Below are 72,089 nucleotides of genomic sequence, written 5' to 3' on the forward strand. Positions count from 1 at the left end.
ATGGTGGTTGATATTGCTAGTGGTGGCGGTGCTTCTTCACCATCTCACCCTTGTTCCTTTAACAAGCACCACATGTAGGTACAAAATCCTAGATGTGTGTTTTCAAGCCTTCCCGCAAGGAAGAGCGCGTAGTCGATTTGTAGGTACGCTGAAAGCCAAAGTGCCCGTGGTGGGAGATGAACACAACTCCTCTAAGACGGGCATTGTTTTAAAGCACAATTTTGAATCAAAAGAATGCACGCTTTATGCTTCAAGGTATCGTGTTGCCGCGTGTAGCCCTCAGGGGGATTGGGATTCTCCTGAAGCACTTGGATGAATTGAACCTCCATGTCAATATCGAGCCATTCTTGACAAGCGTTGACGAGGCAATCAAGTACTGTAAGGATAAGGCAAAGAGAGATCCTTTCTCCTCATATTTCTGCAATAAAGCAGATGCCTCGTTGCCTTTGTTGTATATGATCTCATAATCACGCCGATGCATCTTAGTGACCCATCTGTGTTTCTCCAAGGATGGTAACCTATCGTCGAGAAAATACTTCAAACTATGACGATGATCTCGATTTGGAAGCAACTCCATATAAGATATGGGTGTCAAGTCTCGACTACGCGAAAGATGGCCATCATCTCTTTTCTCATAGGTGGACTTGCCCACGTTTTTGTCAATTGCATCAACATAACGCCCACACCCCTACCTGATGCACCACATTCCAAGCGCAATTGGGCACTAGTAAAGTGGGTGCATTGCACATGGCTTCCTTTAAAGCTGAAAAGGCCCACTCGACAACATCGTTTCATACAAAAGGCACTTGTTTTTAAAGCCGAAAAGGCCTAGTCGACAACATCATTCCAAAGTTACAGACAATATCTTACACGTAGCCGCAACAATTATTCCGTACATGGACGCATGTCCACAATGGTAAGAACAAGCATCGGGCAAGGTTTGAACCTCAATGAAGGCCATGCTACCTACCCACTTTCACTAAGGGGTATCAACAACGGCGATAATAACAGGGATGAAATTAACGAATTGAGAGTGCACCATGTTACCTACCCACTTTCACTAATGGAGATGAACAACAAAAAGAATAATAAGGATGGAATTAACAAATTGAGGGTGAATATCAACAGCAAGAATAATGTAAGGATGAAATTAAGGAATTGTGAGTGAATATCATCATCAACAACAAGAATGATATAAGGATGGAATTAACCAATTGGGCGTGAATATGATCAACAAGAAGAATAATAGAAGCGTTAACGAATTGTGAGTGAATATGATCAAGAGCAACAAGAATGATATCAGGATGGAATTAACAAATTGTGAGTGAATATCATCAACAACAACAAGAATGATGTAAGGATGGAATTAACAAATTGGGCGTGAATATGATCAACGAGAAGAATAATATAAAGATGAAATTAACAAATTGAGCGTGAAGAAAAATATAAAGATGAAATTATCAAGAAGAGCAATAAGAATAAGGATGAAATTCTTCATTCAACACCACCAATAGTGATAAGGATGAAATTAAGCAATTGAGTGTGAATATTAATAAGGATGAAATTAAGCAACCGAGTGTGTATTTTTTAATTATGGATTAAGACATTATTGTGTGGTGGATATATATATCCCACATTCAAAGTGGGGATGCACGGAAGGAAAGGAGGAGGTATAGAGGGGTAAGATGGAAATGATCAAAACATACTTACCTGGGCGGGGTCAATCGATGATCAAGAAGGTCGATGGCCTAGGAAGACCACTTCCATTGCACTTGGGAGGGGGGTTTACCTAGCATCTCCCATCGAGGAGAGTGCACGTCATAATTTGTGGCAGCGGAGGCTCGCGTTTGCGTGGCCTCCACACAAAAATTAAAATCAAATTAAATTAACTGCAAACTACGGGAGCTTCTTTAAATCTAAGTCCGTAAGTCCAGTTAAATTAATTAGTGGCAGCAGGTGCCTTAAATCAAACTATTTGTAAATCCAGTTGAATAAATTATCGGAGGTCTTACTCCATGACTACATACATAGTTGAGAGGCGAGCGGAGTGCTCTGCTGCTGCGAGGCGAGAGGAGAGGGATGCTACGCGATTCCGTCCTAAATCTTCTTGTTACTGTTTGCTGTTGAGATGCCATTCCTTTCAGAGATTGGTATTGGGTGCTAATCTTCTTGTGTTCCTGTTTGTTTGCAGATGTGCCATTCCCTTTCACAGATTGATATTGGTGCTAGTCTTCTTGTTACTTTTTGTTTGTAGTTGCCATTCCCTTATTGGTGGTGCTAATCTTCTTGTTACTGTTTGTTTGCAGCTGCCATTCCCTTTCACAGATTGATATTGGTGGGGCTAATCTTCTTGTTACTGTTTGTTTGCAGCTGCCATTCCCTTTCACAGATTGATATTGGAGCTATGCCATTCCCTTTCACAGATTGATATTGGAGCTAATCTTTTTGTTACTGTTTTGTTTGTTGTTCAGATGCTATTCCTTTCACAGATTGATATTGGTGCTAATCTTCTTGTTACTTTTTGTTGGAGCAGAAGCCATCCCTTTCACAGGTTGATATTGGTGTTCCAACATATATAATAAACCCCACACCACACACGCCATTGATAGATTTATCAGCGTCTGTCCTGCAGTTGCTGGGGCTAGCCTCCTCATTGGGTGTTAATCATTTAAGCATCCGATAGTCATATAAGCATCTGACAGTGGCTGAGAGTTGGGACTCTGCTTCTTCCTCCTGACTCTACAAACGTGTTGAAAAGAAACTTTATTGAAATTCTCTCTCAACTCCTTGGAAAGAGCTTTCCGAGATTGGGGAAAGGTCAAATTTTGGAGATTTACTTTACCATTAAGAGGTTTCCAAGATTGGGGAAAGGGTCAAATTTTGGTGATTTACTTTACCATTAAGAGCTTTCCAAGATTGGGGAAAGGGTCAAATCTTGGAGATCCTTGCAGGATTTTTTTTCTTGCGCGGTAAGCAACTATAATTTAGTGGATGACTTGAATAATTTAGTGGATGGCTTGAATAATTTAGTCCTCGTGCACATTATCATTTTTGTTGGCATGGGGGTGAAGTTTCCAACACTCGTGCGTAGATTATTGCATTATGGGGATTGTTATACTCTGCTAAGTGGCTATCTAAAGAGACTTTGGAGGTATTTGGAGATTCTAAGGTGATTATTTAGTGGGTAGCAAAGCAATCTTCTTTCAATCCTCCATTAATGACAAGCTGGTTACAAAGAATTCAGAGGTACTTTTTTAAGGGGGTGAACTTCTCTCATATACACAGGGAGCAAAATAGAATTGTGGATGCAAAATTTAAGGAGGGGCATCCCCAATTGCCCGAGGAGATCTTATAATCGGCCTTCATAGACAACACATTTTAGGGTTCAGGGAAGATCTACTTCACATAAGCTAATATTTTTCATGATGTGGATATGTTTGTTTTTCTTTAGAGTTGTTTTTTATGGCTTTCTATTGTTATGTTGTACGAGTGACAAAATTTGAGCAAATGTGTTTGTTCAAACATAGCTAGTTTAGATCTGTGACTGGGATATATTTTTGCGGATTAGGATGTATGCTGGAAATGGTGGACTTTTGACACATGCTACATGTAAACAACCTCATCTTAATATAAAGTTGTTAGTTTTTTCTTTGTTGAATAAAAAAGTATACAAAGGCATCCTAATTGGTCGTGCCAGGTGCAATGATGGTTTAGATTATGACATGGCTAACATGAAGATCACACCAACAAACCATAAGCAAATTTGAATATCATCGAGAACAAAACACACTATAGGAAGTTCATAAGGTGTCATTATGACGTCACTTTATTTATGGATGAACTTCCCCAACAAAATGTTGAACTTTCATTCTCAAACGATTCCCAAGAATCCCTTGATTTGTTGAAGAAAAAATTAGGCGAGGCTCTTACTCTAAGAATTCATGATTGAGACAAGTCGTTTAGTGCGCAAGTTGATGCCACAAATAGTGTTTTTTGTGTCATCCTACCTCAAACCGAGGAGGGAAATATTGGCATCCACATCGTTATGTCAATAAAAAAATGAATAAGGCAGAAAGGAACTATTTGACGATAAAAAGAGGTGGCCTTGGAACATCACTCTCTCTGCATGAGTTATAACATTACATCTCGTGGCACTCTTTTATTGTCCATGCGTATCAAGTTACACCAATTTACCTTGTGAACAAGTGAGTGCATCATGACCACCTTTGCATGTGGCTCTTGCTCTTCCAAGAATTCAACTTTCAAATTCTCGCACAGACGCGTAAGTTTTGCCACAACCTAGACCACTTGCTAAGAATGAACTCGAGAGAAGAACCAACGATATAGATGATGGAATTCCATGTGCACATGTAGTTGAAGTCAAATATTTCGTAGAGGATCTAGTGTAGATTTCATTCTTTCGTGATAGCCAAGTAAACTTAGACATGCAATAACATAAGACATGTGCGTCGTTTTGAATGTTGTTTGCTACACATTGACTCATGGAAACTTGTACAATTGGGAGCAAATGATACCTTGAGGAGATGTGTCCGTGGTCATGAAAGTTGGGAATCAACGAATGAGCACACGGTGAGGTTTCGGGTGGACATTACCGGACCTGCATAACTTTCTCGTACAAGCTCCGATTGAGGCGATTCTTGCGCCATTAGAAAGGTATTGGCATGTATATTATGGAATATGGGCACATAGTAAGGTCAGGACGACAAAAGGTGTTCATTTAAGGCATGAAAATGGCTCTAGAAGTTGTTGACTTGAAATTTTTCGAAATGGGACCACCCGTAAAAATGGTCCCGTGAGTTGATTCTTCCACTTCTCCAACTCTGAAAGCATCAAGATGGATGGAAATTAATATAATGATCCAAACCATATCACCCATGTAATAACGTGGTAGCCTAATCTGCACAGAGATTGCATGCCTTTATTTTTCGTTGGTGACTTCTTAGGGAAACCGAAAGGATGCTTCCTCACATTTGTGGACGACTTCCTTAGTAGCCCCATTGGCATAGACTAGTACACCTCGCCCAAGGGGATTCACACTGAGCACCTGCTGGCACAAAACTACCGGAATGCCCAAAAAATTTGTGACAACTGGTCGAGCTAATCCCCTCGGTTACAAAGACTATAGAACTTGTGTAGGTACTTGACGTAATTCTCAAGGAGTGGGTAGATCTCTATAGAGATATGAGACCGCATTATAACCCCTTCTTCCATAGCCACCATTTGAGATGTGGGCAATTGAGTTTTTTTGGTCCATTTTTTAAGAGAGGAGGATGATTGAAGTGACTGACGTAAAAGTAGAACTATGACATGAACAAAGCGGGTAGAAATGGAGCTACTTTTGGGACTATATCACAAAGACAACAAGTAGGTTTATTTATGAGAATATCATTATAAGGTTTTTATGCCCCTTGTTAATAATATGTTATCAAGGGACCCACTTTTAAGTCATACCAATAAGATATTAATGCAAGAATTCATCATTCAACATATAAAGAGCTCTCTTTGCCACGCTCGGGCCAAAGGAGTAGCAGCGTCTTCCAACGAGATTTCGATGAAGAGCCTGACCAAAATTTGAAACATCAGCAGGGATAAATAGGATGACAAAGGCTTGAGATTCTTAAGAGCGTGTAGGAAAACCCACAAGAACAAGCATGCCATATCCCATTTAAAATTACGCGAGGACAAAAAGCAGTGGCACTAGATGCCTTCGACAACAAAAAAATACATGCGTGCTTAAACTTGACAAAAAGTAGAACTATGACATGAACAAAGCGGGTGGAAATGGAACTAGTTTGGGACTATATCACAGAGACAACAAGTAGGTTTATTTATGGGAATATCATTATAAGGTTTTGATGCCCCTTGTTACGTTGTAAGGCGTTTCCCTCTGAAATTAACTCCCTTCTTATGCCACTTGTAGAATTTTGAGTCATTCATTTTCATGTTAGACGATAGAAATGGTTTCAGCCATCAGATTGATTGAAAACTATTATTTATCGGTTACAATTCATTACCCAATGGCCTCAGCCATCCTTTGAAAAACTTTCTAGCTTGGTTATGGAAAAAACCGCAAGCTTGGTTATGGCTTACACGGCAAGACGGAGTGAAATATCTTTATCAAACACAGGGCAGGGGATAAACAATAAAAAAGGCAGTAGTAGGTCAAAGGGTTGAGACCCCTGAGAAGCATGGGTAGTAGAAATGCAGAAGTGAACTTACATTTCCCTTTGGGATTCAGATCCTTCCCTACAGAGGAAGAGCTCGTGGTCCATTGCTTGTGCAAGAAAGCGACCTCGCAGTCACGCCATGTTCAAATAATAGCAAATGTGGACCTCTACAAATATGATCCATGGCAACTTCCAAGTAATTTTTCAAATAATAGCAGATGTGAACCTCTGCAAATATGATCCATGGAAGCTTCCAAGTAATTTTTCATTTTTCCTCTGTAAGCTTTGTAGCCCAATTCCTGGAATGTGTAAATAGAAATAATTCGGGGCTTACTGAAGAGCTTGTTCTGTTCTTTTATTGTTTACAGAGAAAGCCTTGTTGGATAGAAGGAATCGTACTTCTTCACTCCCCGGATAGAAAGTACCAAAATGGGTCAAGGCCTAATAGGGCGGCTAGTTCTGGATACTAGAAAGTTGTTGGTTCTTATAAGCCCATCACTGCTAAAGGAGGAAAGAAAAGAGTAGGCGTGCCGCATCAAAAAGTCTCTTGTCTTCTATTTTGGGAAGGCACCCAAAGACTCAAAGACCAATTTGCTCATGCACGAATACCGTCTTGCTGATCTTAATAGGCCTGCAAGCAAGAAATGCAAGGAAGAAAGGCAACTTAAGAGTAATTTATTCTGGTTAGACATGGTTCTTTTTTTGGAGACATGTGTTCGGATTTTGTTCCATACTAATATTTTCTCTCTCCATTTCTTCCATGTCTCGTAATTCGTAATATGGCCATGGGCAATAAAGATATTGAGGTTGAATTACACTTATTTTTATGTTCACTTTAAAGAATATTTTAGAATCTTATAGATAGATATAGAATGGATTACACCACAAAATCAAGTGAAATATATTTATCAGACACAAGACAGGGGATAAACGTTAAAAAAGGCAGTAGCAGGTCAAAGAATAAAGACTCCTGAGAAGCATGGGCAGTAGAAATGCAGAAGCAAACTTAGATAATGCCTCGGGGATTTAGATTCTTCCCTACAGAGGAAGAGCTGGTAGTGCATTACTTGTGCAAGAAAGCAACCTCGCAGTCACTCCCCCTTCAAGTAATAGCAGATGTGGACCTATAAAAATATGATCCATGGACTCAAAGACCAATTTTCTCATGCACGAATACCGTCCTGCTGATCTTAATAGGCCTACAAGCAAGAAAGGAAGCTTAAGAGTAATTTATTCTGGTTAGACATGGTTCTTTTCATGGAGACATGTGTTCGGATTTTGTTCCATACTAATATTTCCTCTCCTCTTTCCTTCCCTGTCTCGTAATATGGCCATGGGCAAAAAAGATATTGAGGTTGAATTAGGTTTATTTTAACTATAAATTTCAAGAATATTTTAGAATCTTATAGATAGATATAGAATGGATGGCCATGGGCAATAAAGATATTGAGGTTGAATTATGCTTACTTTTATATTTTTATTTTTACTGTAAATTTCAAAAATATTTTAGAATTTTGTAGATAGATATAGAATGGATTGCACCACAAAATCAAGCGAAATATCTTTACCACAAAATCAAGCGAAATATCTTTAACAGACACAGGACAGGGGATAAACATTAAAAACAGGTAGTAGCAAGTCAAAGAATCGAGACTCCTGAGAAGCATGGGTAGTAGAAGTGCAGAAGCAAACTTAGATAATTCCTCCTGGATTCAGATTCTTCCCTATAGAGGGAGAGCTGGTAGTGCATTACTTGTGCAAGTAAGCAACCTCTCAGTCGCCCCCTGTTCAAGTAATAGCAGATGTGGACCTCTACAAATATGATCCATGGCATCTTCGAGGTAATTTTTCATTTTTCTTCTTTAAGATTTGTAGCCCAATTCCTGGAATGTGTGCTTACTGAAGAGCTTGTTCTGTTCTTTTATTGTTTACAGAGAAAAGGCAGCTTAAGAGTAATTTATTCTGGTTAGACATGGTTCTTTTCTTGGAGACATGTGTTCGGATTTTGTTCCATACCAATATTTCCTCTGCTCGTTTCTTCCATGTCTCGTAATATGGCCATGGGAAATAAAAATATTGAGGTTGAATTACACTTATTTTTATTTTTACTGTAAATTTCAAGGATATTTTAGAATCTTATAGATAGATATAGAATGGATTGCACCACAAAATCAAGTAAAATATCTTTATCAGACACACAACAGGGGATAAACATTAAAAAAGGCAGTAGTAGGTCGAAGAATCGAGACTCCTGAGAAGCATGGGCAGTAGAAATGCAGAAGCAAACTTATATAATGTTGTGTTTAACAAAATATTTATGTTTTCTTTTGGTTAATTCTTAACCTATTTCATATGAAAATGATATTTATGTATCAATCCACAAATTAGAGCAGTGATTATATAGCGTCAATTATAATAAGCATGGAAATATAATTAAGGAAGCCATATAAATTATATTTTTCAAGATGCTAAAATTAAAGAAAATTGTTATAACTTATTTAAAATAACCATAGATAATTAAATCTTGGTTGATTTTGCAAATTATTAATCTAGATTTGTGAATTATTAATAGTATCCACAGAAAAAAACAATAACAACAAAAATAAAAGTAAAAATACTTATAATTAAGATATATATATATATATGATATTTAAAAAAATAAATTAGAACGAACAATATAATGACTTAACAACTTAACACAATCACATTAATAAATGTGGTTGATATACTAATTATTATTGTTAATTATAATTTTTATTATAATAAAAAAAAATTGTTTTTGTTTGTTTGTTTGTTAATTTAATAATTTATTACCATTAATAATAATTATTCAAATTGTTATGTAATATAGAAACTTCAAATATTTTTGAAAAAAAACGATATTTATTAAGAAAACAATATACAATATTTTTTCTAAATGTAATGTCCATAAGCATAAAATTTCAGTTTGAAACATCTATAGGCAAGGAGGAATTACCGTTGCTTTGAAAATAAATTTGATTTTTACTTATAATCTTAGTTTATTACCATTATGATATATATATATATATATATATATATATATATATATATATATATATATATATATATATATATATATATATAGATATATATATATATATATTGAGATTAATATTAATTATTTTTATTTATAATTATAATAATTAAGTAATTAGTTATTATAAATAATCATGGCCATTGTTGACCATGGACGCCTATAGTGGATGGGCACGAATAGGCATAACCACCATTTCAATGGTGACCATAATGAAGTCATGGTTAACTATAGAGACAAAATAGTTGAAATATGGTTGAAATCAACCATGGTCGAATGTCGCATTATCACAAAGATTTTCTCGATATGAAAATCAATCATGGCCAACCATGGTCAAACGTCATATTGTGACAAAGATTGTGTCAATATAAAAATCAACCATGGTCAACTGTGTTTATTTTAGGGTTTATAATATTTATCTTATGGTCTCATATCACTGGGTCAAGTGTGGTCAACCATGGTTAGCCATGGTCCAACGTTGTAGGGTTTATAATATTTATCTTAGGGTCCCATGTTATTGGGTCAAGTGTGGTCAACCATGGTTCATTATTGTTAACCATGGTCGACCATGGTTAGCCATGGTCCAACGTTGTATTATGACAAAGATTATTTTAATATGAAAATCAGTAATGGTGAACCATGGTCCGACCTCGTATTGTGAAAAAGATTGTCTCAATCCCTCTGGTTCTAATATCAAAATATGAAAAATATTGTCTCAATCCCTTGAGTTTATTAATCCAAGGGTTCAAATTCCTAGGGTATAATATTATTCACATGGTTTATAATAGTAATCGTAAGGTTTAATATAAATCCCTCGTGTCTATAATCATGGTCAACCATGGTCCAATGTGAAGAAGAAGACTAGTTTCCTGTTCCAACGTCTCATTGTGACAAAGATTGTTTCAATAAGAAGATCAACCATGGTCAATCATAGATCTAAAGGCTTTAGGAAGATATGCAAATATAAACATAGATCTATCTTAAGTCCTAATCTACCAAATTGCACCAATTGGGTAGTCGAATTGGCTTGGGAGTAAAACCAATTTGTTGTTTTTTTTTTCTCGGTAACAAGTCTAATCTATTAAATATATACAGAGTGCAAAATTACATCAGGTAGGACCAGTATGCTCTTGCCCTTGAGGGGCACCAGACATAGACAAAAACTTAGCCTGACAAAGACCCAGACATAATTCCTCATAGCAAGCCCTCGCAGGGGTCTTAGACAAAAAGAATTGTTCAAGTCGTCCCACGCAGGGGAAACAATAAGTACTTTCATCATTGACACAGAAAACCAACTGCTTTGACATCCTAAAAAAACATAGACTGAAACAACAACAAACCAGGAGACGACAACTGAGTCTGGAGCGACCTGGTGGAGCGAGGGTGCCGGCGTGATTATTCACTCGGCTCATCTGGTTGCTCTTCCACAATTGGGTACCAGCCGTAGCAATCCGGCACAGCATGAGTAGGCGAGGTCGCTTCCGCTTCCCCAGTAGTAGCATTAGGAGCATTCTGGGAATGCTTGGAATTTTCCTCGACGTTGGCCCGACTCTTATCTTCCTGCTCCAACTCAGCTGTCGGAGCTTGCTCTGCATCCCCATGGTAGTCCTGCATCCCATGTTCCCGAGCTTCTATGGGATCATCCACCTCAGGAGGGTTCTCGATGAACAGAATGGAAACATGAGCACTAATTCTCGGGTTTGCCGTAGAGTTGGTGAAGTTGAAAATAGTGGAGCCAAAGGCTGGCAAGGAGGCCGAGCTAGATGCCTCGGCATCCATATGTTGGCCAGAATGCAGGGGAATGGCTCCAATGGAGCTTGCCAGATTACAGTGGCAGCAATGCCTCGTTTCATCTCGCATAGGTCTGCTCGAACCCCCGCCTCTGGAAGAACCACGACGGCTCAGCAATCTCTGTCTGGGTTTCACCATAATGATATGAGACTCCCTGCAAACTGCCAAGTGAACCAGACTATCGATTACCAGAACCAGCTCCGCGGTATACCCAACCGCCTGAGAAGGGACCGCTTCAACGGTAGAGAGGCCAGACAAATGCAACACGACCAAAATTCCCTGCTCCAAACCGGATATAAGCTCTTCATCGTCACCTACCCACCTCGAATTCCCATCCGCCATTATTGCAGCAATGCTCTGGATCGAGTGCACTCCCCGGGCATTCACTGCTGCCATCCCCCGTCCCTTTGTATTAAACCAGGATTGAACGCGTCGTCCTCTCGCATGGAGTGCCACGTGATGCCCGTGGATCGGCATGTGGCCAGCTTCCAACTCCCGTCCCATCGCTTTAAACACCCGCATCCGGGGGAAAACCAATTTGTTGTTATGTTGCATGTGGAATCTTAGTTTTTTTTTTCATTCATTTACAACCAAAATTCTAATTTTGGCTTATAATTTGAGATTTCTGGTCGTTGTTTCAAACTGTATGTGTTTGAGGAAGATAAATGAGTTCCCTAAAACAAAAACAAAAAAGTCTTAGACTTGTAGGTAGGATAATGCCCTACAAAAAATATATATTTCCTTTTCCAAATTGTTGGAGAAATTCAAAATTTATTTACAAAATTGTTATAGCCCTTTGTACACACATGTTTTAAACTATAAAAAATTTCTTCGTACTGTTGTCTAGCACGAGGAAGTGATCAAGAATAAATATGGACGAATTGTACCAAAACAACCTTAGGTAGCAAATCAAGATCTATTTCTTCAACAAAGGACTCATGATTTGTTTTCTTCAACATAAGACTCATGATTTTTAAGGCTCAAGGAGGCAGTAAGATTTCATTATAGCATGGTCCTTCTATTTTTTTGGTCTTTCAACAGTTGTCAAAGAAGCAATAATTAGTGTTATATGCTATCTATTGCCTTACAAGCATTAGTTAGTGTTATATGTTATCTATTGCCTTACATAGGAATCATGATTTGTTTTCTACAACATAAGATTCGTGATTTCTAAGGCCCAAGGAAGCAGTAATATTTCATTATATCACAGTCCTTGCCTTTTCTCTTTCAACAGTTGCCAAAGAAGCATTAATTAGTGTTATATTCTATCTATTGCCTTACGGCGTTTCCTTTGCAACATATGGCGCAAGTGCTAGTTAATAATATGTTATCAAAGGTGTTATGAAACCAACTCAAAAAAAGATAGAAAAGTGAGATAAACGCCTTAGAATTTAGCCTCTTCGAGGGGGCAACCTCCTTTACATCACACAAATGACAAGACCTCCTTTCTATATATAGGAGTCTAAGGGGTCATAATATAATCGGAGACGACATAACAATAATAATGTAAGGGCACAATAATAACAATAGTGGGCTTCTATGGGGCACATTAGTAACAATATGGGGACTGCATGGGTAAATCAATATTTTAACGGGGTTGTACAAATAACAATAGGGGGTTACACTAGTAGTACAGGTGCCTAACAAAGGGACCCACTTTTAAATAATACCATTAAGATATTAATGCAAGAATTCATCATTCAACATATAAAGAGCTCTCTTTGTCACCCTTAGGCCAAAGGAGTAGCAACGTCTTCCAATGAGATTTCGATGAAGATGCCGACCAAAATTTGAAATATCAGCAGGGATAAATAGGATGACAAATACTTGAGATTCCTAAGAGCATATGGGGAAACCCACAAGAGCAAACATGCCATATCCCATTTCAAATTACGCAAGGACAAAAAGTAGTGGCACTCGATGCCTCCGACAAAAAAAAAATACATGCGTGCTTAAACTTGACATGATGGCGCCTATGGAAGATAGACCAATAGACATTACGACTTCACAACATGCATTACAATGCCTATAAAAACAAAAGACGCACCGAAATCTCGCCATGATCAAATATAAGAAATGAGCAATTCAAGAATGGAGACCTTGTACCAATATATGGCAGTAAAACTAAGGGCAAGATGAGAAAATTGGAAATCACTAGACTTGGAACTTATATTGTCAAAGACATCAGAGCTAATTGCCTCGTCCAAATAGAAACACCCATTCGCATTCTTTGAGCGATGTTAGTCATCTCGCCACTTCATTCCATTTTGGGGTAAAACCAAATTGTCTCGTAGCGGGCGAAGAATGGCTTCTTTGGTGTGAAGCGTGAAGTCAAATTTTTGTAGCTAGGGTGGGCCTGGTAAATAGGAAGCCACTGCTAGGAGTTTTTGGCCATAGGCAACAACACATGGCGTCATTGAGGTAGCACCGTGATGAGAGGTATTACGCCACAATTCTGTAAGGGGTGGCCATCATTCTCATTGGTGTTGCCCTTTCGAGGCAAAGCATCTCAAATAATTTCCACGCACTCATTGACCACCTCTATCTGGCTATCAATTTGGGGATGACGACCAGTGCTCACTTTCAATTGAGTACCCTAAAGTTTAAACGAATCCTGCTTGAAATTGTTGGTGAGTGCGGGATCTCAATTCAATGCAATGGAAAGTGTGATGGCATGCAACTTAAACATTGGGTCCACGGAAACATGAGTAACCACAGAAGGTGTAAATGGGTCCGATAGGGTACAAAAGGGAGCACATTTGCAAACGTGGTCGAAGAACACCATGGTGACATATTGGTTGTCTGTTTTCAGAAGGTCCACTGTGAATTCCATGGAAATGTCGGTCCTGATGGTGGTTGATATTGCTAGTGGTGGCGGCGCTTCTTCACCATCTCACCCTTGTTCCTTTAACAAGCACCACATGTAGGTACAAAATCCTAGATGTGTGTTTTCAAGCCTTCCCGCAAGGAAGAGCGCGTAGTCGATTTGTAGGTACGCTGAAAGCCAAAGTGCCCGTGGTGGGAGATGAACACAACTCCTCTAAGACGGGCATTGTTTTAAAGCACAATTTTGAATCAAAAGAATGCACGCTTTATGCTTCAAGGTATCGTGTTGCCGCATGTAGCCCTCAGGGGGATTGGGATTCTCCTGAAGTACTTGGATGAATTGAACCTCCATGTCAATATCGAGCCATTCTTGACAAGCGTTGACGAGGCAATCAAGTACTGTAAGGATAAGGCAAAGAGAGATCCTTTCTCCTCATATTTCTGCAATAAAGCAGATGCCTCGTTGCCTTTGTTGTATATGATCTCATAACGCCCACACCCCTACCTGATGCACCACATTCCAAGCGCAATTGGGCACTAGTAAAGTGGGTGCATTGCACATGGCTTCCTTTAAAGCTGAAAAGGCCCACTCGACAACATCGTTCCATACAAAAGGCACTTGTTTTTAAAGCCGAAAAGGCCTACTCGACAACATCATTCCAAAGTTACAGACAATATCTTACACGTAGCCGCAACAATTATTCCGTACATGGACGCATGTCCACAATGGTAAGAACAAGCATCGGGCAAGGTTTGAACCTCAATGAAGGCCATGCTACCTACCCACTTTCACTAAGGGGTATCAACAACGGCGATAATAACAGGGATGAAATTAACGAATTGAGAGTGCACCATGTTACCTACCCACTTTCACTAATGGAGATGAACAACAAAAAGAATAATAAGGATGGAATTAACAAATTGAGGGTGAATATCAACAGCAAGAATAATGTAAGGATGAAATTAAGGAATTGTAAGTGAATATCATCATCAACAACAAGAATGATATAAGGATGGAATTAACCAATTGGGCGTGAATATGATCAACAAGAAGAATAATAGAAGCGTTAACGAATTGTGAGTGAATATGATCAACAGCAACAAGAATGATATCAGGATGGAATTAACAAATTGTGAGTGAATATCATCAACAACAAGAAGAATGATGTAAGGATGGAATTAAAAAATTGGGCGTGAATATGATCAACGAGAAGAATAATATAAAGATGAAATTAACAAATTGAGCGTGAAGAAAAATATAAAGATGAAATTATCAAGAAGAGCAATAAGAATAAGGATGAAATTCTTCATTCAACACCACCAATAGTGATAAGGATGAAATTAAGCAATTGAGTGTGAATATTAATAAGGATGAAATTAAGCAACTGAGTGTGTATTTTTTAATTATGGATTAAGACATTATTGTGTGGTGGATATATATATCCCACATTCAAAGTGGGGATGCACGGAAGGAAAGGAGGAGGTATAGAGGGGTAATATGGAAATGATCAAAACATACTTACCTGGGCGGGGTCAATCGATGATCAAGAAGGTCGATGGCCTAGGAAGACCACTTCCATTGCACTTGGGAGGGGGGTTTACCTAGCATCTCCCATCGAGGAGAGTGCACGTCATAATTTGTGGCAGCGGAGGCTCGCGTTCGCGCGGCCTCCACACAAAAATTAAAATCAAATTAAATTAACTGCAAACTACGAGAGCTTCTTTAAATCTAAGTCTGCCATCGAGGAGAGTGCACGTCATAATTTGTGGCACAGCGGAGGCTCGCGTTCGCGCGGCCTCCACACAAAAATTAAAATCAAATTAAATTAACTGCAAACTACGGGAGCTTCTTTAAATCTAAGTCTGTAAGTCCAGTTAAATTAATTAGTGGCAGCAGGTGCCTTAAATCAAACTATTTGTAAATCCAGTTGAATAAATTATTGGAGGTCTTACTCCATGACTACATACATAGTTGAGAGGCGAGCGGAGTGCTCTGCTGCTGCGAGGCGAGAGGAGAGGGATGCTACGCGATTCCGTCCTAAATCTTCTTGTTACTGTTTGTTGTTGAGATGCCATTCCTTTCACAGATTGGTATTGGGTGCTAATCTTCTTGTGTTCCTGTTTGTTTGCAGATGTGCCATTTCCTTTCACAGATTGATATTGGTGCTAGTCTTCTTGTTACTTTTTGTTTGCAGCTGCCATTCCCTTATTGGTGGTGCTAATCTTCTTGTTACTGGTGCTAATCTTCTTGTTACTGTTTGTTGGAGCAGAAGCCATCCCTTTCACAGGTTGATTTTTTTTTTTTTTTTACAAGATCGTCTACTCATATATTATAAAACTGCGCTATGCAAAAGCTATTACATCAGATTCAAGAAGAGAAAGAAGAGATGAAGTCCAAAACCGGGACGCAGCCCTTGACTTCTGAGAGTTTAACTTGAGGAGAATATGTTGAAATAGATATCTACTGTACTGTCTGACGAACAAGCCATCTATAAGACTTACTTTGCTATTCATAAGATTAACACCAGAATTGGTTTACTGTGTCTTCCATCTGATCATCCTTCTGCTGGTCCTTTTGGCTTGCCTTTGTAGAGGCCTCTGCCTGCATGCTCTCCGTGAGGTTCTTGATATGATTGATGGCCTCCTCCAAATGCTGGCACTTTTCCTTAAGATCCTCGATTTCCTTCTTTTGTTTTACAAGCTTTTTTCGCTTGGATCGACTGTCGGCATGAAAATCGTCTTTGAGGTCGTTATGATGCTTTACAAACCGGGCAATCAAGAAACAGTGTTCCTTGCAAAGGGTGCAGGTGTCATTTCCTAGCACCCTGTCCAGAGGATTCCCCTGAGGCTCTGCTCCCTCCTGTGCCGCTGGCTGCTGTCTGTTCTCTGCCATGACTGAGAAGAAGCGGGTTAGCGAACAAAGAGTTGAATAATGACTTGGGTTATACCTGAGAACTGCGTGGATGGCCTGCTGATCGAAGTAGCTCTGCTTTTTGCCTTGCTTGTTGCTGAAGAGGAGATCAAAGGGAAGGAACCACAGTGTTCTGTGAACGCACTGTTTGCTTTCGCTGTGGTGAACTGCGTTGCCACGCTCAGGACGCCCAACTCTACCAATCTGAAACTGAAGAGGCAATGAGTTTCTGAGGAAATCGGGGAAGGGAGAGGGGATATAAAGGGAAGGGGGGGACCATTCATGATGAGAGAGCGGGATATTTTTTCCTGCGGGAACTGGGAGCGGATCCTGCTTCAGATTCGAAGTGCACTCTCCAGATGGGCGGAAGTGATGTTTACCTGAAAAGTCAGAGGGGAGATCACGAGAGGATTGAGAATGCATTGCTCTGAGATCGAAGGGAGAGGAGAAAGACGGCGGTGAGGAGGAGAAAGGAGAATCGAGGGATGAGAGACCAATGAAGTGATTGCTGATATGACAGAATCCGGGGAGGCTGTTCTGATGTGCTTTCTGACAGTTTGATTTCTTATGGTATCGCCCTTTCATATATTCTTTCGTTCTCACGGACCTGTCCATGCTGCCTGTTGACTGCCTTACTTGCTAAGGAGTCCGCCTCTGCGTTATTTTCTCTTAGCACGTGCCTAAAGGTTATTTCACCCATACTTCTGATGTTATCCGTAATCCTTATCCTTATGTTGTTGAGGCCTGCTTTGCTGAATTCTTTGTCTGTGCTCATAGCTGAGATGATGATGGCCGAGTCCCCAATAATGATGGCGTTCCTTAATCCCAATCTGGATAGAATTGCGGTGCCTAGGAGTAAGCTGTAGGCTTCGGCTGCGTTATTCGAGGCCTTTCCAAGTCCCCATTCATAGCTGCAGATGAGATTCCCCTTATGATCTTTAATTATGCCTCCTGCTCCCGCTTCTCCGGGATTGTTCTTTGATGCGCCATCAAAGAAGAGCAGGGGGCGATTTTGATTGGAAATCCATTGACTTATCTCTTCTTTAGTTCCCCTGAGTTTCCAGTTGGAATGCTTCTGATGTGCTTTGCTCTGGGGGGGAGGACTCTGAGAGTGGCTGATGTTGAATTTACTGTACCAATCCCTTTCTTCTTGTGCCCAGCTCGTCTGATCTGGGGAAGCTATGAAGTTTGCGCTGACAGCTTCAGAAATGTTAGCAATTGTTTTTGCTATGACATTGTCTAGTTTAGGCATTTTGTTGTTAAAAACGTGATTGTTCCTGGCTAGCCAGAGGTTCCAGCAAAGGGAAGCAGGGATGCACTTCCACACCCTGATTAGGTTATTCTTGCCTTTTCTAGAATGAGGGAAATCTTTCTTCCAGTTCTTCTGTAGATTGTGCATCTGTTCGTGGGTTCCTCGAATCTCCAAGGGGCTTGTTAACTGTTTCCAACAACTTTTAGCGAAGGGGCAAAGTAGGAAGGAGTGCTGAATAGACTCCTCCTCTGCTCGGCAGAAACAGCAGATCGATGGGCCTTGAATTCCTCTCTTTCTCAGATTCTCAGCTGTTAGAATTTTCCCTTTTAAGAGGGTCCAATTGAAGTGTTTTACCTTTGGAAGGCATTCTGACTTCCAGGCAGCTGTGTGAAGGTTCCAATTTGCTGCAGGAGTTGTATTTTGTAAAGATTTATATCCTTCTTTTACTGAGAAGGACCCTCCACCAGTGTCCCAGATGTATCTATCCTCGTTCTCCTTGTTGGTTGGTGCTGATCCAGATAGTGAAAGCTTCAGTGTGAGCCATAGCTCTTTGAGGTCCAGAGGGAGATGCAGATCTTTCCAAGCCAGCCATCTATTTTGGTTCCACAGAGATATATCGTACAGGGTGATTATCTTTCGTTCCTCCATCCAATCTTGCAGGGGCCTGAGCTCTTGAAGAAGGTTTCTTGGGTTGGAGTTCATTATTCTGTCATACCATACCTTGGTGTTCTTTCCGTTGCCTGGGAGCTTGGAGACATTTTCTCTGAAGTGTGCCAAAACTTTCTTGATGAGACGCCACATCGGAGTGCAAGGCCTGTCTGCTATTGGTTCATTGAGGATGTTGGAATTTGGACCTCTGAGATATTTTCTTTTTATTGTCTCCACCCACCACGAGCCATTTTCTGTGAGAATCCTCCAGGTCAGTTTGAGCCCTTTCACAGGTTGATATTGGTGTTCCAACATATATAATAAACCCCACACCACACACGCCATTAATAGATTTATCAGCGTCTGTCCTGCAGTTGCTGGGGCTAGCCTCCTCATTGCGTGTTAATCATTTAAGCATCCGATAGTCATATAAGCATCTGACAGTGGCCGAGATTTGGGACTCTGCTTCTTCCTCCCGACTCTACAAACGTGTTGAAAAGAAACTTTATCGAAATTCTCTCTCAACTCCTTGGAAAGAGCTTTCCGAGATTGGGGAAAGGTCAAATTTTGGAGATTTACTTTACCATTAAGAGATTTCCAAGATTGGGGAAAGGGTCAAATTTTGGTGATTTACTTTACCATTAAGAGCTTTCCAAGATTGGGGAAAGGGTCAAATCTTGGAGATCCTTGCAGGATTTTTTTTCTTGCGCGGTAAGCAACTATAATTTAGTGGATGACTTGAATAATTTAGTGGATGGCTTGAATGAGAGGACCTTTCCGGGTTTCCACACCCCCATTGGCCTAGCTTTGGGTCATTTGTGGGGCATTAATAAAACTATCCTTTTATCGTATCAGGGGTTTCACCTATCTCTATTTGAATATGTTGTTCAATTAAACATGTCTTTTCCTTTTTTTATAATGCACCAGAGGTTTTCAATCCCGCCTAGCTTCACTAGTTTGTATGGGGAAAACCCAGCCTAGCTTCACTAGTTTGTATGGGGGAGATCTGAATTTACCACTCCCTAAACCCATGACCTAGGGCGCGGGGGCCAATTTCATCACTATGGTTATATGGCACTCTATGGTCTAGGCTCTGGGAGTTGAAAACACTTGACCTCTTCCCCCAACGGCATTGGAGGTTAAATCCTTGGTCGCCATGTCCCCTGCCGCTGTCATGTTACAAGTGAGGTTGAGTTTAATTGTAGCATTCAAGAGGGTTTCGTTGTTGTTACCATTCGCCGTGGAAGGCTCCTTGTGATCATAGCCTCTTGGAGCCGTTCCTCCATGCTACTATCCCTACATTCTCAAGTTCCTATATTTCTCTGTTCTTGTTCTCGGCGGGGAGGGGGGAATTGACTTATGAGTGGGGCCCAGGGACAACAAAAAAACAACCCGGCAGAGGCATGTGCTCTACTTCATGGATTGTTATCGTTGTACGTAGATAGAGTGAGGACGTTGATCGTCATTGGAAATTCAAGCATAATTATCAACATTTTGAACCCTAAAAATGCTCCCTCTTAAAAGCTCATCGCTAAAATTCGAAAAGAGACCCTTCGTTTCCAAGAGGTTACCTTCTTCCGGCCCCGAGGGCTCTCAATAACCTCCTTCCAAGTGCCCGAGGGCTCTCAATAACCTCGTTCCAGGGCCCCGAGTGCTCTCGACCGACAAGCCGCCAGTGTTGCAAATGGAGGCACCACACTGAATGAGGGGATCTTGGAAAATGTACTAAACAAGTTGGCATCACTCCTCTCAACAGACAAGCCAACAGTGTTGCAAATGGAGACACAATGCCGAATGAGGGGACCTAGAAAAGAATAACAAATAACAAGTTGGCATCAATCATCGCGAGAATTCGAAAAGAGACCCTTCGTTTCCAAGAGGCTTGCCTTCTTCCAGGCCCAGAGGTTTCTCAACCGATAGGCCAGGCCGTCGGTCTTGCAAATGGAGGCTGCACGCTGAATGAGGGGACCTTGAAAAATAGAAATACAAGAATTTGGGGTTTTATATTCCTATCCCATCCCCTAAATTTATTTTCAATTCACCAAAGGTGATGGCATGTTTCGAGCTCGGTAGCAACCAACGCATATCAAGTCAATTACTTTTGAGAGAAATTTTCGGATGACACTGTGTGGAGGATGTTTAATCCTGTCCAATTACTTTTCAATTCGCCAAACATGAAGGTGTTCGGTAACCGAAGGAAGGAGACCTAACAAACCGATCAAGATCAAGATTGGGTGTCGTCAAATGACAAGCCCAAGGAGGTGTAGCTCCCACAACTGTGGCTAGGAGTAGCAGTGCTCTGTTTGTCGGCAGCAAATAATAAATTTCTATCTCAAGTAGGAATAAGGAAGGGATGCTTCCGAGGGACAAACGGGTGTAGCGGATGCCTGGAGGAAGAGGAAGACTGGATCATTTGCAAGAGACCTAGATAGGATCCTCCATGATAGCAATCACAAAAACCTAGGTCAAACAGGGAGGAAGACTCAATCTTCTACTAGTGCACTAAAGAAACCTAGATAGGATCCTCCATGGTAGCAATCTTCTACTAGTGCACTAAAGAAACCTAGATAGGATCCTCCATGGTAGCAATCTTCTACTAGTGCACTAAAGAAACCTAGATAGGATCATCCATTGTACTTGGATTCCAATGATGATTAATTTGATCAAGGGGTTTCCACACCTCTCACATGCAGATGTTCTTAAAGTGCCATGATGGATGGATTCATTTTGTGACAAGGTGGATTGACGGCTTGAATTGTCATCATTAAAGTTCCTTGATCCTCCCACATTATTCCTATATGATGCTCTCTATGCATGATTCTCGATGTGGAGTTGTTGATTTTTGTGTTTTCATATCCCCCGCAGGATGCTCCAAATCTGGATATCTTCTTGCACCTGTCTTTCCCGCTCCTTACCTGTTTGAGTTTCAAATTGGCTATGAGGGAAGGCGACAATGGACTCCAACCTCCAATGGTCCGTGGAAGATTTTCGATTCCTTAATTGCTCACGCTTGAGTTTTGAGTCCCCTTTCAGGTTTATGCTTCCACATTCAAACAAATTTATGGACGCTTCCGTTCCTTCTTGGATGCCACAACGTCGACATAATCCTTGGCAGGTTAGACTATATTCCCTACAGCAACATAGGCTGGTTCTTCCATGCGATTCCTCATTACAAACTCAAAAGCTGCATTGCTAGGGCAACCTCTTGAAGAGCCATCAAGATCGAAATCGAATTTAGAACGGAGACTTTCACAACTGGACATATAGTAATTGGACAATAATTTGTTTATTTGGTCTTGTCTTGGTGGGGTGCGCCAGGCTGGTGCTGTAGTGCAACGCACAAGTGACGCCCGAGAGCCCCAACAGCAAGCTATTGTAAGTGGGCCCTCCCCCTAGAAAAATACATTTAATATCATGTGGTTCTATGAACCACATATCAGATATTAAACTGATAAAAACAGATACTACACTTGATCTTAGCCAAAAGGCCGAGAAAGGTATGCTTTTCCTCTTCTCTTTCGGTTCTATTTCTATTGCTCCCCTTCTCCTCTATCCCACTCATCCATGCATGTGGGATAACTCATTTCTATTTCTTCGGATACCCCTTACCATTTAAATAGACATGCTTTTTAATATCAAACTTATATTTTCTATATTCTCACCATTTTCACCTCCCTAGATCTATTTTGCTTTTCGATTTGAGGGATCAAATCTCTTTTCACCTTAGAAGAGGTTTGCCAGATTGGCACCCTAAAAGAGGTTTGCGAGCTTACCCCGGAATTCAGATGGATGTTATAATTAAAATTATCTAGAAAGTACAAATATGATCTTTATTGCTTTTTATATATAAATAAAATTAACTAAATATCATAATAGGATTGGATTCGAAGTCCCGTTGATTATTTCCGGAGCAGGGAGCGCGTTTTGACAGGGGAGCCGAGAGCAGCCAAACAGGTGTCGGGCTCCATTTCCCCATCCAATCCTTAAGGCATTGGGTCACCATTTCTCAATGCCTTGGTCGTTTTGACGCCGGCTGTATCCATGCATGAAACCATGGAAAATAGCGGTAGAACCTAAATCTTTGCCTCTTGTTTAGTTAACTTGCAAAGATTCTTGATTAGTTTCTCTATATCTCATCATGAAGATTTCCTCTTAGAAGATTCCATGCTTTCAGATTGTGGATGACTTATCCTTTGTTTATTTGATAATCATGCTGAGAGCTTTATTGAAAAGATTCAAAGCTTCTTTTTACGTCGACAGTCCTTGTCATGACCTTCGTTTCTGAATAGGGAGGTGGTGGTGTATAATCCAGGTATATTGCTGTTGTTGTCAGTGCAATGGCCAACCATCAGCATAGATCTTTTGGTCTGTAGTATAAAGATTTTTTGTAGGGGTTACAGCGCGTCAACATATAGGGTGGTGGCGGAGCAAGTCTACTTTCTGTCCCTGGTTCTACAGCTTATAAAATCGAAATCTGGCCTGGTTTTCGCTATAGAATACTGTCTAGAGCCACGATCGAGTCCCATTGGCGTACTGGGTGTTGGTAACTTTTTCGCCAGAACTTCCTGCCGGTAGGTCTCTGGTCTCCAGATTCAAATGTGAATTCCGGTCTCTGTGATGATCATTTACTCCACTAGTCCATTACAGAGCAGTAAATCCTATCTAATTGTTCAGAAGCCTCTCGATCCAAGGAAAAATGTCTTTTTGACGGCGGTATTGGTCATCGTCTGCCATCCTCTTAACTCTAGATGATCCTAGAATTGTACTTCCTCTTGTCCTTATAGTTTTCTTTATAGGGGCTCGGATGCAATTGTCCTGAATTTACAATAAATCCAAATCCAGTGATCCTGACATGATCTTTGGGAACTCTCCCCATTGTACTTTCTCCTATAGTTTTTCCCTCTGGGGATCTTGTCAACTAGGCTCATTTACTGATTGCTAGTACCACATGCTTCACTCCTTCTCAGCTCCCTATCTGCTTCATTAATGTCGGCCGATAGTGATTCCCCGGCCACGCGGGCTCTCTTCTCTGCTGCCATTGAGGCTGAAAAAGCACGTGAATCTGTTGTCCTTAATCCTAGCTGGCAGGCCACGGTGGATGAAATGATACAATCTTCATATCAGGCCGATTCTCCACCTGTACAGACGGTGAGGGCATCGGACAAAAAGACCTCTGCATCCCCAAAAGGTAATATAGAACTTGGTAAGGGACAACGCTCCAAGAAGACATGGAACCCAGTCAAAACTATTCCACCTCCAAAGGCAGTTTCTGTCTCCGGTGCGACCTTGTCTGAACGTATTGACAGCCTTCAAAAGCTTGCCCTCATTGGGAAATGGCATTTCCCGGAAATGTCAGAGGTCGATATGAGAGCATGGTTAACATCTAAATGGCTCCCTCTGATTGGTTATACTCAAGTTATTTCTCGGCTGATGAAAGACTGGTTTTCCTTTCATTTCCAAAAAATATCTGATATAGAAATGATTCTTAATAAACCTTGGGTCTTCGGAAGGAGCTTCTTGTCTTTGTCCCGATGGTATATGGGCTTTGACCCACTCAAAAATACTCCATCAAACTGTATGATTTGGGTCAAGCTTCCCAATCTTCCATTGGAATTATGGTCTATAGAAACACTTATGGAAATCGGTAATTCGGTTGGCAAATCTATCTATGTGGATCCATGGGTAAGGGGGGAGAAAGACAAAAGGATCGCATGGATCCTGATTGAAAAGCCCTATAAGGGTGGTTATCCGGAGCACATAGAGATTACTTGGGAAGGTTCTTCAATATGCCAAAGATTAGATTACTGGGGTATTCCCTTTCGTTGTTCTCTTTGTCATCGCACAGTTCATGTCAATAAAAATTGCAGGCTTCAAATCAACCGGAAAATATCTCGGCACCCTTTCTACAAGGGAAGAATATCAGCTGCAGAGGCACGATCAGATGACTCGGAAGGCCCCCCCATTCATGTGCCTTCTCAGGTCAAGGCCTCTTCACATTCTCATTTCTTCCCCCTAGAACAATCTGATGATGTGACTCCTCCGGTTCTGGAATGCCCTATTATTCCTGAGCCATCAGAAGACAATCCGGTGCCCTCTCCATCACCCATGAAAAAAGGTGAATTTGTGGTTGGAACACACCCTATTTTGCTCAGCTCATCGACTCCTTCATCAGTTACGCCCCCTACTGGTCTCTCTCGAGGAAAGGAGCCCATGCCTACCCCTACGCCTTATAATTCCCCGACAGAATCGCCGGTGAACAAATCCGACAGTGACATAGACTTTCTCCTCCAGAGGAATCCACCGATTCTCGAGCCTTTAACCATCCATAAGCCCTCTTTTCCCACCATCAGCCCCAATTCTGCTAAGAATATAACTGTCCGGAAAAAGAAAAAAGGGGATTCCCGTCATTTTAGAGGCAGGACCATTGCTACAGAATTTGGCATCACAAACCTCTCTCTTGTTGAAGTTCCAATCTCTGAATCTACTTCTCCACAGCCTCTTAGAGCATGCATGGCTGGACAGCCATCCAAATGACCTTTCTGACTTCACTGAACATCAGGGGTTTGGGTGCCGCCCCAAAATTCTTGGCGCTAAAAGAGATATTTGTATCTGCTCGCTCTCAAATCATATTCATTCAGGAAACAATGCACTCAAGTAAGGTTTCAATAGCTTACTTCAGAAGAATGTTTCCGTCCTGGCATATGGTTGCTTCAGATGCCGATGGATTGTCCGGGGGATTGGCGGTGTTGTGGGACCCGGCAAGGGTCAAAGCAAAAGCCTACAAATGTTGTGCAGGCATCCTAATCTCAGCTTCGGTCAGGGGCCGACCAAAAATCATAAATATTCTGAACATCTATGCGCCTCATAGGAACAAATCCTCATTCTGGGAATTGCTGTTTGCATCGGACATCCTAGACATTGAATCCTTATTGATTGCTGGGGATCTTAATGTAACTCTGAACTCTAATGAATGTTGGTGCTTTTGCAGGAAGACCAACCCTGTTGCTGATAGTCTACGGCTGGAACTCCTAAACAAGAATCTCGTCGACGTAATTCCTTCTAAGATGGTTCCAATGTGGAATAACAACAGAGTTGGTCGGGTGTTCATTGCTAAGCGTCTTGACCGATTCATCATTAAGGTTAGTGTTATCGACCAATGGGGTATGTCAGTCGCCAACACAGGTATCGATTATACATCTGATCATCGCCCCATCTTCCTTGAATGGAGGGACTCGGAATTCAAATTGGGCTATTCATTCAAATTTAACAAAATCTTTCTCGCCGATGAGTCTTTCAATGATCTGATAACCAAAAAATGGTCGGAATTAAAACAGGAGGAGAGGACTTCTTTCTCTACCTTCCGTGAAAAGATTCAAACGCTCAGGGGAGCGGCCAAGGATTGGATAGTTAAGAATAGGGCGAAGGATAAACAGGCGCTTGAAGATATTAAAACAGAATTAAGGATATCAGCTGCTTCGGCTCCCTTTGATCAAATGACTTTCGAACAGAAAAATCATATCAGAATCTGTGAGAAAATGAAACAAGATTTGTTGCTAAAAGAAGAGTTTTCCTGGAGGCTTAAAAGCAGGGCGACTTGGCTTAAGGAGGGCGATCGCAACACGAAGTTTTTCCATAACTTTGCAAATGCAAGGAGGCACAGGAACTCGATCTGGAAGATCGAAGATGGAAATGGAGGCTTCTTATATTCTCAACAGGATATCTCGATGGAGGCTACAAGGTTTTTCCACAAGCAGTACAAGCGGCGGCCAAATGAGATAAATGATGTTTTCGGGATGATAGATCAGGTCCCTGTTATGTTTGATGAAGCCGCCAATGAAGAATTTTTAAAGCCTATCACGGACGAGGAGCTTCATGGAGTTATAAAAAAGTTTCAAAAGGACAAAAGTCCTGGGCCGGATGGTTGGCCGATCGAATTCTTCAGACATTTCTATGACATATTCAAAAGCGATCTGCTGGGGATGGTGGATGCCTCCCGCATGTCGGGGAATATAAACAGCGCCCTTACAGCTACTTTCATTGCGCTTATCCCTAAAAAGGAGCGGTCTGAGTCGTTTGCTGATTACAGGCCAATAGCACTATGTAATATTCTCTTTAAAATCATCTCAAAGATTATAGCAGAAAGAATGAAGCTGGTCCTCAACTCCTTCATCTCCAGGGATCAACATGCCTTTTTAAAACACAGGAACATTCTAGATGCAGTTGCCTCGACTCAGGAATGCTTATACACTGTCTTAACAAAAAACATTGATGCTGCTATTTTAAAAGTCGATTTGGAGAAGGCGTATGATTGTGTGGATTGGGGGTTCCTTCGTATCCTCCTGGCAAAGATAGGTCTGAGGTCTCAAGCAATAAATTGGGTGATGGCCTGCGTCGAGAACGTTCAATACTCAGTCATTATAAATGGATCCCCCTCATCTTTTTTTCAGGCTGAGAGAGGACTGCGCCAAGGCTGTCCTCTCTCCCCACTTCTATTCATCCTGGTCATGAATTCCCTCAGCACACAGATCAACAAAGCAGTTGATGACCATCGATGTACTCCGATCAAGATATGCAAAAATATCTCTCTCTCTCACAATCTGTTTGTCGATGACATTCTGACATTTGCCATGCTCTCTAAATCAAGCTGGTCATGCCTCCATGGTATCTTTCAAAAGTTCCAATCTGCTACAGGCCTCGTCATCAATAAGGCCAAATCCTTTTTGTATCACAACGAATCAAATATGGATTTAGCGCTATGGATAGCAGCATTATTCGGTATTAATTTGGCTTCAATTTCAGTCGGTTTTAAATACTTGGGCTTTTTCCTCAAGCCTAAAGGGAATCGTAGACAAGATTGGTCTTGGCTACTGGATCGGTACTATAAAAAAATTTCCAGATGGGAGATGCGATTTTTATCCTTGGGAGGTAGACTTATACTGGTTCAATCTGTTCTTTCTCAGCTAGCGGTGTACTGGGCTCATCTATATTTTTTGCCTGCTTCCACTGTTAGAAAAATGACCTCAATATCTGCAAAGTTTCTATGGGGTGGTCGTTCTCACAGTTCCAAGATCCACTTAGTTAAAATGGAATCAATCTCTCGGCCGAAGAAATCTGGTGGATGGGGTCTCTTACACATGCGCTATTTCGGTAAGGCCCTCCTCTGTAATTCTCTCCATAGAGGCATCTGCGGAGAAGGCAAATGGAGCTCAATTATTAATCAGAAATACTTAAAAGGCAAGCCTATAGTATATTGGTACAGGAAGAAATCTCTCGGTCTGGAAAGGGGGTCATCTATTTGGCACGGATTTAGGAAGGTCCAGGATCTCTTTTTCGAATTTCTTCGATGGCGCTTCTCTTCAGGCCCCAGCATCCTTATTGGCTTCGATGCCACGGTTTGTGGTTTGGAAACAAAGCTTACCCCCGATCTCATCTCTCTTCTGCAAACAAGGGGTCATTTCACATGGAGTTCACTGATTCAGTCATGGTCCTCAACATCGCCAATATGGAAGGATGCAGAGGAACTACGTTTGCCTCTCCCTCTGCGACAGATTTGGGAGGCAGCGGTCAAGCATTACACTGACAGGGGTATAAAACAGACAGGGTCCAAAGATGAATTGGTTTGGTCAGCGTTGAATTCATCACAGCTAGTTCGGGTAAAGGAATTATATGAAGCTGCTTTGGAAGACCTTCAGCCATGTCCCTCTCCTATCTTTCCAACGAAATTATGGAAAGCCACCGGCCCGCTAAAGGCAATATTATTTTCGTGGCTGATGTTTTACAATCACAACCTCACATGGGAGGTTCTTCAACGAAAAGGGTGGTCTGTTCCATGCAGATGTGCCATGTGTTGCCAGGCTTCGGAAACTAATATTCATATGTTCTTTCTCTGTCCTGTATCGGCGCAAATATGGTATGATCTTTCCGCTACTCATGGTTTTCCTTTCCAGATTTTCACTTCTGTACAGGAGGGATTCATGTGGTGGAGTGCCCAGCGTCTAGAATGGAGATCTCTGTTCATCATCTCGTGTTGGTGTCTCTGGAAGTGGAGGAACGCCTGCATCTTCCAGGATTCCAAGTCCCCTATCGCCTCTACTCTGGTTGATATATCTGCTCTGCTTCAACAGGCCTGAATAATTTTGGATCCTCTCTCCATGGTTTTATTTATCAGGGTCTATCTTTTCTTCTCATATAAGTTTTATGCACATTATGCGGAACTTCTTCCTCCGGATCTTTTTTCCCTTTTTGGATGTTTGTCAAGGTTATGTTTTGTTTTCTCTGGATTCCTCATATAGAACAGGTAACAGCTCATTTTCAGGGCCTATGTATCAGCTGGCCGAATGTTTTTGGCTTTAAATGTACCTGCTCATTATATTTCCTTAATATAATATATCCTGATTTTCTGTCTGAAAAATCAAAATAATTAATTATATGGGAAAGAATCACTAAACATTTTTATTTTTATTTTTTCCCTTTCCATGTTATATTAAACTTGTGGTGGATGTTATCGTAACATAATAATAATTTATATATTAATATAAAGGAAAAAATTACACTATCTAAAAATCCTTCAATGTGATGTTTAATGCCATTGGACATAATCAATGGAGATCATTGCTTACCCATTCATTGAAGTCAAATTCACCGGGATGTGTCTTAACTTAGTCAAATTTAATCAACAACCTATTGTTATGTTGGCCTTTCCATATTTAATCACCCACCGCGTTAACGTATTGATCATGTTGTAGTTGTTGATTATGATACAATATAGCGTGTTTAGTTGTCTTTGAGAAAGCATAATGAGTTTACTACCAAGTTAACATAAAACAAATTTATTAATGGTTTTGAAAGATTAATCCACTGAGACATTTATATTAACTACTTGTGGAGAGTATATCATGATTTGATTTTGGCTATTCACGAAAGGTATATCAAGGTCTAATTTCGCTGCGACGAATATATATATATATATAATTCAATGTTACAAACTAAACTAATACTCCCATAAACTAAACTAGCAGAAGAATTAAAGCTATACACTTATTAAGTCAGTTCTTGGGTTATAACACTTAATCTATTCGGTGCTTCACTCACACAAAACACTCGTCAAAGTTTAAGCTCTCTCGCACAGAAACCTAGTCAAAGTTTAAGTTCGTGTGCAATGTACAACACTTTCAAAACTCTGCTCGTGAGTAATTTTCACATCTGCGTTGTTTCAAAAATGTGTTGCTAACCATTTTTACAAAACCCTAATGAAGCAATCTTTCGGTTCAGAGAGCCCTACAAAATCCCATTGTGATTGGTTTACCTGAGAGAGAGAGAGAGAGGCATGAATTACAGGTTAAGAACCTGCTCCATGCCCCATACAGGGGCAAAAATGCGATCCTATGAAATAGCATCCGACGCCCATGGGCAACCGCATCTCTATTGTGGATCTCGAGAAGTCGGAGACTGCGACGCTCCCCTACGAGAACACCAAGAATGCGATGTAGATCGTTGTCCCCCAATAGGACCCTCCTTGTCACGACGTGGGAGCCTCGATAGTCTTTCAACCGCGCTTGGCGAGGTGCGGCACCACCGAACACTTTCTTTTCACCAATACTTATGTTCGTGGACTACGCCTAACCATATGTCCTACTTAGTTTGTGTTTCGCAACCAAGTAATTATTAATGTTTCCTTTATACCAATGAACACCCATACACATTCATTAACATCAGCAATTATACAAGAGAACACAATTGCACAGTATAAAGGGAGGGGCAACTCCCTAAACAATGAGTCTGCCTGAATAATATATTATTCAACTTTACAAAGTTACAATGCTTTACAAGTATACTTGGAAACACCAAGTTTCATACTTAGCCAAATTTACAACTTCATCACACCTCCGTGTGATAACCAAGATTTCCTTGCCCAAGTCAGGCGGGCGCGCCCTCACACGAGCTGCCTTCCGCACTTCACAACCGAATCTTGTTTCTTTGTGCACGACGAGCGGGTGACTCCACAAAGTCACTAACAGACCCTTCGTTTACCTCCGCACGATGGACGACCTCACCCAAGTCCCCTTCTCCACCTCTGCGTTTGTCTTCACACGACGGGCGACCGCTCACCCGAGCTTCCCAAGAACCTGTGCCAAGTCCTCGCACAAACCGGCGCCCATGCCTTTGTTCAACCGTCGGGCGCTCCTTTGCACAACCGGGCGCCCACACCCGTGCACGCCCTACTCCGACCGGCGGGCGCTCCTCTACCCACGCCCTCACCCAAAACCAAGACAATGCGTTCCTCTTCGTGTAGCCTCGCCCAAGGTTGGGCGCATCACTGTTCTGCATCTTCCCTTTATTGCTGCGGCTACTCTTTGTCTACACACTTCTCCTTGTTGGATGAGCGAGTTCGTTCGCTTGCCAAATGAGCCCAACTCGCATACAATATGTGCGCTATCCAACGGTTATGCCATTCCCTTGGCCGACCCGTTCAATTCATCAACCAACGTTTCTGTTCATGCTTGTGGCTTGGTTGGCCCGTCGACCAACGCCCTCAACCATAACTTCCAACTGTCGACTTCATAGATGGATTGCCCATGCTCATCCATCGTATAAATATGTCCGTTCAACCTTCTTTCATGCATGTTATAATATACCTTCGCGCACTTTTAGCCTGAACTTGCGTTCGCTTATGTTCCCCAACTCGTTTGCTCACCAACCGAGCCTCTCTTCGTGCCGGTGGGCGTGCCAAGGACTGCAGGTCCTTACATCCTCCTCCACCTGAAGTCGTTGTCGTCCTCGACAACATACCATCCTGGTAGCCATCCACCAAGATCAAGATTTCCATATCTGAACAGCCTTATCCATGATATCAACTCCTCCACATACTGCAAACATCCATGCACATATGTAGAACCACCATCTCCATCATGTCTCGTCCTCATCCTGTAGTCTTTCATCAGATGCCAACACACTTCCATCATGTGCCAACATTGCCTCGTCCTGATAGTCACATCTTTCTGCACACTGGTACCCCTCATGACTCGAACTGGTCGGGTGATCAGTCCAACTGTCACGTTCAAATCATAAGAATGCACATCCTTATGTCCCCATCAGCCTTTCCCTGACTTCTGCTACATCTCGGACTCATCAAGAATCTGTCCAATTCCCATGCTCGGGTCCATGGAAACTCCATCCCATCTGCAACATGTTCAAGCCATGGCCTTGTTGCACAAGAGTGTACAACCTCTCCACCAGCTCATACATTTCCATGTCACAACAGCATCTGCACAACATCCTTTGCTTCGGCATTCCCCATAGAATGTCCATGAATGACACCTCTACACATGCTTCTACATAATGTCCCTGCATAACTGTCATGCTCCATGTCTCCAACATGATGTCCATGACTCTAGTTGGCGTAGCCCCTCCCAAACAAGGTCCCTACACCAACCCTTCTCCAAGGTTGTCTATAGAGAAAGGAGGGCCAGGAAGTTTCCTCCCAGACTCTCATCCACCCATGTGTCAGATTGATGTTGTGTCCTCAAGTATCTGTGCACAGCCTCAATCTCCTCACATGTACACCCAAGCTCCCCAAGCTTGGCTTTCGTCAACTGAAAGTCATATATGCCCATAGCATACTTGCAAAAATCCACTACGCCAGCCGGATCTCTACCTTCATAATCTTCTCCAACCACTATTTTTGAAGTAGTACTCGGACTCCCCTCTTTTGCAACTCCATTATGAAGATCATCGGTAGAAGATGTCTCTGTCAAGTGCTCCAAGGTTCGTGAGATTGCCCTCTCACTTACTTCATTCTTCCTCGCTCTTGCAACGAAGTCAATCAACTTCCCTTCCTTTGTTGTTTGAGTCATACTCCCAATTCCTCTTTGCTCCACATCCTCATGCTTCACATTCGGATCTTTGGGATACAAATTCATAGAATTCATCCTCGGTCTATACCCCAAGCAACTCCTTCTATTCATCGGAACCAACATGGTTCTTCCTTCAGCTGTGATCAAGAGAATGTCCCGGTCCACCATTGGTATGGCTTGTGCAAGTCTCATGAAATCTTGCCCCAGCACCATAGAATGATCATCCATGTCCACGATCCTCAAGTCCAACTTTCCAAACCACGATCCCACTCTCACCTGAGTGTTTTCCATCACACCAACAACAACTTTCGTGGTAGAGTTGACTCCTTTGAAAACACTCCATTCCCTCTCCATCTTTGCTTTCTTTCCAAAAGGCTTTGCTGCTTTCTTGCTTAAGAAGCTATGAGTAGCTCCCGTATCCACCAAAGCTGCAAATCTCTTGCCCTTCACGGTCACCCGCACAAAACTCAACGTCAAGGCATCACCTCCTTCTGTCGGCATTATCTTGTGTCTCACATGAGCAACCTTCTTCAAGAATTCGGCCTCAGAAGTGTCAATTGGCTTGTGCTCCAACTTGACATTCCTCCTAAGGTACTTTACTTCCTTGCTTGGCTCTTCTAAGCAACTCGATCCTGGTCTAGCTTTATTCCCTTCAAGCTTGTCCTCCATCGCGTTTTGCTCAAGTGCACCAACCAAGTATCCATTGACTACTTCCATAGAACTAAGCTTTTGAACATCCTCTGGATTGTCTCGGTAGTGAGTTCCTAGCCTGTCAATGTAGTCGAGCTCTTCCTGCTCTATTACAACGATCTTCTTTCCAAGAAGACTCTTCTTTATCTCTTCCTCAATTTGCTTGATTTCGACTTCCATCATGGCACTTTTCTTCCTTAACCGGGCTCTTTCATCCAAGAGCTCTTGCAGACCAAGACCACTTTGTCGATCTCCTCATCAAGTTCCTTGAGTTCACCATCCATCGTACTTTCGCATTGGCTCTTGAGTTCTTCAAGTTCCTTCCTTAGTTCCGAACAGCCTTCCCGAATCTTCATGTTCTCAACCTTCATCGAAACCCAGTTAGAACTCCATCGACCCATCTGTTCCAACACCTTGTACCGAAAGACTTCACCTGCATTATGTCTAGATTCACCTGTCGTAGGTTCATCCACCATCTTTGCCTTTCAACCTTCTCCAAGTTCCTTGCAAAACATGAACCAGCTCTTGTCCCACTTGTATGTGAAATCAGCTTCTTTCACCTGCAAGTACCTGTCACGAGCAACCCTGCTCAAACACAAACTGTCAAGTGTTTACACACCTACTTCACCCAGCTTCCTGCAAGACTCCTCCAAGTCTTCAAACTAGCTCTGATACCACCTGTCACGACGCCGGAGCCTCGGTAGTCTTTCAACCGCGCTTGGCGAGGTGCGGCACCACCGAACACTTTCTTTTCACCAATTCTTATGTTCGTGGACTACGCCTAACCATATATCCTACTTAGTTTGTGTTTCGCAACCAAGTAATTATTAATGTTTCCTTTATACCAATGAACACCCATACACATTCATTAACATCAGCAATTATACAAGAGAACACAATTGCACAGTATAAAGGGAGGGGCAACTCCCTAAACAATGAGTCTGCCCGAATAATATATTATTCAACTTTGCAAAGTTACAATGCTTTACAAGTATACTTGGAAACACCAAGTTTCATACTTAACCAAATTTACAACTTCATCACACCTCCGTGTGATAACCAAGATTTCCTTGCCCAAGTCGGGCGGACACGCCCTCACACGAGCTGCCTTCCGCACTTCACAACTGAATCTTGTTTCTTTGTGCACGACGAGCGGGTGACTCCACAAAGTCACCAAGACACCCTTCGCTTACCTCTGCACGGTGGGCGACCTCACCCAAGTCCCCTTCTCCACCTCTGCGTTTGTCTTCACACGACGAGCGGGCGCTCACCCGAGCTGCCCAAGAACCCGTGCTAAGTCGTTGCACAAACCGGCGCCCACGCCTTTGTTCAACCGTCGGGCGCTCCTTTGCAGAATCGGGCGCCCACACCCGTGCACGCCCTACTCCGACCGGCGGGCGCTCCTCTACCCGCGCCCTCACCCAAAACCAAGACAATGCGTTCCTCTTCGTGTAGCCTCGCCCAAGGTTGGGCGCATCACTGTTATGCGTCTTCCCTTTATTGTTGCGTCTACTCTTTGTCTACGCACTTCTCCTTGTTGGATGAGCGAGTTCGTTCGCTTGCCAAATGAGCCCAACTCGCATACAATATGTACGTTGTCCAACGGTTATGCCATTCCCTTGGCCGACCCATTCAATTCATCAACCAACGTTTATGTTCATGCTTGTGGCTTGGTCGGCCCGTCGACCAACGCCCTCAACCATAACTTCCAACCGTCGGCTTCATAGATGGATTGCCCACGCTCATCCATCGTATAAATATGTTCGTTCAACCTTCTTTCATGCGTGTTATAATATACCTTCGCGCACTTTAAGTCTGAACTTGCCTTCGCTTATGTTCCCCAACTCGTTTGCTCACCAACCGAGTCGCTCTCCGTGCCGGTGGGCATGACAAGGACTGCAGGTCCTTACACTCCTGCTCTCCATTGATGATGAGGGCTGATGTCTGCTCATCAACCTCCACCGTCGCGTCCTCTTGTGGCTGGATTTCCTTCAAGAACGGCGTCTGGCCTATCAAATTTAGCCGCGATTTGGCCGCGACCGGAGAAGGGTTGACCGGGAGGATTCGATCTATATCTTCCTCCACTATTGACATTCTATTCCATTCATATTAATATGTTAAATTAGCGAGAAGTTCTGGCATCGGGGTAAAATTAGCCCTAAAACAAATCACAACCACCTACCACCTGTAATCAACAACTTGACCGCTCATATTCCTTTCGCATATGGCAAAGTGTCAGGACCCCGAGCTGGCACCAAGGCCAACGGGCGCCCCTGATGGGTCGTGCTCACTTGATGGAGAAAAACCGACTTGGAGGTACGATGAGAGTAACCAAGTGCGACGAGCGCGCCCACACGGAGGAGAGGCGCCCAGGTCGACACAAGGGGCAGCATGCACGAGTTGAGGGGCGCACGCACGAAGGCGGGGCACCGAGAGAGATGTAGCAGGCAGGGTACGAGGGCACGCCAGCCCACACGATGTGGTATATCGAAGGGCACATGAAGAAGAGTGCCCGCCCATAGCGGAGAGCGTGCAAGGGAGAACGCGCACATCACAACATAGCGACAACCTAACTCGATGGACCCGTACCCACGAGCGCGCCCGCACACACGGTGTGGCGTTCGGGCGCCACGATGGTGCAAGGCGTAGCGGAAGTGCGATCGAGACATAGCGAGCAGGTGCGTGACGGGCGAGCAAGCAGGCAGCGCTATGTGGAGTGTGCGACACAGAAGTGACCAGAGGTGGTAGCGTGGGCAGCACGGTAGGCGAAGCTCCTAGGGTGGGGTGTGTCAGCACACCCACAAGCAGGTCGGCCCAGGGGCACGCCGACACAAGATGAAGGGTCGACTCAAGATGAGGTGGTGTCGTTTTGAATGTTGTTTGCTACACATTGACTCATGGAAACTTGTACAATTGGGAGCGAATGATACCTTGAGGAGATGTGTCCCTGGTCATGAAAGTTGGGAATCAACGAATGAGCACACGGTGAGGTTTCGGGTGGACATTATCGGACCCGCATAACTTTCTCGTACAAGCTCCGATTGAGGCGATTCTTGTGCCATTAGAAAGGTATTGGCGTGTATATTATGGAATATGGGCACATAGTAAGGTCAGGACGACAAAAGGTGTTCATTTAAGGCATGAAAATGGCTCTAGAAGTTGTTGACTTGAAATTTTTCGAAATGGGACCACCCGTAAAAATGGTCCCGTGAGTTGATTCTTCCACTTCTCCAACTCTGAAAGCATCAAGATGGATGGAAATTAATATAATGATCCAAACCATATCACCCATGTAATAACGTGGTAGCCTAATCTGCACAGAGATTGCATGCCTTTATTTTTCCTTGGTGACTTCTTAGGGAAACCTAAAGGATGCTTCCTCACATTTGTGGACGACTTCCTTAGTAACCCCATTGGCATAGACTAGTACACCTCGCCTAAGGGGATTCACACTGAGCACCTGCTGGCACAAAACTACCGGAATGCCCAAAAAATTTGTGACAACTGGTCGAGCTAATCCCCTCGGTTACAAAGACTATAGAACTTGTGTAGGTACTTGACGTAATTCTCAAGGAGTGGGTAGATCTCTATAGAGATATGAGACCGCATTATAACCCCTTCTTCCATAGCCACCATTTGAGATGTGGGCAATTGAGTTTTTTTGGTCCATTTTTTAAGAGAGGAGGATGATTGAAGCGACTGACGTAAAAGTAGAACTATGACATGAACAAAGCGGGTAGAAATGGAGCTACTTTTGGGACTATATCACAAAGACAACAAGTAGGTTTATTTATGAGAATATCATTATAAGGTTTTGATGCCCCTTGTTAATAATATGTTATCAAGGGACCCACTTTTAAGTCATACCAATAAGATATTAATGCAAGAATTCATTATTCAACATATAAAGAGCTCTCTTTGCCACGCTCGGGCCAAAGTAGTAGCAACGTCTTCCAACGAGATTTCGATGAAGAACCCGACCAAAATTTGAAACATCAGCAGGGATAAATAGGATGACAAAGGCTTGAGATTCTTAAGAGTGTGTAGGAAAACCCACAAGAACAAGCATGCCATATCCCATTTAAAATTACGCGAGGACAAAAAGCAGTGGCACTAGATGCCTCCGACAACAAAAAAATACATGCGTGCTTAAACTTGACAAAAAGTAGAACTATGACATGAACAAAGTGGGTGGAAATGGAACTAGTTTGGGACTATATCACAGAGACAACAAGTAGGTTTATTTATGAGAATATCATTATAAGGTTTTGATGCCCCTTGTTACGTCGTAAGGTGTTTCCCTCTGAAATTAACTCCCTTCTTATGCCACTTGTAGAATTTTGAGTCATTGATTTTCATGTTAGACGATAGAAATGGTTTCAGCCATCAGATTGATTGAAAACTGTTATTTATTGGTTACAATTCATTACCCAATGGCCTCAGCCATCCTTTGAAAAACTTTCTAGCTTGGTTATGGAAAAAACCGCAAGTTTGGTTATGGCTTACACGACAAGACGGAGTGAAATATCTTTATCAGACACAAGGCAGGGGATAAACAATAAAAAAGGCAGTAGCAGGTCAAATGGTTGAGACCCCTGAGAAGCATGGGTAGTAGAAATGCAGAAGTGAACTTACATTTCCCTTTGGGATTCAGATCCTTCCCTACAGAGGAAGGGCTCGTGGTCCATTGCTTGTGCAAGAAAGCGACCTCGCAGTCACGCCATGTTCAAATAATAGTAAATGTGGACCTCTACAAATATGATCCATGGCAACTTCCAAGTAATTTTTCAAATAATAGCAGATGTGAACCTCTGCAAATATGATCCATGGAAGCTTCCAAGTAATTTTTCATTTTTTCCTCTGTAAGCTTTGTAGCCCAATTCCTGGAATGTGTAAATAGAAATAATTCGGGGCTTACTGAAGAGCTTGTTCTATTCTTTTATTGTTTACAGAGAAAGCCTTGTTGGATAGAAGGAATCGTACTTCTTCACTCCCCGGATGGAAAGTACCAAAATGTGTCAAAGCCTAATAGGGTGGGTAGTTATGGATACTAGAAAGTTGTTGGTTCTTATAAGCCAAGGAGGAAAGAAAAGAGTAGGCGTGCCGCATCAAAAAGTCTCTCGTCTTCTATTTTGGGAAGGCACCCAAAGACTCAAAGACCAATTTGCTCATGCACAAATACCGTCTTGCTGATCTTAATAGGCCTGCAAGCAAGAAATGCAAGGAAGAAAGGCTACTTAAGAGTAATTTATTCTGGTTAGACATGGTTCTTTTTTTGGAGACATGTGTTCGGATTTTGTTCCATACTAATATTTTCTCTCTCCATTTCTTCCATGTCTCGTAATTTGTAATATGGCCATGGGCAATAAAGATATTGAGGTTGAATTACACTTATTTTTATGTTTACTTTAAAGAATATTTTAGAATCTTGTAGATAGATATAGAATGGATTACACCACAAAATCAGGTGAAATATATTTATCAGACACAGGACAGTGGATAAACGTTAAAAAAGGCAGTAGCAGGTCAAAGAATAAAGACTCCTGAGAAGCATGGGCAGTAGAAATGCAGAAGCGAACTTAGATAATGCCTCGGGGATTTAGATTCTTCCCTACAGAGGAAGAGCTGGTAGTGCATTACTTGTGCAAGAAAGCAACCTCGCAGTCACTGCCCCTTCAAGTAATAGCAGATGTGGACCTATAAAAATATGATCCATGGACTCAAAGACCAATTTGCTCATGCACGAATACCGTCCTGCTGATCTTAATAGGCCTACAAGCAACAAAGGAAGCTTAATAGTAATTTATTCTGGTTGGACATGGTTCTTTTCATGGAGACACGTGTTCAGATTTTGTTCCATACTAATATTTCCTCTCCTCTTTCCTTCCCTGTCTCGTAATATGGCCATGGGAAATAAAGATATTGAGGTTGAATTAGGTTTATTTTTATATTTTTATTTATATTGTAAATTTCAATAATATTTTAGAATCTTATAGATAGATATAGAATGGATGGCCATGGGCAATAAATATATTGAGGTTGAATTATGCTTACTTTTATATTTTTATTTTTACTGTAAATTTCAAAAATATTTTAGAATTTTATAGATAGATATAGAATGGATTGCACCACAAAATCAAGCGAAATATCTTTACCACAAAATCAAGTGAAATATCTTTAACAAACACAGGACAGGGGATAAACATTAAAAACAGGTAGTAGCAGGTCAAAGAATCGAGACTCCTGAGAAGCATGGGTAGTAGAAATGCATAAGCAAACTTAGATAATTCCTCCTGGATTCAGATTCTTCCCTATAGAGGGAGAGCTGGTAGTGCATTACTTGTGCAAGAAAGCAACCTCTCAGTCGCCCCCTATTCAAGTAATAGCAGATGTGGACCTCTACAAATATGATCCATGGCATCTTCGAGGTAATTTTTCATTTTTCTTCTTTAAGATTTGTAGCCCAATTCCTAGAATGTGTGCTTACTGAAGAGCTTGTTCTGTTCTTTTATTGTTTACAGAGAAAAGGCAGCTTAAGAGTAATTTATTCTGGTTAGACATGGTTCTTTTCTTGGAGACATGTGTTCGGATTTTGTTCCATACCAATATTTCCTCTGCTCGTTTCTTCCATGTCTCGTAATATGGCCATGGGAAATAAAAATATTGAAGTTGAATTACACTTATTTTTATTTTTACTGTAAATTTCAAGGATATTTTATAATCTTATAGATAGATATAGAATGGATTGCACCACAAAATCAAGTAAAATATCTTTATCAGACACACAACAGGGGATAAACATTAAAAAAGGCAGTAGTAGGTCGAAGAATCGAGACTCCTGAGAAGCATGGGCAGTAGAAATGCAGAAGTGAACTTATATAATGTTGTGTTTAACAAAATATTTAACAATATATATGGGATTTAAAAAATTATATTAGAACGAACAATATAATGACTTAACAACTTAACACAATCACATTAATAAATGTGGTTGATATACTAATCATTATTATTGTTAATTATAATTTTTATTATAATAAAAAAATGTTTTTGTTTGTTTGTTTGTTAATTTAATAATTTATTACCATTAATAATAATTATTCAAATTGTTATGTAATATAGAAACTTCAAATATTTTTGAAAAAAAATGATATTTATTAAGAAAACAATATACAATATTTTTTCTAAATGTAATGTCCATAACCATAAAATTTCAATTTGAAAAATCTATAGGCAAGGAGGAATTACCGTTGCTTTGAAAATAAATTTGATTTTTACTTATAATCTTAGTTTATTACCATTATAATTAATATATATCTATATATATATATTGAGATTAATATTAATTATTTTTATTTATAATTATAATAATTAAGTAATTAGTTATTATAAATAATCATGGCGATTGTTGACCATGGACGCCTATAGTGGATGGGCACGAATAGGCATAACCACCATTTCAATGGTGACCATAATGAAGTCATGGTTAACTATAGAGACAAAATAGTTGAAATATGGTTGAAATCGACCATGGTCCAATGTCACATTATCACAAAGATTTTCTCGATATGAAAATCAATCATGGCCAACCATGGTCAAACGTCATATTGTGACAAAGATTGTGTCAATATAAAAATCAACCATGGTCAACTGTGTTTATTTTAGGGTTTATAATATTTATCTTAGGGTCTCATATCACTGGGTCAAGTGTGGTCAACCATGGTTCATTATTGTTAACCATGGTCGACCATGGTTAGCCATGGTCCAACGTTGTAGGGTTTATAATATTTATCTTAGGGTCCCATGTTACTGGGTCAAGTGTGGTCAACCATGGTTAGCCATGGTCCAACGTTGTATTATGACAAAGATTATTTTAATATGAAAATCAGTAATGGTGAACCATGGTCCGACCTCGTATTGTGAAAAAGATTGTCTCAATCCCTCGGGTTCTAATATCAAAATATGAAAAATATTGTCTCAATCCCTTGGGTTTATTAATCCAAGGGTTCAAATTCCTAGGGTATAATATTATTCACATGGTTTATAATAGTAATCGTAAGGTTTAATATAAATCCCTCGTGTCTATAATCATGGTCAACCATGGTCCAATGTGAAGAGGAAGACTAGTTTCCTGTTCCAACGTCTCATTGTGACAAAGATTGTTTCAATATGAAGATCAACCATGGTCAATCATAGATCTAAAGGCTTTAGGAAGATATGCAAATATAAACATAGATCTATCTTAAGTCCTAATCTACCAAATTGCACCAATTGGGTAGTCGAATTGGCTTGGGAGTAAAACCAATTTGTTGTTATGTTGCATGTGGAATCTTAGTTTTTTTTTTCATTCATTTACAACCAAAGTTCTAATTTTGGCTTATAATTTGAGAGTTCTAGTCGTTGTTTCAAATTGTATGTGTTTGAGGAAGATAAATGAGTTCCCTAAAACAAAAACAAAAAAGTCTTAGACTTGTAGGTAGGATAATGCCCTACAAAAATATATATATTTCCTTTTCCAAATTGCTGGAGAAATTCAAAATTTATTTACAAAATCGTTATAGTCCTTTGTACACACATGTTTTAAACTATAAAAAATTTCTTTGTACTGTTGTCTAGCACGAGGAAGTGATCAAGAATAAATATGGACGAATTGTACCAAAACAACCTTAGGTAGCAAATCAAGATCTATTTCTTCAACAAAGGACTCATGATTTGTTTTCTTCAACATAAGACTCATGATTTGTAAGGCTCAAGGAGGCAGTAAGATTTCGTTATAGCATGGTCCTTCTATTTTTTTGGTCTTTCAACAGTTGTCAAAGAAGCAATTATTAGTGTTATATGCTATCTATTGCCTTACAAGCATTAGTTAGTGTTATATGTTATCTATTGCCTTACATAGGAATCATGATTTGTTTTCCACAACATAAGATTCGTGATTTCTAAGGCCCAAGGAAGCAGTAAGATTTCATTATATCACAGTCCTTGCCTTTTCTTGATATTTTTTTGTCTTTCAACAGTTGCCAAAGAAGCATTAATTAGTGTTATATTCTATCTATTGCCTTACGGCGTTTCCTTTGCAACATATGGCGCAAGTGCTGGTTAATAATATGTTATCAAAGGTGTTATGAAACCAACTCACAAAAAGATAGAAAAGTGAGATAAACGCCTTAGAATTCAGCCTCTTCGAGGGGGCAACCTCCTTTACATCACACAAATGAACAATTCTTGGATGATACAAATGACAAGACCTCCTTTCTATATATAGGAGTCTAAGGGGTCATAATATAATCGGAGCCGACAACAATAATAATGTAAGGGCACAACAATAACAATAGTGGGCTTCTATGGGGCACATTAGTAACAATATGGGGACTGCATGGGTACATCAATATAATAACGGGGTTGTACAAATAACAATAGGGGGTTACACTAGTAGTACAGGTGCCTAACAAAGGGACCCACTTTTAAATAATACCATTAAGATATTAATGCAAGAATTCATCATTCAACATATAAAGAGCTCTCTTTGTCACCCTTAGGCCAAAGGAGTAGCAACGTCTTCCAACGAGATTTTGATGAAGAGGCTGACCAAAATTTGAAACATCAGCAGGGATAAATAGGATGACAAAGACTTGAGATTCTTAAGAGCATATGGGAAAACCCACAAGAACAAACATGCCATATCCCATTTCAAATTACGCAAGGACAAAAAGCAGTGGCACTCGATGCCTCCGACAACAAAAAATACATGCGTGCTTAAACTTGACATGATGATGCCTATGGAAGATAGACCAATAGACATTACGACTTCACAACATGCATTACAATGCCTATAAAAACAAAAGACGCACCAAAATCTCGCCATGATCAAATATAAGAAATGAGCAATTCAAGAATGGAGACCTTGTACCAATATATGGTAGTAAAACTAAGGGCAAGATGAGAAAATTGGAAATCACTAGACTTGGAACTTATATTGTCAAAGACATCAGAGCTAATTGCCTCGTCCAAATAGAAACACCCATTCGCATTCTTCGAGCGATGTTAGTCATCTCGCCACTTCATTCCATTTTGGGCCAAAACCAAATTGTCCCGTAGCGTGCGGAGAATGGCTTCTTTGGTGTGAAGCGTGAAGTCAACTTTTTGTAGCTAGGGTGTGCCTGGTAAATAGGAAGCCACTGCTAGGAGGTTTTGGCCATAGGCAGCAACATATGGCGTCATTTAGGTAGCACCGTGATGAGAGGTATTACGCCACAATTCTGTAAGGGGTGGCCATCATTCTCATTGGTGTTGCCCTTTCGAGGCAAAGCATCTCAAACAAGTTTCCACGCACTCATTGACCACCTCTATCTGGCTATCAATTTGGGGATGACGACCAGTGCTCACTTTCAATTGAGTACCCTAAAGTTTAAACGAATCCTGCTTGAAATTGTTGGTGAGTGTGGGATCTCGATTCAATGCAATGGAAAGTGTGATGGCATGCAACTTAAACATTGGGTCCACGGAAACATGAGTAACCACAGAAGGTGTAAATGGGTCTGATAGGGTACAAAAGGGAGCACATTTGCAAACGTGGTCGAAGAACACCATGGTGACATATTGGTTGTCTGTTTTCAGAAGGTCCACTGTCAATTCCATGGAAACGTCGGTCTTGATGGTGGTTGATATTGCTAGTGGTGGCGACACTTCTTCACCATCTCACCCTTGTTCCTTTAACAAGCACCACATGTAGGTACAAAATCCTAGATGTGTGTTTTCAAGCCTTCCCGCAAGGAAGAGCACGTAGTCGATTTGTAGGTACGCTGAAAGCCAAAGTGCCCGTGGTGGGAGATGAACACAACTCCTCTAAGACGGGCATTGTTTTAAAGCACAATTTTGAATCAAAAGAATGCACGCTTTATGCTTCAAGGTATCGTGTTGCCGCGTGTAGCCCTCTGGGGGATTAGGATTCTCCTGAAGCACTTGGATGAATTGAACCGCCATGTCAATATCGAGCCATTCTTGCCAAGCGTTGACGAGGCAATCAAGTACTATAAGGATAAGGCAAAGAGAGATCCTTTCTCCTCATATTTCTGCAATAAAGCAGGTGCCTCGTTGCCTTTGTTGTATATGATCTCATAATCACGCCGATGCATATTAGTGACCCATCTGTGTTTCTCCAAGGATGGTAACCTATCGTCGAGAAAATACTTCAAACTATGACGATGATCTCGATTTGGAAGCAACTCCATATAAGATATGGGTGTCAAGTCTCGACTACGCGAAAGATGGCCATCATCTCTTTTCTCATAGGTGGACTTGCCCACGTTTTTGTCAATTGCATCAACATAGCGCCCACACCCCTGCCTGATGCACCACATTCCAAGCGCAATTGGGCACTAGTAAAGTGGGTGCATTGCACATGGCTTCCTTTAAAGCTGAAAAGGCCCACTCGACAACATCGTTCCATACAAAAGGCACTTGTTTTTAAAGCCGAAAAGGCCTACTCGACAACATCATTCCAAAGTTATCGACAATATCTTACACGTAGCCGCAACAATTATTCCGTACATGGACGCATGTCCACAATGGTAAGAACAAGCATCGGGCAAGGTTTGAACCTCAATGAAGGCCATGTTACCTACCCACTTTCACTAACGGGTATCAACAACGACGATAATAACAGGGATGAAATTAACGAATTGAGAGTGCACCATGTTACCTACCCACTTTCACTAATGGAGATGAACAACAAAAAGAATAATAAGGATGGAATTAACAAATTGAGGGTGAATATCAACATCAAGAATAATGTAAGGATGAAATTAAGGAATTGTGAGTGAATATCATCATGAACAACAAGAATGATATAAGGATGGAATTAACCAATTGGGCGTGAATATGATCAACAAGAAGAATAATAGAAGCGTTAACGAATTGTGAGTGAATATGATCAACGGCAACAAGAATTATATCACGATGGAATTAACGAATTGTGAGTGAATATCATCAACAATAACAAGAATGATGTAAAGATGGAATTAACAAATTGGGCATGAATATGATCAACGGGAAGAATAATATAAAGATGAAATTAACAAATTGAGCGTGAAGAAAAATATAAAGATGAAATTATTCAGAAGAGCAATAAGAATAAGGATGAAATTCTTCATTCAACACCACCAACATCGATAAGGATGAAATTAAGCAATTGAGTGTGAATATTAATAAGGATGAAATTAATTGAGTGTGAATATTAATAAGGATGAAATTAAGCAACTGAGTGTGTATTTTTTAATTATGGATTAAGACATTATTGTGTGGTGGATATATATATCCCACATTCAAAGTGGGGATGCACGGAAGAAAAGGAGGGGGTATAGAGGGGTAAGATGGAAATGTTCAAAACATACTTACCTGGGCGGGGTCAATCGATGATCAAGAAGGTCGATGGCCTAGGAAGACCACTTCCATTGCACTTGGGAGGGGGGTTTACCTAGCATCTCCCATCGAGGAGAGTGCACGTCATAATTTGTGGCAGCGGAGGCTCGCGTTCGCGCGGCCTCCACACAAAAATTAAAATCAAATTAAATTAACTGCAAACTACGGGAGCTTCTTTAAATCTAAGTCTGCCATCGAGGAGAGTGCGAGGAGAGTGCACTAAAGTCTGCCATCGAGGAGAGTGCGAGGAGAGTGCACGTCCTAATTTGTGGCACAGCGGAGGTAAAATCAAATTAAATTAACTGCAAACTACGGGAGCTTCTTTAAATCTAACAGTCTGTAAGTCCAGTCAAATTAATTAGCGGCAGCAGGTGCCTTAAATCACTCCATGACTACATACATAGTTGAGAGGCGAGCGGAGTGCTCTGCTGCTTCGAGGCGAGAGGAGAGGGATGCTACGCGATTCCGCGTGCTAAATCTTCTTGTTACTGTTTGCTGTTGAGATGCCATTCCTTTCACAGATTGGTATTGGGTGCTAATCTTCTTGTGTTCCTGTTTGTTTGCAGATGTGCCATTACCTTTCACAGATTGATATTGGTGCTAGTCTTCTTGTTACTGTTTGTTTGCAGCTGCCATTCCCTTTCACAGATTGATATTGGAAGGAGACCTAACAAACCGATCAAGAGACCTAACAAACCGATCAAGATCAAGATTGGGTGTCATCAAATGACAAGCCCAAGAAGGAGGTGTAGCGGGTGTCATCAAATGACAAGCCCAAGAAGGAGGTGTAGCTCCCACAACTGTGGCTAGGAGTAGCAGCGCTCTGTTTGTTGGCAGCAAATAATAAATTTCTATCTCAAGTAGGAATAAGGAAGGGATGCTTCCGAGGGCCAAACGGGTGTAGCGGATGCCTGGAGGAAGAGGAAGACTGGATCATTTACAAGAAACCTAGATAGGATCCTCCATGATAGCAATCACAAAAACCTGGGTCAAACAGGGAGGAAGACTCAATCTTCTACTAGTGCACTAAAGAAACCTAAAGAAACCTAGATAGGATCCTCCATGATAGCAATCACAAAAACCTGGGTCAAACAGGGAGGAAGACTCAATCTTCTACTAGTGCACTAAAGAAACTTAGATAGGATCCTCCATGGTAGCAATCTTCTACTAGTGCACTAAAGAAACCTAGATAGGATCATCTCCAATGATGATTAATTTGATCAAGGGGTTTCCCCACCTCTCACATGCAGATGTTCTTCAAGTGCCATGATGGATGGATTCATTTTGTGACAAGGTGGATTGACGGCTTGAATTGCCATCATTAAAGTTCCTTGATCCTCCCACATTATTCCTATATGATGCTCTCTATGCATGATTCTCGATGTGGAGTTGTTGATTTTTGTGTTTTCGTATCCCCCGGAGGATGCTCCAAATCTGGATATCTTCTTGCACCCGTCCTTCCTGCTCCTTACCTGTTTGAGTTTCAAATTGGCTATGAGGGAAGGCGACAATGGACTCCAACCTCCAATGGTCCGTGGAAGATTTTCGATTCCTTAATTGCTCACGGTTGAGTTTTGAGTCCCCTTTCAGGTTTATGCTTCCACATTCAAACAAATTTATGACGCTTCCGTTCCTTCTTGGATGCCACAACGTCGACATAATCCTTGGCAGGTTAGACTATATTCCCTACAGCAACATAGGCTGGTTCGTCCATGCGATTCCTCATTACAAACTCAAAAGCTGCATTGCTAGGGCAACCTCTTGAAGAACCATCAAGATCGAAATCGAATTTAGAACGGAGACTTTCACAACTGGACATATAGTAATTGGATTTCTGGTTTTTACAGCGTGAAATATATGTTATATCTATTTTTTGAGCCAACGTGGTTCAAGTGAAACACGGGCTAACAGAACAGTGGAAGAGCAGAGAACAGTTTTGCAAACGTTTGGCTCAGCAATATTTCATGCATTCCAATGTCACAATTGATTTTTGTTACCATGAAAGGAGGGGCCCAAGACCAAAGTTGCAAATTCTCATTCCTATTTGCCCATCGGGTTTGGATGATGTTGTTCAAAGTGTCATCTGCCTTTGCCCAAAACGAGTCCAGCAATCCTATGTCTGTGGAGAGGAGAAAATGCAGAAACAGGGTAACCATAGATTTTCCTAGTTTTAAAAGGAGCCATTGACAGCTGTTTTGAACAGTGAATGTGAGTGCGACCGAGACTCAGGCCTAGGGGTAAGTTGCGAGAAAAAAAAGGACTTCGACGTGCTTTGGTTTTAATTGTTATTGTTGTAACAGCAACAGCCATTGGAGGTTGAAAGTGCAAGCATTGTAAATTCCATTACCAGGATAAAAAAGGACGATCAAAGTTTGAGGGATAATAGGATCATTGAAAGTTTTAAATATTTTCCCATTTGATATTTAAATAGTAATGAATATGTACTTGTGTATGTGATGTTTCATAGATTTATTTTTTATTACATACCAAAGAAATCAAATGCAAAATAAAATGAACCCAAAATTAAATGTGCAGTTATGATATTAGCTTTAAGGCTAAAGAGATCCATAAGAACTACATTTTATGTGAAACGAAAGAGAATTTTATGTGTAACACCCTCCTTCTAGATTTACCCAACCTAATCGGCCCACCGAGGTTAATATGTGACGAAGAGTTACAATGATGTGATTCAACTCCTCATGTATAGTTAAGGAAGTGGAATCAACATGATAGGACCAATATGACCTTCCTCAGAAGCTACAGAAATTTCAGGAGCCAACCCATAACAAGGAACCCATGTGATTGTGGCTTTTTTCAAGAAGTTCAGTTCCAGCGACCCCGGATTCTGTGCCACTTTTTCAGGGCCAAGGCTCAGGCCACTGCCTAGAACTTCATGGAACTTCCAGAAATGATAAATAACATTGAAAAGAAGGTTACTAACGAAAAGACTTGAACAAGGAATTGATCTGAACCTTATTATCCATGACAAGAATTTCGTCAAACATATCATAAACATGAAATCTGCAAGCCATAACAACAAATATGAACATAGGGATCTCATACTTATATGATAATCGTCAAAGAGGACTGATATCTCCTCACAGTGGTTGCATTTTTATCTATTAGGTCATTTGTTCATTAACATTCCATATACCAACCAAAACATGATGAGAGCCATACATCATAATTGTCATAAAACATGCTTATAACCAGAAAATAAACAGAGATATATCCATGAGGAAACAACCATTAAAGCCACATAATGGAAAGCACATTTACTCATAAAATACTAAAGGAAAGGATCCCTTATTAACATATGCAAATCCAACGAAGTTAGTGACTTCCATGTACTACCCGACCATAGATTGGGTTGAACCAAATCTCTCTTCTAGCCAAATACCCTCATGCCATATACTGAGCATGAATGTGGGATCTCATGAAAAAAATCAAATGAAACCAAACCAGGGTTTCCAAGGGCCAAACCACCTCAACCCTCAACCATTGGTTCCACCTCACGGTCATACATCATCGACCATCACCAGATTGGTCTCTACCCAAGTTGTCTAGGGCTCCAGAGCATTTGTTCCAACCAAGGCTTTTGGGACTAGTAACTCAACCCACACATGTTGTTTGGATCCATAACATTTGTCCAACCAGGGCTTCCAAGACTAGTAGCTCAACCCACCAAGGGCTTCAAAGCATTTTCCAACCAAGGCTTCCAGGACTGGTAACTCAACCCAAGTTGTTATACGACTTCCAGAGCATTTTTCCAACCAAGGCTCCAAGAACTAGTAACTCAACCCACATCCATAAGGAACATGAGAACCAACTAGAAAACAAAAGGGAATAGAACCCATAACACCATGACTATCCAATAAATGGCAAGGCTAGTCAAAACCACAGTCAATCCAGGCAAACCTCCATGCCAATGACAAATCATGACCCAAAAACCACATGCATGAGCCATGCATGCCAAAACTAGCAAGGAAATCATCCAAGCAACTTGGTACCTGCAAGAAAAACTTGTTGTCATTGTTGATCCCAATGTCCTCTTGCACTTTCCTATTGTTATTCTTCCTTCTTGCTCCAAATCCTAAGTGTGCCACTCTCCTCCAAGAGTGCTCCAAGAAAACCTTGTGTGCAAGAGTATGAAAGAGAGAGAATAGAGAGAGAGCTCCAACCTCAAACTGACAAAAATGTTGTGAACTAATCCTCATAAGCCTTTTTATTAACGAGCCCTCTGTTCTTTTCATTTTCCACTATTTTCCTTCAATTTCCTCCTCACATGCAACCTATGACCTTTCACCTTCCTTTTCTCCTAATTTCCATTATTTTCATAAATAAAATGCCAATTAATGCCACTTTGCCTTTCCAAAAACTTTGTCATTGCCTTTGCCAATTTCCATAGCTATTAATTAATCACAAGTGATCTCCATCACTATTTTTTTCCCAGCATTCAGCTTGGAATACGTGTTCCATGACCTTGGTTATTATTTTTCCTTTATTAACTTTATTACATGGATTTTTTACCAGGGTTGTTACGGAACCCTCCCCCTTGGTGGAGCACCATCCTCGGTTATTAATGACACCTACAACCAACAAGACTACTGAAAAACAAAACATACTGCCCATGGAGCTTTATAAATTAGCTCGTTGTAATATTTACAATGATCATCCTACTGAGAAGCAAACCAACAAGAGACATAAAAACATGACAACCATATTGCTTATTGGAGATTTATAACACATCTCATGGTTGTATTTACATCCATATAAAAAAATACATATACAAAAAAAATCACACCAAAACATATGCCAAAAACATTCTCTCAATCAGTGAATAGGGAAGGATACATAGCCTGCATTTGATCAACCATCTTCCATGTAGCTTCATCGGGCCCAAAGTGCCTCCATTTCACTTTAACCTACTCAATTTCTCGGTTTCGGAGCATAAGCATCTTTTCTACAAAATGCATCAAGGTTCTAGCTGGAATTCTCCTTTTGGCTCCACCTGCAATACAAACTAGTCGATTGCATGATCAACATCTTTAACATACTTCATAAGCAATTACACATGGAAAACATCATGGATTTCATTGTCGTAGGCAGTGCAAGTCGATAAGTTATTGGCCCAATCCTCTTAATAATCTTGAAACGTCCTCACAACTGAGGTGCCAGTTTGGCACATGATTCAATCCTCAAGGAGCTCTTCTTAGGCTTGATGCGAAAGTACACCTATTCCCCAACCTAAAACTCCTTAAACATCCTATTATGATCTACATTAATTTTTTATTTGTCTTTTGTTGCCTTCAAATTCTTCTTGATTGCCTGCATTTCATGTACCATCTCTGCCAACATGTTTGGTCATATCAACACGTTGTTAACTGGATCACTCCAACTTATGGGATCATTACAACTCCACCCATACAGTGCCTCGAATGGCCTCATCCTTAATGACTCCTAACACCCATTGTTGTAAGTAAACTCAACCAGTGGAAGATACTCTTCCCACCTCCATTGTTGATGCAGCACATACATCCTCAGATAGGGATGCTAAGTTCACTCCTAGGTTCTGGAATCCACCTAGATACTTACATTATGTCTTTACATGTTTACAATCCAAGTATCTAGCCACAAACTCTACCACATCCTTCTTCAAATTTGGCCAATAATATAACTTCTTCACTTTTTTCAATGTCTTTTGATATCCTGGGTGACTTGAATATAGATTAGCATGAAATTCCCTCAAGATAAGCTTCTTCATCTCACTGTTGTCTCAGACATATATCTTGTCCCTAAATATGACCAAACCATCTGTTGTGAAATGATAATACACATCATGATCACTTGTACCCTGTTGTAAAATGTGCATAATCTCCCTATACCCGTCATCCTATCATCCTACCTGCAAGATTTGATCCTGTAAATTTGTCCCGTAGGAGCTCATAACTACTATGTCACTTACTTTTACTCTCATGCTAAGAGCATTTGTACTCTTATGATCACTTGTACCCTGTTGTAACATGTGCATAATATCCCTATACCTGTCATCTTGTCGTCCTACCTGCAAGATCTGATCCTGTAAATTTGTCCCGTAGGAGCTCATAATTGCTATGTGATTTACTTGTACTCTCATGCTAAGAGAATTTGCAACCTTGTTCTCTTTCCCCTTGATGTACTTGATCTCAAAGTCGAACTCATTGATCGTGGCCAACCATCTAGCTTTCCTGGCATTTAGATGAGGTTGGTCAAATAGATACCTCAATCTAATGTGATCACTCATCAAGATGAACTACCTTCCAAGAAGATAGTGTCTCCATATCTTCAAAGCATGGATGATCACTTCCAATCGCTGCCAACTCAAGATCATGTGTCAAATAATTTTGCTCATGCTCATTCAGTTTCCTTGATTCATAGTATACTACATGTCCTTTCTGCATAAGGACTCCACCAAGTTCTCTCTTGCAAGCATCTGTACATACCACAAACTCTTTGTCTAGATCTGCAGTCTTTAGAACTAGAGCATTTGTCAACAACTTCTTCAACTTCTCAAAATTGGCCGCACATTCCTCTGTCCATTCAAATTCCTTACCTTTCCTTTGCAATGATCTAATAGGATAAGAAATCTATGAGAAGTTCCTGATGAACCTCCTATAATAACCTGCTAATCCCATGAATGATCTTACCTCATCCACATTCCAAGGAACTACCCACTCCATGATAGCCCTTATATTTTCTGGATCCACTGTTATGCCTTCCTTGGAAACCACATGTCCCAAGTAATGTACCTTTTTCTAAAATAAACTACATTTACCAAGCTTAGCATACAACTGATGCTCTCTTAGTAATTTCAATATTGTTACTAAATGTTCAACATGTTCTTCTTCATTCTTAAAATATACCAATATATCATCAATGAATACAATAACAAACTTGTCTAGATAAGGATGCAATACATTATTCATCAAGCACATAAAAGTAGATGGAGCATTAGTCAAATCAAATGGAACTACAACAAACTCATAATGCCCATACCTGGTCTGGAAAGCAGTCTTGTAGATGTCCTCTTCCTTAATGCGTACTTGATGGTATCCTGATCTCATATCTATCTTTGATAACACCATTTCTCCCTTCAAATGATCAAACAAGTCATTAATCATCGACAATGGATAGTTGTTCTTGATGGTCACTTTATTCAACTTCTTGTAATCAATGCACAACCTGAGAGTACCATCCTTATTCTTCACAAATAACATTGGTGCACCCTAAGGTGATACACTTGGCCTAATGTATCCCTTGTCAAGCATTTCCTTCAACTGCAACTTCGATTCCACTAAATCTGCTGTGCTCATCATGTATGGTGCCTTTGATGTTGGTGTTTCCCTTGGTACCAACTCAATAGAAAAGTCCAATTCCCTGTGAGACGGAAACTCTGAAATCTATGTTGAAAACACTTCTTGAAACTGCTATAAAATTAGATAACTCCTCAATACATCTGCATCCTCAACTTTCTTATCTTTATCACAAGAAATATGCACTGCGAATAACACACACCCTTTCTTGCGACTGCACTTCGCTTGCATAGTTGTTACCATTCTAAAATATGTTTCCTTCTTCTTACCCTACAAGATTCTTTCTTCCCCACTGTCATCCAAGCACTCAATGGCCTTGTCATAACAATCCACTTTGGTCCTATGAAGATACAAACATACATACCCAAAAGCATACTATATGATCCCAATGGAAATACATTCAAGTGTGCTAAGGTAGGCATACAATTCAACTCAAATGCACAAGCTCTTACCGAAAGATGAACTCTCTTCTTTGTACCTGTAGCCAATTGCACTAACCAAGATTTTGCATGCACTTACTTATTCAAACCACACTTATCCACTAGGTCAGGATTAACATAAATATAATTAGATCTAAGGTCAATCAAAATAGAAGCAACTTGATCAAAAATATTACTATCCATCTCGATAATAGACACATGGTGATATACATGTTTGTTATCTAGTGCTACATAAATCTGAGGAATACTTTGTCCAACATCCCCCACTGTCTATGCCTCATGAGCACTGTAGATCTACAGTCTACCACCCTGATGTCGTGGACAATCTCTTCTATGATTCTCTCCTCCACAAGTCCAACATTGCCAGGGCTTCCTACCATCACCTTTGTTCTACTCCTTAGACCGAAATCCCTGTCCTCTATTAGATGCATTGAACTTCTTAAGAAGTGTTGCATTCTCTTTGTTACCTGTGTCATGAGGTATTATTCGCTTACTATCCCATTTTCCTTTATTCTTTTCATTACCTTTCCAATCCTACTTAGTTTCAGATCTGCGCTTTGATGCTCATAACAATGCTTTAACTTTCCGATGGCTTCCTCCAATGATATATGCTCATCGAACTCAATCATATCCTTGAATGCTACCGACAAACCATTGATGAATCTCTAAATATTGGCCTTCTCCTCCTTGAGGTAAGGAACATATCTCAATAACTCCAAAAATATGCTAGTGTACTCCTCGTTGATCATAAATCCCATCTTCAGCTCATATAATTCTTTTTCCCTATCATCATAGTATCTCTCTGATAGATACTTCTTCCTAAAAAGTCTCTTGAACTCACTCCAAGTCAACTCCTCTTCCCGAATTCCCCTAACATTCTTTACATCTTCCCGCCAAATTTTTGCTTTAACTTTAAGATTGCAAGTCTCTATCTTAGCTTTCATGTTCTCTGAGTAATTGTGTAATATGAAGAACTTATTCATCCCAAGAAACCGCGCTTCTGCATTATGTGACTTCTTCATTGCCCCATCAAATGTAGGTGGAATTCCTTTCTTGAACTCATCCAAAAAATATCCCCTATCACTCCTGTTGTCAGGATGATAGGGATGATGGCCATTATACATGTCTGAACCATAACTAAATTAAAGCCCATGTTCATTCCCTCTTCTATCAAGTGTATCCAAGAATCTGCCATCTATGGCCATGGCATCTCTATCCAACCTGTTCCCATCATGTCACTTGCTACCATATGCTCCATTAGTCCTATCCTCCTATCCATGATTGACTCGAAGTGGCCCTTGTCTTTGCAAGTATGACAAACTCTAAATAATCACAACATTGACTTCCGCGTGTTTCTCTTGTGCCCTAGAAAGTCTCTCTTGTGTTTGAATGATTCAGTTATTATCTTATTTTCAACTACTTATTTATGCCTTCAAACTTCTCAAAGTGTCTGCTATGTCAAGAGAATATCCCTCACCATGTTGCTCATCTGGTCTATAGGGAGAATATTGTGAGCTGTGGTCTGCCATATTGATAGCCATATTTGATATTCTCTTCCTACAAGGTATATCATGTCAGCTAAACCAAATCATAAACAAACCAACATACCTCAGTTTAGTTCAGGGGAGGATATATCGTCTACAAGATCACCCAGATTAGTGTAATACATTTATAATCAAAATCATCACAATATATAAACATCATCTCAATCATAATCCAGTTACCATGCATGATGCCACAACTAGACACATTGCATGCATAACAACATATGTACAACATGTATGTATACACAATACATACAAACACTAACATCCATTCATGACAAACACATTCTAACAACAACACCATCGACTTCTGCATGATATCACATTGACAACCATGACCACCACCATGCATACACAACAAGCACATAGACCACAAGCATAAGGGCACATGTGAAACTGATATGTACACATGACAACACATTCGTCCAAGGAGAACGAAAACTATACATCACCTAAGGAGAACAAAACCATGCTCAGTTACCACTCTGTAACACCCTCCTCCCACATTAACCCAAGCTAACTGGTACACTAGGGTAAATATGTGACGAAGAGTTACTATGATATGATTCAACTCCTCATGTACATTAAAGGAAGTGGAATCGACATGACAGGACCAATCTGACCTTCCTCAAAAGCTACAAAATTTTGAGGAGCCAACCAACCCCTTTAAGTGTCCAATCCCTGAGAGAAATTACTTTTTCACTAACCTAGAGTCTTATTGCTCCCATGACAAGGCATGCATGCGACTGTAACCCTCCAACCGCTCACACAACAAGGCATCCATACAATTGTGGCTTTTTTAAGGCAGTTCAATGTTAGCAACCCCAGATTCTATGCCACTTTTTCAGAGCCAAAACTCAAGCCTTTGCCCATAACTTCATGGAAATTCCAGAAATGATAAATAACATTGAAATAAATTTATTAATGCAAACAATTGAACAAGGACTTGATCTGACCCCTACTATCCATGACAGGAATTTCGTCAAAAATATCATAAACATGAAATCTACAGGTCATAACAACATATATTAACATAGGGATCTCATACTTATCTGAGAATAATCAAAAAGGACTGATATATCCTAACAGTAGTTGCTTTGTTATCTATTATGCCATTCATTCATTAACATTTCATTTACTAACCAAAACATGATGACAACCATAATCATAACTGTCATAAAATATGCTTATAACCAACAAATATCCAGAGATATATCCATGAGGAAACAACCATTAAAGCCACATAATGGTAAGCATATTACTCATAAAATACCAAAGGAAAAGTAGCTCTTATTAACATATTCAGATCCAACCAATTCAGGGACTTCCACGTACCAACCAACCATAGATTGGCCTGAACCAAATCTCCCTTTCAACCAATCACCCCCGGCCTTTATTCCAAGCATGAATGTGGGACCTCATGAAACAAATCAAATGAAACCAAACCAGGGCTTCCAAAAGCCAAAACACCTCAACCCTAAACCAGTGATTCCACTTCACGATCAAACATCACTGACCATCACTAGATCGATCTCTACCCAAGATGTCCAGGGCTCCAGAGCATTCCAACTAAGGCTTCTAGGACTAGTAACTCAACCCACAGTTGTTGTCGATCTCTATAGTGTTTTTTCAACCATGACTTCCAAGACTAGTAACTCAACCCACCAAGGGCTTAAGGTATTTGTTATAAAACCAACTCACAAAAAGATAGAAAAGATAGATCAACCCCTTAGAAATAAGCCTCTTCGAGGGGGCAACCTCCTTTACATTACACAAATGAACAATTCTTGGATGATACAAATGACAAGACCTCCTTTCTATATATAGGAGTCTAAGGGCTCATAATATAATCAGATCCGACATAACAATAATAATGTAAGGGCACAATAATAACAATAGTTGGCTTCTATGGGGCACAATAATAATAATATGGAGACTACATGGGCACAACAATATAATAAGGGGGTTGTACTAATAACAATAAGGGGTTACACTATTAGTATAGGACCTAAAATTCCCCTCTCCTTCAAAAAGTGTTGTCCTCAACGCTTGAGCAGTTCTTGATGCTTTTGTATAAATTCTTGTCCTCCCATGTGGAATCTTCAATGGGTAAGTTCTTCCACTTGATGAGATACTTTGAAATTGATCTATTTCATAGCTTTCAATTTCTTAGTTCTGTGACTACTTCAGGTTCCAATATGATTTTTCCTTCCTTGTCAAGTTCTCACAATACTATTTGAACTGGGATCCTCTACAACTTTTGAATGAGTTCCCACTCCTTTGGGCATATGGATATATGTAAGGCTTGATGTTTGGAGGAACACTTCTCGGAATCAAATGAATAGCATGATCATGATAACGAATAGGTGGGAGGCCTTTGGGAGTCTTAAATACCTTGGAATGATTGTCCAAAACGTTTTGGATATCTGGAGAAATACATGATTTCGATGTGGGATCCTCTAGTGAACATAATTGTGAAATTACACCCTATTGTTCTTTATTTAGAAGCTTTGTCATGCTGTTATAGTTTACTATCTTTCCAGGTTTTCCTTCGATACCCCTCAATTCAAATTCCTTTCCTTCCCAAAAAAAATTCAAGAAAAGTTCTTGAAAATTAAAAGCTATTGTACCCAAAGATTGTAGCCATGGGACTCCTAGTAAAACATCAGCACCACCCATTAGAATGGAAAGCATTGGGCTATTCAATATATATTCTCCCATGGATAGCTTGATATTATGGCACTTTCCAGAGCAATTTATGGTTCCTCCACTTGCAACCATCACTTGACACTTCGGTGCTGGATATAGGAAGCAATTCAATTCCTTGGCTATCTTACAATCAATAAAATTATGGGTACTGCCCGAATCAATCAACACTCTTACCTTTTTCTTCTTGATATGTCCTTCTATCTTGATAATTTGAGGAGTGGTAATTTCTTCCAATGCATTACAAGATATAGTCAGATTGATTTCTTGAGACTCGACGTGATCTTTCAATTCATGAACATTTTTCTTCTTAATATGTCCTTCTATATTGATAGTTTGAGGAGTGGTAATTCTATCCAATGCATTACAAGATATGGTCGGATTCATTTCTTCTTTCTCGATGTGATCTTTCACTTCTTGAACCTTTTTCTTCTTGATATGTCCTTCTATCTTGAGATTTTTAGGAGTGGTAATTCTTTCCAATTCTTTACAAGATATGGTTGGATTCATTTCTTCTTTCTCTGGAGTTGGTTCCTGGTCTATATACTCTTCTTTTGACGTTTCTTGATCCTCTTCTTCCTCCTCTCCACAATCAATGTAAAATAATTTCTTCTCAGCATACTTATGACCTTTAATGTATTTGTTATCACAATTGTAACAAAGCCCTTTTTCTCTTTTTTCTTCCAATTGTTGTGGTGTTGCTCTAAATAAGGTGTTGCTCTTTTTATCCTCATAATGTGCTATCATTTCCTCCATGAAAATTGACCACATAATAAGTCTTTTACGAGAAAAAAGCCCTTTATACCATAAAAATTGATCCAGTTCTAAATATGAAGATGCAATACATACATTTTATAATAGTGATACACCATGTAGATCAAAATATTTCTCCATCTGTAGTATCCAATTTACCAGATCCTTGCCATCAAACTTCCTCATCTTGCTTTTTCTTTATTTTAGGAACTCGATCTTGAAACCACTGTAACTCTGTCCTTTCGGATATTTAAGTTTTAAAATTTTGGTCTGTAATATCCCTCCGAGTCTTATTTTTAACCCCGTAAATCTGATCAAGATTTTATTCTCCAATGAAGAGTTATGCCAAATCTCCCACGATGACCTAAGTATAGACTGGTTCAGTAGAGTGAACTTGTACGACGTGCCGTAGGTCACTGTTTCCACCTTAGGTTCTGAAAATGATAACAAAAAAACTATAGTTTGTCCTCTTTCAGTAACTTCTTACGAAAATTCAATCTAATGCTCAAAGCAAAAGTTATGATGCTTTTCCCAAGGTGGCCTGTTTGGAATGTAATTAGGGGGTCTATAAAAACCTTAACTTCTTCAGATTATATCTCGGAAAGTATTGCGAGTCAGGATCTGAAATTGAGAGCCGAGGTTCAGACCGATTTTGTCTCCAATGGGTTTTTTTTTATAGCTTCTGAAATGTCGCCGAAAAAAAGTTATAGTGAAAATGCCACGATGACCTATTTGGAGCAACGAAACCCTAGAATCCAAAGCTCTGATACCAAATGTTATGAAACCAACTCACAAAAATATAGAAAAGATAGATCAACACCTTAGAAATAAACCTCTTCGATGGGGAAACCTCCTTTACATTACACAAATGAACATTTCTTGGATGATACAAATGACAAGACCTCCTTTCTATATATAGGAGTCTAAGGGGTCATAATATAATCAAATCCGACATAACAATAATAATGTAAGGGCACAATAATAACAATAGTGGGCTTCTATGGGGCACAATAATAACAATATGGGGACTATATGGGCACAACAATATAATAAGGGGGTTGTACTAATAACAATAAGGGGTTACACTAGTAGTATAGGGACCTAACAATATTTTTTTTAACCAAGGCTTCCAGGACTAGTAACTCAACCTAAGTTGTTACAGGGCTTCTAGAGAATTTGTCCAAACAAGGCTCCAGGAAATAGTAACTCAACCTATAGCCATAAGGAATATGAGAACCAAGCAGGAAACAAAAGGGAAGAAAACCCATAAGACCATGATTATCTAGGAAATGGCAAGAATAGGAAAAACCATTGTCAACCTAGGCAAACCTTAATGCCAATGAAAAATCATGACCCAAAAACCACATGCATGAGCCATGCATGCCAAAACTAGCAAGGAAATCATACATGAAACTCGGTACCTGCATGCAAAACCCATTATCATTGTTGATCTCAATGTCCTTTTGTGCTTTCCTACTCTTATTTTTCCTTCTTGCTCAAAATCCCAAGTATGCCACTCTCCTCTAAGGATGCTCCAAGAAAACTCTAAGTGTGCAAGAGTATGAGAAAGAGAGAATAGAGAGAGATCCAACCTAAAACTGACAAAAAGGTTGTGAATTGATCCTCATAAGCCTTTTTATTGATGAGGCCTCAGATACCACTCTGTAACACCCTCCTCCCACATTTACCCAAGCTAACCGGTCCATTAGGGTAAACATGTGACAAAGAGTTACTATGATATGATTCAACTCCCCATGTACATTTAAGGAAGTGGAATCGACATGATAGGACCAATATAACCTTCCTCAGAAGCTACAAAAATTTTAGGAGACAACCAACCCCTTTAGGTGTCCAATTCTTGAGAGAACTTGCTTTTTCACTGACCTAGAGTCTTAGTTGCTCCTATGACAAGGCATGCATGTGACTGTAACCCTCCAGTCACTCCAACAACAAGGAATCCATGCGAATGTGGCCTTTTTCAAGCAATTTAGTGTCAGCAACCCCAAATGATTTTGTACCACTTTTTCAAAGCCAGGACTCAAGTCACTGCCAATGTTTTAAAAACCGGAACCAGTGACCGGACCGGTCCACCTAATGAACCGGGTTTCGAACTGGGACTGGTAAGGTCTAAACGAACTGATTTAAAAAAAATACATTAAATAATTAATTTTTAATGAAAAAAACTATTTTTAAGATTTAAAACCATGATACCAAGCCAATAGAGAAAAAATATGCAAAGATTTCTCATTTATATACCATGTAAAGGTGAATATATCAAAATGGCACCGAGTGCAATACATATCATTGACAAAATACATAAGAAATGAGGCTCTAAATGACCTCTAGAGTGCAAAAACAAAGCCTACAAACTATGGCCAATGGCCTACTACAAGTCTACATAATAACATATATGATAATAGTGATCAACATTATCACTTGAAAGTTGAAACTTCTCATGAGTCATCATGATCAAACTCAGTTGGTTGAGTCTCGACTCCCAAACTTTGCAACTGCTTGAGTCACAAACTTCTCTATTGGTTCAGTGACTTGAGTCTCAAACTTCTGAAGGTATTCTGCCCTAATATGCCCTATTGAGTCATTTGGTGCTTCACATGGCTTTACATGGCCTCCTATCCCATCCAAGTGTTGCTTGAACCTATTAATACCCCCTCCAATAGATTTTTGGCAATATTTGTAGATCATTTTTCCATCAATCATATCACAATGAGCCCATGCAGTATCCTTGGCTTTTGGAGGCATGGTGACTATTACTTAGCTTAAACTCGTTGTTGTTCCACTACTCCAGCAAAAACTCAACACTCCCCAAGCTCCCAATCAAACTCACAAATACTCCAAATGAGATGTGTGAGACAAATGAGAGGGTGAAGGGTCTTTTAAAGGCATGGAGAGGGTGTTTTTGGAGGGAGAAAACCCTTACTTTCCCTCCAAAACACCCTAAATACTTGGAAAACAGTGTTGCATGGGTCCTCCTCCGTCATGGTAGCTAACCGGTCGGTTTGACCACAAATTAGTCATTGGCATCCTAAACCGGCTGGTTAGGACCAGTTTGGTCACTTTTTTGGTGAAATGGAGAGTCAAACCGGGTTTTTCTGCCGGTTTGACCTGGTGGGCTAGCTAACCAGTCGGTTTGACCGGTTGCCGATTCAGACTGGTCGGTTTTTAAAACACTGGTCACTGCCCAGAACTTCATGGAACTTTCATAAATGATTAACAACATTGAAACAAGGTTACTAATGCAAACACTTGAACAAGGACTTGATTTGACCCCTACTATCCATGACAGGAATTTCATCAAACATATCATAAACAGGAAATCTACTAACAACAAATCTGAGCATAGGGATCGCATACTTATTTGAGAATCGTCAAAGAGGATTGATATATCCTCACAATATCTACATTGTTATCTCTTAGTTCATTCATTCATTAACATTTCATATACTAACCAAAACATTATGAGAGCCCTATATCATAACTATCATAAAAAAATACTTATAACCAACAAATAACTAGAGATATATCCATGAGGAAACAACCATTAAAGCCACATAATGGCAAGCACATTTACTCATAAAATACAAAAGAAAAAGGAGCTCTTATTAACATATGCAAATCCAACCAAGTTAGGGACTTCCACGTACCACCCAACCATATATTGGGCTAAACCAAATCTCTCTTTCAACCAATCACCCTCACGTCATATTCTAAGTATGAATGTGGGATCTCATGAAACAAATCAAATGAAACCAAACCAGGTCTTCCATAGGCCAAAACACCTCAACTCCTAACCAGTGATTTGACCTCACCGTCGGACATCACTAACTATCACCAGATCGGTCTCTACCCAAGTTGTGCAGTGCTTTAGAGCATTTGTTCCAACCAAGGATTCTAGGACTAGTAACTTAACGTGCAGCTGCTGCCGGGATCCAGAGTGTTTGTCCAACTAGGGCTTCCAAGACTAGTAACTCAACCCACCAAGGGCTCTAGAGTGTTTTCCTAACCAAAGCTTCCGGGACTAGTAACTCAACCTAAGTTTTTACAGGACTTCTAGTGCATTTATCCAACCAAGGCTCCACGAACTAGTAACTCAACCCACATCCATAAGGAACATGAGAACCAATTAGAAAAAAATAAGGAAAGAAAACCCACAACACCATGGTTATCTAGGAAATGGAAAGGCTAGGAAAACCCACTTCTAATCTAGGCAAACCTCTATGTCAATGACAGATCATGACACAAAAACCACATGCATGAGCCATGCATGCCAAAAATAATAAGGAAATCATACATGCAACTCGGTACCTGCAAGCAAAACTCGTTGTTGTTGTTTATCCTTATGTCCTCTTGTCCTTTCCTGCTCTTCTTTTTCCTTCTTGCTCCAAATCCCAAGTATGCCACTCTCCTCAAAGAGTTCTCCAATAAAACTCTAAGTGTGCAAGAGTATGAGAGAGAGAGAATAGAGAGAAAGCTCCAACCTAAGACTGACAAAAAGGTTGTGCACTGATACTGAAAAGCCTTTTTATTTATGAGGTTGTTGAAGGGCCTCAGATCTCTTCTGCCCCAACATGGGGGATAACAACCCGGTCCGGACCATAAGACAACTCCTTTTCTGTTTAAAGTGGTGGCTCTGACTGGGGATAATGGGACCAGTTTCCCAATGTGGGTTTTAAGATGAGAGTGGGTGGTTCATGAGCATTTTCAATAGAATAATGATAATCTAGATGACCTATTCTATCATGAAAATCTTCTAACTAACTTGTTCTAATATAAACCCGAGTATTTCTATGTGGCATATGATCTACATAGACATCTACTTAACATGTGATAATAAAGATTAATCACGTATAAACAGAGATGATACGTGTAAGATAATTTATTTGACTAAATAGTTAGTCAAAGAAATTTATAAAATATATTGAATATATGATGAATTATATATATGAAAATTAACAATTTCAGCTAAGCATCATACAATAGTGCAATTAACCTTAACAAAAAGAATAAATCTCACATACAATTCGTGAAAGTAAAGAGTTGTCACTAATTAAAAGAAAACAGAATCAATCATACAAGATAATAGTACCATATGTGCGAAGTTCTGCTCATTTAACTAATGACATGGATCAACTCCTTTCTTTAAATCAAATTAACTCCTAAGAACAAAATAGTGCATCAACAAAGGAAAGTAGTCTGATATCTAAAAGAAATGATCATGTTCCATAATTTCACCAAAGCATTCAAAAAATTACAAAAGTGCATTCTTTGCAAATGTTTTTGATAAAATTCTGGACCCTTCTCTAAATGCATGAGAAGGGTATAAATATTATTCTAACTAATGTGCAAAAATAGATTATACAAAAATTTGAGGAGGTTTCAAACAACCTTCCTCCTAACTATTTAACTAACTCTAAAAATAAACAGTGGCCTGATGAGTAGAACTAAGATGATGATTTGTTATCTGCCAACTTGTCCTTCAAATCACATATATCGGTCATTGGTTTGAGTTGAGGAGGTGCCCCAAAATGTGTCCTGAGCTGTCTTGTGAAAATTGCATCTGTGAGAGGTGGAAACATCTGCTGAGTTGAATGAAGCGAGTAGTTAAGGATGATGATCTGGCTGTGCAATTTTATGAGGTATTGCCAATACGACTCCCAGTTGGCATTGGTCAATTTTGTGATTGCCCCACTTTGAGTCTCTAACTTTTCCTGCTAGCTTTTATGCAAAGCACCCAAATCAGGCATTTCTTTTAGGTTGCCTTCCTTTAGCAAGTTGGTGACAAACAGAGTGTGGCTCACCACCTTGATTATATTTTTCGATACCCCAGCTACCCTTGCCACTACTAGCTCAGCGTGCTTGATTCTCGCGTCCCAATCTGTGAAAAGAATGTCTGTGTGTCTCCTTGATTTCAGGTAGATTAGCCTTCCTTTCGTCTTTTGCTTCCTTCCATTCAATGAACTGTGAGATTCTAGTGTTGAGATCAGTAAACTCGATTCTCTGGTCGATCGCCTTATCTGTTAGTTGGTCACTAATGATCAGATAAGGAGTAATGTGTGACATCTTTTGTCAGAAATGCTCTTGTTGTTTCATTAGGAGGGAATTCAGTTCCAGCATCTCTTTAACGAACTCCTCAGTAGTGGGAACATCCTTATATCTTTCCATGGCTTGCTGCAATTCTTGGAGTTGCATGTTTTTAGCCGATATATCGACTTCGTGGCTTATTTTCAGGACCTCCATGCTCTGTTGCAATTGGGCAAGTTGCTCAGCTGCTTGCTTGTTCACATTTGCTTTCTCTGTTTCGAGCTGTTGCTCGAGCTATGCAATCCTCTCCTCCTTTTCTCTCAACAAAGTAGAGACTTTAGTGGCTTTTTCCATGGTGGCCGTTGCATATGCTCCCGTGAACTGTGACAATCTAGTCAAGTTCTCAGCTAGTTTGAAAGGAATGTCCCTCCAAACTATGTCCATTGGCTCGTTTCCAAGTGGGAGCTCGGGTGTTTCTACCCTTTTCCTTTTTCTTTGTCTTCTTACTACAGCCTTGTGGAGTGGGCTATAGAACACATCAAGTGGAGGGATTTCGGTCACTTTCAAGATGATCTCTGATGTGGGCAGAGCAGGGATAATCTCAGTTTGCTGGGATGTTGTCGCCTACTCATCCATAGGCTTGGACTGCTCATCCATGGGTTTGGATTGCTCGTCCATAGACTTGGACTCTGTATTCTCCTGAATATGTAGAGGATTTTGACATTCCATTGTCTCTTGGGTATCTGTCATTTTGGGAGTGTCTTGCAATTTTTGATTAAACTGATCCCACTCCTGCTCCAAACTGCTGCCTTTGACCTCTAAACTAATTTCTTTAGGTGGGGTGCTCAGAACATGTTTCTCGGCTGACTCCCAACTGGAATCTATTGTATTATCTGTCTCTTGGGCCTTCCCCGTATCTGGTGTTTTCTCAGTATTCACCTGAGACGTTGTGCGAGAACTAGGTCCTTCACTATTAACAATCACACTTGGTGTAGGCTTATCTTCGATCTTCAACAAGTGCAGTGGGATTATTGCAAGCCTTTCATTTCTGAATTCCTGAAATCTTTCAAAATTTTCAGGACTCAGGTTCGCTTTAGCCCATTCGAATGCTTGTTCGAAGGACTTGGCTGACTGTAACAGGTCTTCAAAATCATTATCCTCATGGTTGTATGGCTTGAGCTTTACCGCAATAGTGATGTTATGTGCTACCTTGTTTGGATCGAATTGCCTTTTTAGCAATGTATGAAGCCTGAGGGCTTCCATGTTTGCTGACTCCTTAATGGCATGATTAAAATTTGCTAAAGCAAAAGAACCGCACTTGACAGGAAAAGAGGGCCATAATAAGTTCTTGTTTTCTTTGAGGACTTTAGTTAGGCCTTTTTCCACAGTCTTGTGGGCGACTTCCCTTGCTAACAATTTATTAGAAACATATAAAGGAAGGACATGTGGGTCGACTGTGCTACCAAAAATCCTAATGTAGGTGAACCATTCTTCAATAAAATATTTGCCGATAGCTAGAAGGTCTGTTGTGGCTTCTTGGGAAAACTTGGGGGCTTTCTTATTTAAAATTATTTGATATAGGGGCAAAACAACAAAATGACATATCTTATAGAAATGGGGTATATAATGGGATTCCCATATTTGCTTATGACTAAGGTGGATAGGGTAGGGGTCATGTAAGGTCCATTTCCAACCCACGGTCGGAAATGCAGTGTAGAAACAAATGGCTGCCATAATGTAGGCACTAAAATAGAAGGGGGGAAGGTTCTCTGGAGAGGAGGCTCTCTTCTGTCGATATTTGATAATGATGGAGGCTAGGTTATTAGATAGGATGCTGGCCCAATTCATGATGTGGGAATTAACGCAAGCATCAATAACAGGAATCCATTCTATGGAAAACTTAGAATTATTAGGTAACTCATATAGTCTACATAACATAGCAGCTGCATAGTTATAGGAGTTTCCCAAAGAGGCTATAGTATACATACCCGATTTGTCAAATTTGAATTTGTTGTCCAATACTCTCCAGCCCTGAATCAGCTTGAAGGGGTCTGGGTTCTTCTTTGCGAAGCTGGCCATGTATGTCTTATCATATATATCCTGAGGATCAGGTATATGATACATTTTCTTCATGTCCTTTGCTCTGAATGATCCCATGAGTTCGTTTCTTGAATTCCTGAATTGCCTATCTTTAATGGTGAGGTTTTCGACCACCCACCTGATCATATCCGTGTATGGGAGGATTTTAGCCCTCGCTCCTATCCTATGTAGGAAAGAATAGGCAGTGTCCTTGAATTGAAGCCCCGAAGGTCTTGTTGAGTCAGTTGTTGCTCTTGTAACAGTAATCTTGGGACGCTCGTCCTCAAGCCTATTGTAAATGACCTCCCAAGCTGTTGCTCCTCCATCAGAGTTGCAGATTGTATCAGAGAATATGGGAGCCATCTCTGTAAACTCGATTTCAGTAATGCTCTGCTTTTTCTGTTTCTACATCACCTTCCTCAATGAAATGTCTTTTGTTGCGTGCCTGAAATGGACAAGATATATCAACATAGACAATATCAGGAAATTAAAATTGAATGCATTTTTGAAATTACCTTGGATCGTGAGAAAGGTTTAATGAGATACACAACGTTAGCTACCCATAACTTGGAAAATGATTAGCTCTCCTCACGCTGCTAAATATTTATTAACATGTCAATTTGCTCGTTTTTGTATTTAAAACACAATTATTTCACACGCTTACAATTCTTATTCGCACATCACAATTTTCAAACGGATACAATATAGCATTGTGCTTTCTATAAGGCAAAATGTGATTGCAATTGTCGCAATATCGCATTTCGCAAATCGTTAATGGACGTTGTAATAGCATAGCTTAATTACTTGCAAAGTTTGCGAAGTGTGATTTGCGAAATGACAAGGTGCTTATAATTGAGATATCATAGCGGGAGGTTTGATCGCGCATCACAGATTTTTAAAGGTGTTTTATGATAGTCATATGGAAAAGTGCGATTTGTGATAAGGATCTCATCCTTGGGTTGTTTTGCAAGATTTTTCAAGGAAATTTCTTAGAGTTAAGTTTTATTATCCTAAGACTAAAAATTTAAAAAGGGTCCCCATTTATATCTCTAACCTAGCTATTGTTATTCATAAATGGGGGGGTTGTTACATAGTACAAGAGAAGCCTCAATTTTCTTCATTTTCCATTATTTTCCTACAATTTCCTCCTCACATGCAACCTATGAACTTTCACCTTCCTTTTCTCCTAATGTCCTTTATTTTCATAAATAAAATGTCAATTAATGCCACTTTGTATTTCCAAAGTCTTTGCCATTTCCTTTGCCCATTTCCATAGTCATTAATTAATCACAAGTGATCCCCATCACTATGTTTTTCCCAACATTCAACTTGGAATACGTGTCCCATTACCTTGGTTATTATTTTTCCTTTATTAAGTTTATTACATGGATTTTTTACTAGGGTTGTTACATTATAAGTTATTATTTTTACTAAACATATTCTGGTTTCACATCCTTAGAATGGCGAAAACATAAGTACAAGAATATAGAAAGCAAAAGAAAGAGAGTTAATTAAACTTCCCTGATGGTGTCATGTTGATGGATCACTTTTAACTTGATATTATCATGTTCTCATCATTGCATTATTCAAGCAAAAAAAAAAACTAACCTAATTAGCCTACTCTAAACTACTCAATTAGTAAGACAGATTGAAGTATCTCAAAAATAAAAATAAACAAGTCAATCTCCAACCATATCCTGAGATGTACTAACATAGAACTGTTTAAAAAAACTTGCAGATAAAAATGGTTCCTCATGAGAATTGTAATGAAAAAAAAACTTGTAAAATAATCTTAGTATTATTAATAGGTTCCATTTCATAGATCACATCAAGAAAATGAGAACTTTTCATAGTTTTAAATTGAAAAGTAACTATCCCTTTTTCTTGATAATTCTTATTGAGCCTGCATATTTCAAAATTAATAATTTGAGATGAAGAAACTAGATTAACTAATATTTTTGAATCATCATCATTTGATGTGTAAGTTTTGTAACTAATATCATGATGCCAACTAGTAAAAATATTTGATTAATTATAATCTTCAATCTCAAATAATTTATTATGATAAAAACAAGATTCTTCTTCAAACACAAATTGAGGTAAATCAATAGAAGACACAATTTGAGACATATTTAAATTACTTCTTCACCCCCTACAAAAATTGATCCGAAGAAGAAGTGATGGGTTCATGGGATGAAATATTATTCTCTCCTTTATCTTCTATATGAGAATCGTCATTAATTTGTACTTGATTACAATTTTACAATGCATAAATAAATTCAACATAATATAAAATGTGTGGTTGCATAGCATTATCAAATATTTTAGGGTACAATGAACAATATGTAAAAGAATAAAGAAGATGAAATGCATCTCTTGAAATGGTAGGCTCATATGACTCTACTTGTGGGTTTTTTCCTCTCCTCGCATACATTGATCAACCTCCATTGTATGCTCCTTTGAAAATCTAAACATGAAATATTATCTAAGAGTAAGTCATGTTTATTGTCACAAGATGATTCGGCTAATAATGGGGAGTAAACATTTTGACTAATGATGGCATCTCCCGACAATTAATCTTGAAATTGTCCAAATAAATTAGGAGAATATTTATCGATAACATGATTACAAAATTCACAGTCATTCTTTTTCATTTCTGAAATAATTGTAGCATATTGGAGGGAATGACAACTATCTTTATTTAAATTTTCTTCCTCATTAGAAGAAGATAGCGATCAAGAAGTATTATCGGGAGCGTTAATTCTATCTTCTAAAATATCACGTTGCTCATGATCTAATATAATGAAAGAAGTCGTAAGATATTGTGGTGTTTCTACAACTTTTAGATCTTCAAGATCATCATGAAAATTCAAACCAACATGTGAATGGGTATCAATTTCTAATTCAGATTGCTTAACAATTAATTAATATTGTTCATTTGAAAGACAAACAGGATACCAAAACCATTCATCGACAGGAGGCATTTCTTCCAAGGGAAATCTAGTACAAAAATGTTTCAGCCTAATCGTGAAAATTTTTAATTATTCGCCATTTCTTTCCTTAAATAATTCAATTCTTCACCTAATTCATCATAAGCAACATTGCTAAAATTAGCTAAAAATTCAATTACAAATTCAGACCAGGAATGAACAAAATTAATCAAAAAAGATTCAAACCAATACTTGACCCAACCTCGAAAACTGAGAGCGAATAATCTGCAAAGAACATTAAGATGAGTAATATTATGATTTAAACACTTGGAACAAAATTTATAAAGATGATACTCTGTAGATATGCTCCCTTCACCATCAAAGGTGAGTCTTGGCAATAGGGAAATTGTCTCGTTGGGAATATTGGGTAAATGAAAATTGAAAGCATGTTCCAATACAATGATCTAGGCAGGAGCCATTGTTTATATGAGCCAATAAAAAAAGATTGACTCAAAGTAGTTCAACTTGTCCTCTAACCTGCCTTATAGTGCCTGTTGTTATGACACAAAGAACAAGGATTTAATCTAAAAATTAGATGCCTTGAAATAAATGATATAATAATTTATTTTACTTTGAACCCTTCTTTTAGCGCCATTTTTTGATGGGTCTCCTGGACCATAGGTTAAAAGGGAGATATGGCTCAGAATGAAGTTCTTCAAACAACCTAAATCATTTAAATAACTGTTCTTAATGAGTTTTGGGCTATGATAACTTGATGTTTCTTACTCTTGTGAGAAACAAATTCATTAAAGTCCTCACCAGAAATGAAACACTAACATGTGTGAGAAGAAAAATCATAAAAAAATTATGAAAAGAAATATAAAAATTGATAAGTGGCCTTTCAATGCAAAGTAAATTTGAAGAGAAACGAGAAAGGACACCATCATAATCATTGTTTCTTCTAAACAAACTGAAAAACATTTAAGTTCGCTTTAATGAATTTTGCGTTAAAATATTCGAATAAATAAAGCTTAAAACTACTATCTATTAGATCTAAACTCATACAATCCCGGGAATAACTCAAGAAAGGGCAATCTAATTCTTAAGGGAGTGATGATATTTTTAGTAATTTAAGACATTTAAATTACTACAATATATAAACTCATCAACTTTTCAAGAAAACAAGACAAGACATTAACAATATTTTCCTGAATATCTCCCTACGCATTAGATTGATCTGCAATTCTTTAACACGATCAAACACATGGATTAGCTATAGACATGCGCGAAATATCAGATTTGATAAATGTTCAAATTGTATTATAAAGGAACATATTGCAAATACAATCCAAACATGTGGAAAATAATTACAACGAAATATGATCCACAGTTGAAGTGTCAAGAAACATGTGGAAAATAATTACAACGAGAATATGATCCACAGTTGAAGTGTCAAGAATGCTTCCTTCCCTCTCCCCTTCAAAGAAAAAAGAAAAAATTATTGTCATTTTCTTCAGTTTCAGAGAATTCTTTGACTACAACAACGCACTAAAATTCCTCTCATTCTGCAAAATTGTTGATCAATCGATCCCCCCTTCTCCTTCAACACATTATATGCACTTTTATAATAATACATTGGAGTTGGTTAAACACGATATGGAAAAGATATTTCAAATCTCACGGTAAAGTGCGATTGGTTCCTTCAAGGACCAATTCCAGAGCCTTGATGCCCAAAATCTACTCTATGAAATTCCTGTTTTTTGAAAGTGTTACAATTATCTTTTGATCGTGTTTAACAGAATATTTGCTTCAACCATTCTGCATCATCCAACATAGCATTTTGGTTTCATATTCAACTGAATCTATAACAAATAAACTGAACCTATAACAAATAGATCCTCATACTCAAGATGTTACTCACACCTGCAAACACCAATAGCAACCATTAAGTTCTTGAATTGTTTACATTAAAAACATAATTTCCTATTTATAAAGCAACCTACAAAAAAATGGTAATCAATTCGATGGATGATCAATTTCATTTTGATTTTTTGCAGAGTCCATCGGTGCTCGAGATCCTTCCTTGTATGATCTAAATACAAATTCATGATTCGTTCGATTTATTCCCAAAAATAAGTTATTGGATTGAATCTTTGTTGCTCTAATCTTGGGAAAATGTAATGGGCGTTTTGACTTCTTATTTTTTGTTTTAACGAGTTGGCACACCTCAACTTGTTGCCAAAACATTTTTTAGATCTACAAAACCAGAAAAATAGATCATCGAAATTGTGGTGGATATTTGAATCCGAAAGATTGTGGTTCATTGTATTTGTTATGATGGTGAATCCCCTGATTTACGTGGTTTTCTTTGTAAACAATGGACGTGAAAGCCAACGAAATTGTATGCTAGCCACGTAGGGGTATGATCTGTTGAGTTCAACTTCATGTAAGAACTGATTAAATTGGATATTGCAAAAAATCCTAATATTATGTTGAATTGGAGTCCAAAAATATTAACTAATAGTTGGAGTGTCATGGCGTGGATTCAGGCATGGTTTCATGGATTGGGTGATCAATGTATCAATGCATCATTTTGATTTGTTATCAGCGCG

At 39.8% G+C, this 72,089-nt stretch overlaps 4 non-coding genes across 4 annotated transcripts; 3 read left to right on the forward strand and 1 right to left on the reverse strand.

Moving 5' to 3' along the window:
• Positions 1 to 1,702: 1,702 nt before the first annotated feature.
• On the forward strand, positions 1,703 to 1,862 carry LOC149222844 (U1 spliceosomal RNA). Its single transcript, XR_016249868.1, has one exon. It is a non-coding gene; the product is annotated as a U1 spliceosomal RNA (small nuclear RNA).
• A 13,513-nt stretch (positions 1,863 to 15,375) lies between these two features.
• On the forward strand, positions 15,376 to 15,535 carry LOC149222845 (U1 spliceosomal RNA). The gene has a single exon (XR_016249815.1). It is a non-coding gene; the product is annotated as a U1 spliceosomal RNA (small nuclear RNA).
• Positions 15,536 to 21,975: 6,440 nt separating this feature from the next.
• LOC149222846 (U2 spliceosomal RNA) lies at positions 21,976 to 22,172 on the reverse strand. The gene has a single exon (XR_016249846.1). It is a non-coding gene; the product is annotated as a U2 spliceosomal RNA (small nuclear RNA).
• Positions 22,173 to 45,602: 23,430 nt separating this feature from the next.
• Positions 45,603 to 45,762, forward strand: LOC149222847 (U1 spliceosomal RNA). The gene has a single exon (XR_016249817.1). It is a non-coding gene; the product is annotated as a U1 spliceosomal RNA (small nuclear RNA).
• Positions 45,763 to 72,089: the final 26,327 nt, after the last annotated feature.

The sequence above is a fragment of the Pinus tabuliformis genome, chromosome Q (assembly GCF_031772625.1).
Source record: "Pinus tabuliformis cultivar Carrire ecotype Pingquan chromosome Q, CPIR1, whole genome shotgun sequence".
In the NCBI taxonomy this organism is placed as follows: Eukaryota; Viridiplantae; Streptophyta; class Pinopsida; order Pinales; family Pinaceae; genus Pinus; species Pinus tabuliformis.